General features: G+C 46.7%; 1 pseudogene across 1 annotated transcript; it reads right to left on the reverse strand.

Moving 5' to 3' along the window:
* Window positions 1-32,444: 32,444 nt before the first annotated feature.
* Window positions 32,445-35,925, reverse strand: LOC147709868 (uncharacterized; annotated as a pseudogene). The gene is made up of 3 exons (XR_015296744.1): window positions 34,016-35,925; window positions 33,482-33,848; window positions 32,445-32,646 (listed from the first exon to the last, which is right to left on the reverse strand). The product of XR_015296744.1 is annotated as an uncharacterized LOC147709868 (transcript).
* Between the last annotated feature and the right edge of the window lie 36,164 nt (window positions 35,926-72,089).

The raw sequence follows: 72,089 nt of genomic DNA on the forward strand, positions 1-72,089 counted from the left end.
ACAGACATTCCGAGGTACGCGCCTTCCTATAAATAGATGCTGGGAAGGCATTTGATAGGGTCCACTGGCCCTTCTTGGAGACTGTGCTGGAGAAGTTTGTGTTTGGACGCCACTTTCGCCGGTGGGTCTTTAGTGGCTACAGCTGCCCATCTGCTACTGTTAGAGTGAACAGTTTCACCTCTGAACCTTTTAATATCACATGGGGTACACAGCAGGGCTGCCCGCTCTCCCCCTACTGTTCGCTCTTTACATGGAGCCTCTAGCTCAGAGGATACAGGAGAACCGGCTGATCCAGGGAATCCTTTTTGGAGGAGAGCGTCACACCGTTAGCCTTTATGCTGACGATGTTGTAGCCACGCTTGAGTCCCCCCACACCTCAGTCCCGGCATTTCTGGCTGAACTGGAGGAATTTGCAGCGGCTTCTGGCTTTAAAGTCAACGTAGCTAAGTTCCAAGCGTTGAGCTTCTCACTGAAGCAGACCACCATCATGGTCCTAGCTCAGGCATGCCCTATCCATGGGACCAAAAGGTTATGCCCTATCTGGGCATTACGCTGTCACTATCCATTGCGGAGACGACGTCCCTAAATTACTCTCGGGTACTGTGGCAGACGAGATAGGAGCTCCAAAAGTGGCAACCGTTTAATCTCTCTCACGGCTAGGTAGAATAGTGGCTCTCAAAATGAACATACTTCCCAAAATCCTATATCTCTTTCAAACCCTCCCTGTAGCCCCCCTCCCACCCCCACCCCAATGTCTTCAAACAGCTACAATCTGAATCAGCAGGACGCAGGTCTAAGGCATTTTCTTGATTTCGACGTCCCTCGATCCTTTGAGGATTTTAAGTCTGACTTCCATGTGCCAGAACCGGAGGGCTACCATTGCTTGCAAATACAACACTGGGTCCTCAACCCCAAATCCGCACTGGGAGCGGAGAGGTCCCTCTGGCTGGCTGCTTTCGAAACACTCCACAAAGCAACTTATCACAGAACTCTATCATATCTTGCACCCCCAAACAGTTGGTCAAGTCTGCAAGCCAAAGACGGTGGGAGGTGGAGCTAGGTTGGACCCTGACCCCCAAAGAGTGGGAAGATATTTACTACTGAGCCAGAAACTCAGCACGTAACATGAATAGAATTGAAACAGCCACCAAGATCATGACATACTGGTACTTTACGTGCTCCCGACTTCACAAGAGTGACCCTGACCGCTCGCCCACTTGCCGGAAAGGGATGGGATTCTGATGGCACGGTCTTGCACCTGCTATGAGAATGCCCGGCACTTGCTACCTATTGGACACAGATGCTGGACGAGATTGACAGCCACTTTGACAGCACGCTCCTACGCTTCCCTGAGTATGTGGTCCAGGGGGTGTCTGATAGACTTACCTATCCCCTCAAGTCTCGCAAAGGTAGGCAAATGGGCACCGCCCAAGGAGCGGCATTGCAGAATATATTACCACACTGGAGCACAGATAACATACCTAATATACAGGGATGGCTACACCGATTCTGCTATGTTCTTGCCATGGAACGCATTAGCTCTTCGCTTCAAGGGGATGGGGTCTCCTTTGCTGATGTGTGGCGCCCCTTTGTCTCCCTGTGGTGCACCGAATTTCTCAAGCTGTCCTGCCCTAGATATCTACGGTTGCTCCGCCTTACAGAACTGAGTCAAGGCGCAAACTGAACACTACTCGAATGCACTATGGTGTGCTGGGCCTGTTTTCACCTTATTGATCGGGCATATGGAACGGGGCAGGAGACAGGAGGGGGGAAAGGGGGATAGGGAGGGAGGCGGGGAAGTTCTTATTTTATGTTATTTTGATGCTCTGCGAAGCAAAACTACAATTGCCGACCTATGCCTTAGTCTCACTTCATCTTGTTTGTTAATACTTCAATAAAAAAAGATTTCAAACTAAACTCACTAGGCTACTTTCTGATCCAAGACTGGGTCTGACAGCTCAGATGGTCGCAGCTGCTACATTATATATGTGCCCAGATAGCTGGCAATGCTCAAAGCCATCAGAACTGGACAATGAGTCCTAGGTAAATGTGTTATAATTTCAACCCAGCCCATCTCATCTCTAGATCCTAACCAGAAATCTATCCTGGAAGATATTCCATGTACTATGGAATGTATACACTCTGGGATTAGGGCATTCAACATGGTACAAGTCTAGCAGTTTGAATATCCCATGGCATAGATCTTCCTGCGCTTCGGTGTGTCACCTACCCACATTGTATGAGTAACCTTAGCAGAGCTTTAGAGTCTTAACTCAGGGTGGCTAAACTGGCATCAATCACATTGATGCCCAGACTCAAGTGATGCTCCGTAGTGTTAGATAAAACAGCAGTGTTAGAATACTGTCCTTTTGGCATATCGATGAGAGATATAACTTGTCTTGACACTGTGAGTGGTTATTTGAGGATTAGTAGCTGGTGAATTGTGGGCAGGGGAGACCTTTTCTAACTCTCACACGGGTTGAGGGCCTCCCTCTTTAAAAATGTTTAAAGCACGAGCGCAAGCCTCAAACATCCCTCTGCTGACCCCAGAGTACTCACAAATTACTAGCCAATCCCCCTGCTCCCATTCCCAGTGAAGGTACTGGGAAAGATCATCAACAATCAACTCATGACTCACTTGGAGCAGAACCAGCTACTCAACGCCTCCCAATCCGGCTTCCACGGCAATCACAGCTATGAAACCATCCTGATAGCAGCCACTGACGACATCCAAACCCTCCTCAACCAAGGAGAAACAGCAGCCTGGATCCTCCTTAACCACTCAGCATCCTTTGACACCATATCCCACCACACACTGATTGAAAGATTCCACCACATCAGCATCCAAGGAGACGCATTCAGTGTGAACACCTCCTTCCTCACCGGAGGAACCCAGAGGACCCACCTCCCACCTTTCACCTGCAGTGTCCCACTGGGCTCATCCTTCAGCCCCACGCTCTTCAACGCATATATGACCCCGCTGGTCAACATCGTCAGATCCCAAGGTCGCAACATAATTTACTATGCAGATGACACCCAACTCATCCTCACACTCACCGATGTACCTACCACCACCAGAACCAACTTCCACAGATGTGTGACCAAAATTGCTGACTGGATGAAGAAAAACTGCCTGCAGCTAAACACAGACGAGATGGAAGTACTGATCTTTGGAAACAGCAGCAACACATGAAATGACTCCTGGTAGACATCAGACATAGGACCAGCATCCACTGCTTCCGACCACACAAGAAACTTTGGAATCCTCATCAACAATCTCACCATGAAATCACAGATCAACGCTGTAGGAGAGTAGGGTCTGCAATCCTATGATCACCCAGATTTTTTTGCTTTTGTTTCACTGGTTTACGACTTTCTCTGGCTGTGGGCCTGCTAATCAGACCCACAGCCTGGCTGTTCTCTTTCTAAATTACGAGATGTACCCTAGGTGCATTTACCAATTGGTACTGGGCCACCTTATCAGACCCTGTAACTCAGGGCATAGGTGTACCCAGGGCCGCCAGGGGCTGCAGCATGTATTATGCCACCCTTGGCTGGCCTCCTAAATTTGACACAACTGGCTGCATGACAGCTGGGGCGAAGTCGTGTAATCACCCTGTGCTTTAGATATAGTAGCCTATATCTAACCACACAATGGACACCCGAGTTCCTATCAGTCACTCCTATGGCAGGCCTTGACAATCCTGAAGGCAGAGTGCGTGGGCTCGAGTGAACTGTACTCTGGCCCGAGCCGAGCCCGGTTGCAGCTTGCGGAATCAAGACCAAAGGCTGTTCCATGATAACGAGTACCACATCGGTAACTACGGTGTCGCGTTATCAAGACATGTCGAGTAAGGTGTCATACGAATCGGGATGCTGCCCTCTCACCAACCCTGGCGACGAGGTTAGCATTCCGCCCTTCTAGAGGGACACGACATGTACGTAACTGTGAACCCCGGTTAAAGTTAACGAAAGCCTCAGCTCCACAAAATGGATGCTGCCACCACAGACACGAGTCTGACCTCCTGCTGCTGGGAGTCCTTCCAGCGAGGAGCGCTTGGACAAAGGGTTTCCTGTCGAGGGCGGTGTTCGCACCGTCCCAGACAGGGTTTGTGTATTCTGGGTAGGTAGGGCTTTTGCAAGAAGGTGACTGCGGAGTGGCACCCCGGTGCTCACTACGCATCTGCCGGTCAGAACCAGTTCCAGGGGCGCCAGCCCTGGCCTGGGGAAAGTCCAGCAGGGGAGAGGGGTGTAACTACCCCCCTTCCTGGTCCCACCCTTAGGGCAGGACCTAGTCATGTACCCACCCCTTTCTTTAGGATAAAGGCCGGAGCGGGGACCCTTCAAAATTAGATCATCTTTGAATCAAGAACTACTTTCTACGAAAGGACATTCGAGACTCTTCTTAAGATTTCTCCCTTGTGACTAAGGAGTAGTCACCCTGCATCAGCGGGCACCATCTAAGAACTCTGCGGTTTGCTGCAAGTCCTTCCTCAAGGATCCGACGGCCCAGCTCGACGAGAACCGGCTTCCCTGGCACCTCTGACCTCTACCCACGTCATCAGCTCAGCTGTGATCTGTGGGTGCGACGAGACCTCGAGGGACCGGCCATCATCAGAACCTGCACGCTCTTAACCAGCACGACCATCGAAGCCATTCTCTGGTGAGTGCTCTGGGGTCCGAGAAGCCCCGACCCTGAGCCGCTCCAGCACCGAAGTGCAGTCTCCCAGCATCTCCACGATCTGCGTGGGGCCCTTCTGCTCGCTGCTCAGCACGTTGTCTGGTCACTAGCCGCTGGCTTGTGCCCTTCTGTGACGACATCCGATAACCATCACTGCTGGTCTGGTTGCTCCAGACTGGCCCTTGCTTCCATCTTTGCGAGAAGCACCCCGGACCCTCCTGGTCCACTCAAGACGCCATCTTAGGCCCACCACGTGGCCCTGAGATCTGCCAAGGCTTGTGGCCCCATCCTGGGCCCAGCGACGCCGACAGCATCATCCTTCGTGGGACAGCTCGCACCTCCACCGTGGTCGCCGACAACGCCTCCTGGTCCGTGAGACTGCAGAGCCTAGCGAACGCTGCATATCGGGCCAACTTCTCACATTGGTGAGCAGCGGTTGGGATTTGAGCTTGCTGTTGTTTTACCACACGTATCCTAAGAATATCTTGTTGAAAGATCGCATAAGTACTGTTAGTACATATAACTAAAGCTTAGAATACTCTGAGTTCTACTGAACCAGCTGTTGCAGCTCCTCAAGGCTTAGCACACCTTGGCTGCAACTCTTAGCAAGGGAACAGTAGGTAAACACATAGTGTAGGTAGGTGCATCACTTACACCACACTAGAAACAGTATGTCGCACAAAGGAGGAAACTCTGAGTCTCCCCTTGTGTCAGTTGACCCTCCACAGGTCATCCCTTCAAGATATACTGTGCTGAGCTTCAAGGAGTTAAGACAAGTGTGTCACTCCAGGAAGATCAAGCAGGGGTCTAACCCCACCACGTCCTTTCTGATTGGTCTCTTGGAGACTTATGATGCCAGAAAAGCTAAGACCCGTCCCAGCTCTTCTAATCCAGAAGGAGACATGCCTCCCCTCGAGGGAACCAGAGGTGACCCTGACCTAATCCTCCTCTCAGCCGAGAATGAGAATGTGGAGGAGGATGAGGATGAGGATCCCTCTGGATATGAGGCAGATAAGGGACAGGTAGAAGTCGTCAGACTAACACGGTCCAACTTAAGCAAACATGATCGTGGTACTGGGGGACCCCCGGCGCTACTGTCAGGTCCGCTTAACATTGGGAATAGCCGAGCCCGATCTCTGTCAAGAGACTCTGGCAGATCCCTTCAAACCAATGGCTCTCACAACTCTTCTCAAAGAGGGATGACGTCCCCTCAGAGGAGAGTGTACGAAGCTAAGGAAAGGGCAGCTAATCTGAGGATCGAAAGGGAAGAACTTGCCCTGGCCAAAGAAAGGCTTGCCTTTGCTAGAGAGCAACAGTTAAGTGGGGTAGTCCCCACTGGTGGCAGCAATGTACCTAGTAATAGGGAAAAGAGTTTTGATACGAAACACCTTGGGAAGATAGTGCCCCCCTTTAAACAAGGGGACGACATCCACAAATGGATTACTGCTTTGGAGAGGGCCTGCACTGTGCAGGGTGTTCCCCAGAGTCAGTGGGCAGCTATCTTGTGGCTCTCCTTTGAAGGAAAAGGAAGAGACAAGCTCCTCACCACAAGGGTGGAGGATGCTAACGATTACCAAGTCTTGAAAAATACACTCGTTGAAGGGTTCGGCCTAACCACTGAGCAGTACAGGGTGCTGTTCAGGGATACCCAGAAAACGCAGTCTCAAGATTGTCGATTGTGCCACTAAGGCTTTTGAGGGCTGGTTGCTGGGCAGTAAGGTTACTGATTACAAAGGATTGTATAATTTGATGATGAGAGAACAAATTTTAAACAATTGTCAGAACCAGTTGTTGCATCAGCATCTTGTCGACTCGGATCTGACCTCTCCCCAAGAATTGGGAAAGAAGGCAGACAGATGGGTTCGTACGAGAGTTAAACAGAACCAGGGCCAGAATCAAGGTGGTCAGAAGAAAGCAGACCAGAAGGGTAAAGATTCAAAGGGGGTACAAAATGACCAGAAGTCTTCGACAGGTCCCCAACAACCCAAAGAGGGTGGGGGTCAGGCTCCCCAAAAGAAGAAAGAAGGCCAATCCAAAAGATGGTGCCAGTACTGCAAAAGTAAATCTCACTGGTTTAGTGAGTGCACCAAGAAAGGAGGAGGGCAGACTCCTGCCACTGCAGCCCCTAAGGCACCTGTGCCCCCTAGTACAGTCAGCAGTGGTAGTGCGCCTCCCAAGGGTTTAGTAGGGTTAACCCTGGGTTCTGAGGGGCGTGACAACTTAGTTGGTACACTCACTCAGGCTGTCCTTGTCAGTACAGGGGATGTGGATATGTTCCCTGACGTAAGCCCCAATACTTTGGGCAAATACAGACAGACGCCTTTCATAAATGGAAAGATGGCTCAGGCCTATAGGGACACTTGTGCCAGCGTCACCATGGTGACGCCTAACTTTGTGGACCCTGGACAGATCATGCCAGGTACAGAATTCCTGGTGACCAATGCAAGCAATGTCACTACCAATCACAGTATGGCAATTGTAGCTTTCTCCTGGGGAGGGGTAACTGGCCAAAAGAAGGTTGTAGTTAGTTCAGACCTCCCAGTGGATTGTTTGTTGGGCAATGATTTGGAGTCATCACAATGGTCAGAAGTGGAGCACCGGACTCACATGGAAATGTTAGGTTTGCCAGCACATGTGTTCGCTGTGACCAGGTCACAGGTCAGGAAATGCCCCACTGAACAGGTGCTGGATCCTGGAACAACGGACCAGACACCTCCCAAGAAAAAGAGCAGTAGGGTTAAGGCTGCGCCTTCCCCCTTGCCCCAGGTCGTGGATCAAGTCTCAGAGGAGGCTGACCTACAGGAATTGAGGGAAACTGAGCCTAGAGAGTTCGAACTTGATCAAGTTGAATTCTTGGGTTCAGGGGGACCCTCAAGGGAAGACCTGGGGAAGGACCAGTTAGGCTGCCCTTCTCTTGAACCCCTCAGACAGCAGGCTGCTGCTGAGGCTGCTGGGAACGCCACAGGTACCCACAAGGTATACTGGGAAGATGGACTCCTGTACACTGAGTCAAGAGACCCCAAGCCTGGCATGACCAGGAGGCTGGTTGTACCCTTGTCTCAGCGAGGTTTCCTACTTACCTTGGCCCACGAGAATTCCCTTAGTAGGTCACTTAGGACAGACGAAGACGTGGGACAGGCTTGTCTCACACTTTCACTGGCCTCACATGAACGAAGATACCAAGGAGTTTTGCCGCTCCTGTGTCACTTGCCAAGCCAGTGGTAAGTCAGGTGGCACGACAAAGGCCCCCCTTATACCAATGCCAGTGGTGGGGGTGCCCTTTGAACGGGTGGGGATCGACATCGTCAGTCCCATGGAACCACCAACAGCATCAGGGCACAAGTTTATACTGGTGGTAGTGGATCATGCCACCAGGTATCCTGAAGCTATTCCCCTTAGGACCACTACAGCACCTGTTGTGGCAAGAGCCCTAGTTGGAGTATTCTCCAGAGTGGGCTTCCCTAAGGAGGTCGTCTCCGACAGAGGTGCACACTTTATGTCGAGCTACTTAACTGCTATGTGGAAGGAATGTGGTGTCAACTACAAGTTCACTACACCCTATCATCCACAATGCAATGGGCTTGTTGAGAGATTCAACAGGACCCTGAAAGGGATGATTCATGGACTACCGGAAAAGCTTCGGCGTAGATGGGACGTCCTGATCCCCTGCCTTTTATTCGCTTACAGAGAAGTCCCGCAGAAGGGGGTTGGCTACAGCCCTTTTGAACTTTTGTACAGGCATCCTGTAAGGGGACCCCTGTGTTTGGTGAAGGAAGGATGGGAGAGACCTCTCAAAAAGCCTGCCGCCAACATAGTGGACTATGTGCTCGGCCTCCGCTCGCGGATGGCTGAATACATGGAGAAGACATCTGAAAACCTTAAGGCCAGCCAAGAACTCCAGAAAGCTTGGCATGACCAAAAGGCTGTCTTGACTGTTTACCAGCCCGGACAGAAGGTGTGGGTGTTGGAGCCAGTGGCCCCAGCAGCACTCAAGGACAAATGGTCCGGGCCCTACACCATCCTGGAGAAAAAGGGAGAGGTCACCTACCTGGTCGACCTGGGAACTCCCCGGAGCCCCCACAGGGTGCTTCATGTCAACAGGCTCAAGGCATATGTCGACAGGAAGGACATGAGTTTGCTCATGGCCCTAGATGAGGGACAGGAGGAGGAGAGTGACCCTCTCCCCGACCTGCTCACTCAGAATCCTGACGATGGATCGGTAGATGGTGTTGTCTTTTGTGGCAGCCTCTCCGAACATCAACAGAAAGACTGTAAACAGGTTCTTCAGTCTTTCAGACATATGTTTTCTCTAACACCCAGCCAGACCGATTGGTGCACCCATGAGGTTGACACTGGTGACAGCTTGCCCGTTAAGAGTAAAATCTACCGGCAGCCTGATCACGTTAGAGACTGCATCAAGAGGGAAGTGCAGAAAATGTTGGAGCTGGGAGTCATTGAACCCTCGGATAGCCCTTGGGCTAGTCCCGTAGTTCTAGTGCCGAAACCTCACACCCCGGGCGGTAAGAAAGAGATGAGGTTCTGCGTAGACTACAGGGGTCTCAATGCAGTCACTAAGACTGACGCCCACCCAATACCAAGGGCAGACGAGCTTATCGATAGATTGGCTTCGGCCAACTACTTAAGTACGTTTGACCTGACAGCTGGGTATTGGCAAATCAGGTTAGCTGAGGACGCCAAGCCTAAGACCGCATTTTCAACCCCTGGTGGGTATTATCAGTTCGTGGTGATGCCCTTTGGTCTGAAAAATGCACCTGCCACCTTCCAAAGGTTGGTGAATCAAGTCCTTACTGGGCTGGATGACTTCTGTGCGGCGTATCTTGACGATATTGCTGTCTTTAGCTCCACCTGGGAGGATCACCTGGTCCACCTGCGGAAAGTGTTAGAGGCTCTGCAAGCAGCAGGCCTCACTATCAAGGCCACCAAGTGCCAGATAGGGCAGACACAGGTTGTATACCTGGGCCACCTTGTAGGTGGAGGCCAGGTTCAGCCACTGGAGAGCAAAATACAGTCAATCAGGGACTGGGCTCCTCCAACCACCCAGACTCAGGTTCGAGCTTTCTTGGGCCTGACTGGATACTACCGGAAGTTTGTCAGGAACTATGGTTCCATCGTGACACCATTTAACGAACTGACAAGCAAGAAAATGCCAAAAAAGGTTCAGTGGACAGCGAGCTGTCAAAAAGCATTCGATGACCTAAAGCAGGCCATGTGCACGGCGCCTATCCTTAAGAGTCCGGACTACTCCAAACCATTCATTGTCCAAACAGATGCTTCTGAGTTGGGTGTGGGAGCTGTTCTTTCTCAACTGAATTTTGATGGTCAAGACCAGCCCATTGCTTTTATAAGCAGAAGGCTGACCCCTAGAGAGAAGAATTGGTCAGCTATTGAGAGGGAGGCCTTTGCTGTGGTTTGGGCCCTGAAGAAGCTGAGGCCATACTTGTTTGGCACTCACTTCAAGATTCAGACCGACCATAAGCCCCTCTTGTGGCTAAATCAGATGAAGGGTGAAAACCCCAAACTGCTTAGGTGGTCCATTTCCCTACAGGGGATGGACTTTACAGTGGAACATAGACCTGGTACTGATCATGGCAATGCCGATGGGCTCTCCAGATATTTCCACTTAGAACAAGAAGACTCACCTGGTCAAGGTTAGCTTATTGTTCCGACGTTTGGGGGGGGTCATGTAGGAGAGTAGGGTCTGCAATCCTATGATCACCCAGATTTTTTGCTTTTGTTTCACTGGTTTACGACTTTCTCTGGCTGTGGGCCTGCTAATCAGACCCACAGCCTGGCTGTTCTCTTTCTAAATTACGAGATGTACCCTAGGTGCATTTACCAATTGGTACTGGGCCACCTTATCAGACCCTGTAACTCAGGGCATAGGTGTACCCAGGGCCGCCAGGGGCTGCAGCATGTATTATGCCACCCTTGGCTGGCCTCCTAAATTTGACACAACTGGCTGCATGACAGCTGGGGCGAAGTCGTGTAATCACCCTTTGCTTTAGATATAGTAGCCTATATCTAACCACACAATGGACACCCGAGTTCCTATCAGTCACTCCTATGGCAGGCCTTGACAATCCTGAAGGCAGAGTGCGTGGGCTCGAGTGAACTGTACTCTGGCCCGAGCCGAGCCCGGTTGCAGCTTGCGGAATCAAGACCCAATGGCTGTTCCATGATAACGCGTACCACATCGGTAACTACGGTGTCGCGTTATCAAGACATGTCGAGTAAGGTGTCATACGAATCGGGATGCTGCCCTCTCACCAACCCTGGCGACGAGGTTAGCATTCCGCCCTTCTAGAGGGACACGACATGTACGTAACTGTGAACCCCGGTTAAAGTTAACGAAAGCCTCAGCTCCACAAAATGGATGCTGCCACCACAGACACGAGTCTGACCTCCTGCTGCTGGGAGTCCTTCCAGCGAGGAGCGCTTGGACAAAGGGTTTCCTGTCGAGGGCGGTGTTCGCACCGTCCCAGACAGGGTTTGTGTATTCTGGGTAGGTAGGGCTTTTGCAAGAAGGTGACTGCGGAGTGGCACCCCGGTGCTCACTACGCATCTGCCGGTCAGAACCAGTTCCAGGGGCGCCAGCCCTGGCCTGGGGAAAGTCCAGCAGGGGAGAGGGGTGTAACTACCCCCCTTCCTGGTCCCACCCTTAGGGCAGGACCTAGTCATGTACCCACCCCTTTCTTTAGGATAAAGGCCGGAGCGGGGACCCTTCAAAATTAGATCATCTTTGAATCAAGAACTACTTTCTACGAAAGGACATTCGAGACTCTTCTTAAGATTTCTCCCTTGTGACTAAGGAGTAGTCACCCTGCATCAGCGGGCACCATCTAAGAACTCTGCGGTTTGCTGCAAGTCCTTCCTCAAGGATCCGACGGCCCAGCTCGACGAGAACCGGCTTCCCTGGCACCTCTGACCTCTACCCACGTCATCAGCTCAGCTGTGATCTGTGGGTGCGACGAGACCTCGAGGGACCGGCCATCATCAGAACCTGCACGCTCTTAACCAGCACGACCATCGAAGCCATTCTCTGGTGAGTGCTCTGGGGTCCGAGAAGCCCCGACCCTGAGCCGCTCCAGCACCGAAGTGCAGTCTCCCAGCATCTCCACGATCTGCGTGGGGCCCTTCTGCTCGCTGCTCAGCACGTTGTCTGGTCACTAGCCGCTGGCTTGTGCCCTTCTGTGACGACATCCGATAACCATCACTGCTGGTCTGGTTGCTCCAGACTGGCCCTTGCTTCCATCTTTGCGAGAAGCACCCCGGACCCTCCTGGTCCACTCAAGACGCCATCTTAGGCCCACCACGTGGCCCTGAGATCTGCCAAGGCTTGTGGCCCCATCCTGGGCCCAGCGACGCCGACAGCATCATCCTTCGTGGGACAGCTCGCACCTCCACCGTGGTCGCCGACAACGCCTCCTGGTCCGTGAGACTGCAGAGCCTAGCGAACGCTGCATATCGGGCCAACTTCTCACAAACGCCACCTCCTCTGCCTGCTTCCACACTCTACGCATATACAGAAGATGTTCAAGTGGCAACCCCTCCAAGCAAGATGCACTGTGATACAGGCCCTCATCTCCAGCCAAATGGACTATGGCAACACCCTCTACGTAGGAATTGTTGCACACCTCCTACAGAGACTTCAAACCAAACCGAATGCCATAGCCAGACTCATCCTCTGCCTTTCCCGACAAACCCACATCACAAACCACCTCAGGTAACTCCACTGGTTCCCTGTCCAGATGAGATGATAATTCAAGCTGCAGACTCACGCACACAAGGCTCTACAAGACCAAGGACCCATATACATTAACCACTGCCTGAACTTCCACCAACCGTCGAGAAGACTACGCTCTGCCTCCCTTTCACTTACCCATACTCCCTGCATCCACCCAGGCAGAAGTGAAGGACCCTCCTCCCACATTGCAGCAAAGACCTGAACGAGCCACCCACACTCCTCCGGACCATCACCTCACTTCCCTTGTCCCTTTGGGAACATTGTAGGGCAGCATTTTGAGGGGCGCGGTATAGTTGTCAAACAGCTGACCTGACCCAACCCCCTGTATAATGGGAGCCGCGATGCAGCCGCGCCAAAGGCAAGCCTGTCTGTGTCCGTCCGTGGCAAGTACCAGCCATGCTGCCCAAATTTCAACCTTGACCCGTATTTCCTGGTCTGGAGATCAGCTTCTAAGCATGGCTAAAGCGGCCTTTCAGGGTAAGGTCAAGATAGACCTGGGGACGGGCGCCTCTGAGTATTGCTGCAGCACATGCCTCTTTAAGCCGGTGGTTAGCGGAGGTAGGGCAAGTGGCAGTATGACCATGTCGAAGCCCCCTCTGGTGCCCCCCTTGGCCAATAGGATTAATATCAAGGCCGTTTTGATCACCTGTAGATCTTCACCCAAACACGCAGAGGACATTTGGCTCTCCCTGGAGTCAGACTCCTGGGATCTTCTGTTTCTATCAGAAACCTGGCTGAGGGAGGGCACTGACCCTGACCTGATGCTGGCGATACCTGGCGGCTTTCGGATTACTTGTGCCAAACGTGGTGGCAACAAGATAGGAGGGGGTATGGCTGTTATCCTGAGGGATGTTTGGGAGATCTCTAGTAGGAGAATGGAGCACATTGAGGCTCTGACCTGTGTCAGAATGTCACCCTCCTCCTCCTCGCTGGCTGGGATGTTGGTATATAGACCTCCTGACAGCCCATCCTGCCACCTGTTACAGCACGCGACATTGTCGCTTAGCTTTCTCTGAAGTATACCAATCTAACTGTGTTGACTACTTCAACATCCATGTGGTTGCTGAAAATCTTTCCTAGGCATTATGGAAAAAACTCCAGAGGGTTTAAATCGCACGCAATGGGTGACCGCCCCTACGGGTGGGCCACATGCTTGACCATATTTTTTCCAATGATCCTAACCTTACAGTGGAGGCACCAGTACGCCTGACCTGGACGGATCATTTTCTGGTATCATTCCGTTTCTGGCTTGAATCCAGTCGGTCTAACTCCTGGTCGATTCCTGACAGGAGGAGAAACTGGAGGTGGGTCACCACAGAAGCTATGGAATCAACACTCCAAGATGCTCTCCCCCAGCGAACGGGTGATCCCGACAGTAACGTATCCAGCCTCAATCACTGGGTCACCTCCGCCTTAGACAGTGTCGCCCCACTTAAGTTGGTGACGTCTTCAAGAAGGAAACCCTCAGCCACCTGGTTCTCCACGGAATTACAAAGAAAAGTTTCTGCAAAAAATTAGAACGTTCCTGGAGAAAATCCTATGATCCAGCGGCTAAATGCCTCTACACAAAGGCATTGAAAAAATTCCATAAGTTTAAGCGCAGTACTATGAGAGAATATTTCTCTAACCAAATCAAACAATCTGACAACTTGGTCAAAGAATTGTTTAAAATTGGCCAAAGCTTTATTACTCCCACTGCTCTGGACAGTACAGTACAGTACCGCCATCTTCTACTCTCTGTGCTGACCTGTCAGACTACTTTGAGGAAAAGATTCTTGCCTTTCCTCTGTCAACATCCTCCCATGTGCCCAGTCTAACCCAAGACCCTCCGGGCACCTAGTTTGAATTCCGCCCCAGGTGTCACTCAGGGAGTTGTACAAGTGTAAGTCTGGCTCTCCGGGAGATCCTTGCCCGGCTCAGTTCTTCAAACTACTGGCCCCTTGGCTCAGTCTGCTTCTGAACCAGATCTAGAACGCCTCCATGACAACTGGCATTTACCCAGCAACCTGGAAAAATGCATCCTTGCTGCCTTTACTTAAGAAACCAGATGTGGATCCAGCAGAACACAAGAACACAAGAATTTTAGGCCCATCTCCCTAATGCCAGCTCCAGCGAAAATTCTGGAGAAGGAAGCCCAGAAGCAACTGGCTGAATTCCTTGAATTGGACAACTGCTTTCCTTTCATGATTTGCAATTGGGGTTTTAGAACGGGGTACAAACGGGAGTCCGCACTACTTGAAGTCTCTGAAACTGTGCGTGAATCTGTGGACCAGGGCACCTCAGCTATGCTGGTGTTGCTGGACCTGTCCACAGCTTTCCACACTGTGGCACACCTGATTCTATTGGAGAGACTGAGACAGGTGGGAGTGAAGGGTACTGCTCTGTCCTGGCTCCAGTCATTCATGGAGTATCTCTAACAACAAGTATTCCTACGCCCTATGTCTCCTCCCAGAAAACCCAATAATTGCGGGAAACCCCGGTGTTCAGTCCTGAGCCCGCTACTTTTAAATGTATACGTGGCCCCTTATCGACCCTGGTTGAGACTTGGGGTGTGAGAGTAGTCTCCTACGCTGATGACACTCAGCTGGTGTTATCTTTCAAAGAACACTTGGAGACTGCCTTTCTCAACTTTAAGCAATGCCTGAAAAACATCTGTCGTAATTTGGCAGCACCTAAGTTAGCGTTTAGCTCAGCTACACGAACTTTTAGCGTGAACTTGACCAAAACACGCAGGGGCCATTTTGTATTCTCTAGCTTCCATTTTGTGTGAACATGCTGCCTCGTGGTCAGCATGCCCTTTCGTCCTTTCTCTGTTCCAATGACCATTTACCCTGCCCAGCAACAGGCTATTTTTAGTACTGGTCAAGCACACGCATGCGCATTTGCATACTGACTGGTCATCTCTCAGGAATGTCCTCCAAAACTGACCAGTGGTACAAAACCCCTCCCACATGTTGGCCGTGTTCCAAAAATGCCCTTATATGTACCTAAAACTGTGTAAAAGTATAACGCCTACCTTTTTATTGCCATTAAACTGTATAAAAGAGGTCGTGCACCGATGTTCGGTGTGATACTTCTTGCATTTCCGAAGGGTGCTGTAGGAATGTACCACCACTCCCATGGGGTCCTAATAAACTTGTCTTTTGCATTTTCCAGTGTCCGTGCCAACTTCTGTCTAAGGTGTTCGAAAGTTTTAGCAGAGTATGTAGACCTGATTGAACCCAACACCACAATTGGCGACCACGAAGGGACTCATCGGCGACTCGGATGCCCGAAGGAGAGGTCGTGACGAAGGATTGGAAACTCGCCATGGACGCGTACACTGCCGCTGAGTGACCCGAGTCTTGGCACCCACGGTGTTTCTTCCTTTCCTTCTGATCTGACCTTCCAGGTGGCGCCGGTCCTCGACTGAGATTCCGATTGATTGGATTGTCATATAGTGCCGTTTGGCTGATTCGATTAAAGAACTTGGCAGTTGGAACCTGGACGTTTGAGGATACTTGGTAAGCTTATGATTGGTAAGGTAGTCTACTGACACTTACTGTGGCCTTTTGAATTTGTTTGAGTTAGCTAACGTTTGACCTATGAATTTCACCTATATGTGGAGTGCACCTCACATAGGCAGGCATGTAGGGATATTTCTCTGACTTTGTCTTTGTTTTAACGGCACATCGTGTATGAAGCACATTAAGTGCCATTTTATGAAGTATCACGTTTTCGTGATCCTTTAACATGCCTGTTCGAGGAATGTGCTGCTTTGGAAATGGTACCAATTATCGATTAAATGAATCACAGCCGGCTTCCCCAGAGGGAACCCCGAATCGCGATATGTATGTAAAATTTGGCCTTCCACCTATAATGTATAGCACATTATGGCACAAATACACCAAAGCCGATCGTGAATTGCAATGGCCACTACATGGGTCATTCGACTTGCGAAAGGTTCAATATGTAGAGCAGTGTTTGTTTCAGCGTAGGTCTAGACAGGATATGTTTGATTGTGTGCGTATGTGGGAGAAAACGGTGCATGAGCGAATGAAGCGAGAGGAAGCCTTGGCGGATAAGGTGCAGCGAAAGGCTGCGCGTGACAAAGCTTTACAGCTGCAGGAGAAGGATTTGCAGGAACAGAAAGAGAGGGAGACTCGAGAACGTAATTTACAGGTTACTGGTCAATTCCCTATTTGACGTTCTCTATATCCTGTCCTTATTGATGAATTCCTTCATTTTGCATTACTAGATCGTTGCCCGCCTTCGTACGTCTCAGCTCCGGCTCCGGATGAGGACTCGGATGAGAACCATCAGAATAAGCAGCGTACCAGGTTAACTGCTGATCGAGCTACGGAATTGCACGGGCTTGCTCGTAAACTTAATAGAAATGCTATAACTGTTTCAGAGATTAGTGATAGTATGGATAATTGGCCTGATAAGGAACGATTGTATTTTCTGGATCATTTTGGAGCTGAAGTTGTCGAACGATTTAGGAGGTATTCCTCTGACTTGGAACCTAAGGATATATCAGTTGGTTGTGATAACTTTCGTAAAGATCTTTTTGTTCTTACAGATGCGGATACGTTTTTCCAACGTTTGGTTCAGCTACGGGATGAAGCGTCACGACTATGGGCGTTGCAAAAGGAATCGGGTTCGTCTGTGTCCGGATCAGCGGGAGTATCTAAAGAGTGTCCTGTCTCTGAAACAGATAAGAGCGCTGCGGTTAATGTTAAGCCTATGCGAGAAGCTGCGCCTTTGTATGTTCCTCCTAAAGGACATGGCACAGATGACGATAAAATGTCAAAAGATGCGAAGGGATATTTTGTATATAACTGGGTTTATACACCTTGGAATAGAACTGATGTCATGTCGCTTAAGAATGCCTTGCCTGATCCCCGTAAGAACCCAGCAGCTTTTTATGAAGCTGTTGAAGGTGCTCTTTCTTCGTGTGTTATGACATTGGTTGATATTGATTTGTTCTTTGGGTTGATTTTGCCTCCGGATATGTAGAGGGTGATTCGTAAGTTTGACGATCGAACGAATTTCGGTGCAGATTGGAACGACATAGCTCAAGCTGATTTAGACAGGGAGCCCGTGTGTAAACCATGTTGATTAATTCTAGACCTCCCAGGAGCTATTTTGACTAAATTAAAAACGCTTGTTCCCCCAAAGAAAATTGATTGGACAATGTTGGCTTCTTGTAAACAGAAGCCGGACGAATCGGTCTCTGACTTCTTTTCCCGTTTCGAGGAAGCGTTTCATGAATACAGTGGTCAATTATTAACAGAAGATACAGGCAGACATTTGTTCGTTGATAAGTATGTGGCTAATCTCTTACCGGAGATTGCAAAACGATTAAAGGCGAGTGAAAGTTCATGGACCACGGCAACCCCTGCTTCTTTATTGACTATGGCTCAATACTATGAGCGACAGGAATTAGAGGCTAAAGAAAGTAGTGATAAGAAAGCGAAGGATTTGAAGATGAAGGTGATGTTGGCTCAGGTTTATGCTACGAGAGGGAATGATAGGGGTAGACGAGGATCGTATAATGCGTCTTCTCCCCGTTCCGACATTTCTGAGGATCAGTGTGCATACTGTAAACAGTTTGGACATTGGGTTTCAGATTGTCCGGTGCTTCGAGAACAGCGTAATCAGCGTGGTCGAGAAAGTGGAAGGTCGCGGAGTAGTTTTTCAGGACCGAGGGGTGGAGCGAACGATCGTGGAAGGTTTGAAGCAAGGGGTCGTGGACAGACAGACTATAATACTTTTGATCGACGCAATCAGTGTCAGATAGCTGAGGGTGAATCCTCTGAGTTTCAGGATAATCGTTATGCATAGGATTGCGTAGGATGGGGTGTGGAATCGGTTGAAGTACCAGTTGATCAAAGGAGTCCATATATATCAGCACATGTTTTGGATTCTACTGATCAGTTTCTGGCCGATACAGGAGCTACTCGTAGCGCTTTGTCCAAACACTTGGTTCCAAGGGCTCCCCTGTCTGGCGAAACGATTACAGCAATAGGGTTCGATGGAACACCTTCTCTTAGCCCACTGTCTCAACCTGTTACACTTTACAATGACAAATTTGCTGCCCCATGTCCGTTTTTGTTGTCCTCAAACACACCAGATAATATCGTGGGACTTGATGTATTAAAACATTTTCGAGCAACCATACGCTGTGGCCCTGAAGGGGTGCGGGTTATTCTAAATGAAAATTATCTAGAACTTGAGAGAGTGTGCCTCCTTCATGAGGCCGATGTTTTAGCTTCCCTTCCAAAAACGTTGTGGGCCACTTCTGACACTGATGTGGGACAGATGATTATTCCTCCAGTGCGTATTACTGTAAAGGAGGGCGTATCTCTGCCTCGTGTCCCACAGTATAAGATATCTAGAGAAGGTGAAATTGCATTGACACACATTGTGAATGATTTGATTACGGCAGGGGTGGTTGAGGAAGTCCCCTATAATGTTTGTAACAGCCCGATTCTTCCGATCCTTAAGAAAGACACAGATACCAAGGTCTACCGTTTTATCATCGATTTGAGGGAAATAAATAAGATAGTAGTGCCCCAGTACCCGGTAGTGTCTGATATCACCACCTTACTTGCACTGGTTCCACCTACGGCAACTACCTTTACAGTCATTGACCTAAAGAATGCCTTTTTCTCGATTCCCATACATCCTGATAGCCAATATCATTTTGGCTTTACATTAAATAACAAATCGTATAGATTTTGTCGAGTTCCTCAGGGTTACACAGAAAGTCCTAGCATCTACAGTCAGGCTTTAAAAAGGCAGCTTGATTCTTTTGAATTGCCGTCTGGGGTGGCTCTTATTCAATGTGAGGAGAGTACTTTTTCTTTGCTTTCCTTTCTTGCTAAGCATAATCATAAGATTTCAAAGAAAAAGCTACAATATTGTAGACCAAAGGTGACCTACCTCAGTCATCTTTTGTCTAAGGAGGGGCGTGCATCGACATCAGGCCGAATTCAAGCAGTTTTAGATACACCAGTCCCCCGCACTCAGAAAGATGTACGTGCTTTCATAGGATTGACGTCCTTTTGTAGGCAATAGATATTAGGATTTTCACATATTGTTAAGCCTTTGTTAGCATTGTTGTCCAAAACTGCACCGATTCCCATTGAATGGACAGATGAATGTCAGGATGCTTTTGAACAATTGAGACAAGCTCTTTGTTCTGCACCAGTGTTAGGTACACCTGATTTCACGAAGATCTTTACATTGTACGTACACGAGAAAGATGGGTGCGCATTGTCAGTTTTAGTGCAGACACACGGAGACAAACAGAGACCTTGTGCGTATTTCTCGGCGGTACTCGACCCTGTGGCTCGAGGATTGCCTGGATGTTTTCGAGCAGTTGCAGCAACAGCAGTAGCTATACGACAGAGTGAGGGAATAGTTTTGTCACACAAATTGTTGGTGTTAGTTCCCCATGCGGTAGATGCTTTACTGAATCAAACAAAAACACAGCATCTAACTAGTGCCCGTCTAACAGGATATGAGCTAACCCTGTTGGCGCCACATATTACACTCAAGAGATGTGCTACTTTGAACCCCACTACTTTATTGCCAAATCCTGTTGCTGAAACCCAGAAGGAAGAACAACATGACTGTGTTTTTCTGACTGAGGAACAGACAAAGGGTCATATCGATTTACAGGATACGCCACTTTCAGATGTAGATGAGGAACTGTGGGTTGATGGATCGTGTGTGAAGCTGCCAGATGGTACGACTTCCGCAGCCTATGCGATCATGACACTCAAGACAGTGGTAGAAGCAGCACGAATACCGCAGAAATCAGCTCAAGCAGCTGAATTAATAGCCTTAACGAGAGCATGTGAGTTAGGTGCTGGACTATGTGTGAACATCTACACTGATAGCCGTTACGCTTATGGAGTAGTGATAGATTTTGGCCTACTCTGGAAGGAAAGAGGATTTCTGACTTCACATGGAGTGCATATCATGCATGGAGAATTGGTACGCGATCTCCTGAATGCACTATTATGTCCAAAGAAAGTAGCGATAATCAAATGTAGTGCACACAAAAAGGTGACAGACAAAATAGGACAAGGAAACGCTTTTGCAGACCGCATAGCGAGAGAGACTGCCATGTTACAAAATGACTCCCCCATGTATGTGGTGAAATCACAGGCTGAGCGATGGCACGATGCTAGAGAAGAAATACTAGACATACTTAAATCAGCATCTGAAGCAGAACTTGCAACTTGGGCAACAGAGGGAGTGTTGGACGATGAGGGTTGTTGGCGTAGCAAAGCTATGGAAAGATGGAAATTGCCTGCCGCTTATTTGCAAGCAATGGTCCAAATGACACATGGGCTGGCGCATGTTGGAGCTCTTGCAATAACTAAATTGCTTACACGAGTTTGAGAACATCATGAGATTGCTAGCACGGCTAAGAGAGTAGTACAGACCTGTCTGATTTGTTTACAGCATAATCCTGGTAAAGGGACTTATACTCCCAAAGGAGGGTTTGTTCCACCAACTGCACTATTCGAAGTACTGCAAATGGATTACATCCAGTTGGAGCGCTGTAATAACCTCAAGTATGTCTTAGTGGTGGTGTGTGCCTTCAGTAAATGGATTGAGGCTTACCCCACGAAAGATAATACAGCATTGACAACAGCTAAGGTGTTACTCAAAGAGTACTTCCCACGCTATGGTGTTTGTACGTTTTTGTGGAATGATAATGGTCCTCATTTTATTGGGAAAGTAGTGGAGTACGTCCTGAAAGGATTAGGAATAAAACAGAAGTTCCATGCTGTGTTTCATCCACAGTCAGCAGGTTTGGTAGAAAGGTATAATGCAACCTTGAAGCTGAAGCTAGCAAAGATTGTGGCATCCACGTCTTTGAAATGGCCAGACGCTTTGCCTTTGGCGTTGCTGTCTATCAGATCAGTGCCACATTCCCGATCTGGCCTCACACCTTATGAAGTGGTGTTTGGAAGGCCCATGAATATTTGGGGAGTTCCTAAGCCTCGTTTGATACATGATGTGCCTTGTATAATGATGAACGATTATTTGGCACGATTAACAAATGATTTACTTTCTATTCATCAACAGGTTCGAGAAGCGCTCCCCGATAATTCCAGTGGAGAGGCTCACGATCTCCGCCCTGGAGATTATGTCATGGTAAGGGCGTTCGAGAGAGCCAGCAGTTTGGAACCGAGATGGGGTGGTCCTGAACAAGTGCTACTTGCAACTCGGACTGCAGTGAGAGTCACGAATAAGAAGCGGTGGATCCATTCTACCCACTGCCATCGTGTTTCTCCAGATCTGGTGAATCCTGAAGTGCTGTCTGACTATCGAGACATCTTGGATGCATAGAAGAGCCCAGCTGCTGCGCCTAATGAATCGGAGGGAGCCTTCCCGGACCACACTGTTTCTGATGGAGTGAAGTATAATCTACGTTCGAGGAAATCATTTTTTGTTCAAGACTGGTTGGTAACCGTTCTGAGGTTTGTGAAAACGGATGCCGGGAATATCAAGGGGGGGGGGGGGAGTTCTGTCCAGTGTAGCGACACCCGTCTTGAATCTCGGAGAAGACACCAGCGGCAGCCTCAGTTCTCAGCACCACCATTTTTATTTTTTAGTTTTGCTTTTGAAGAACTTTGTTGTGAACTATGGCACCTACTCCAACACGAAATAAGAGAATTCTTGGTGCTGTGCTTTTTGTTATGACAATAGTGGTAATAGCAGTGATAGCTTGGACTATAGAACGATTGTTTCCTGCACAAGACTATTTACTGCCTACCACTCCAAGCCCATCTGAACATTTTCACTTTACTTTGCCTTATCGTGAAGAGAGACATAGACAGACTTATTTGAATAACAGTTTCATTCAGATTCTGCACCACACCCACAATATGACCAATACCACGAATTGTTGGGTATGTGGAATGTTGCCTGGACATCAAAAGAAAGGAGGAACTCCACTTATACCTCTCCCGTTTTCTCATAATGGTTCCTGTAATGCTTGGTACACTCTTCTTTTTACTTTACGATGGCCAACGAAAGGTGGACTACTCTTCCGATTGAATCGAGTATGCTACAACGATAAAGATGGCTATCCACAAGCTGAAGGAACTAAATTTGAGTGGGAAGAATATCGTCCGGACAATGTATCTACACCTCGTATTTTTACCAATCAAAGACTTGTGAATATGTCTAGTTTACATGTGATAACTGTTATTGATACGAAAGCAGATCTCTGTATCCGAAATAAAGGAACAATCCCTGTATGCCGAAGTGAATGTAATACCACTCTTACCTTCGATACACCAAATGACATCACATTTGTAGCCTCACGTAATACATATTTTATTTGTGGAAATAAGGGATACCATTGTCTTCCTATTGGATGGTGAGGAACTTGTTCTATATCTTTTGTATTGCCATCTGTGTTTATTGCTCCGCCTATGTATCATAATGACTATGTATTATATCATGATTTTATACTAAATAGAGTTAAGAGGACATTAGAAATCGAAGATGTAGACCAAACCGACACCTCTTTACAGCAATATGTAGATTTCAATTTAGGTTTGTTCTCTTTTGTTGGTGCTGCATTAAACAGTAGGAAGATAAGACGGCTAACACGTGTTGTGGAAGCAGTTGCTAATGAAACTGCCTCTAAATTGGGAAATATAACTGAAGAACTTCAGATTACTAGAACTGTGATGCTCCAGAACCGGATGGTTCTGGACGTAATGTTAGCTGATCGTGGGGGTGCATGCCGCATCATCGGCAGTAGTTGTTGTGTGTACGTGCCGGATAACTCACCATCTGTGTACGATGCTATTTCAAAATTGCATAAAATTGCTGCTGAGATATACCCAGAGAATGGTACATGGACATTTTCTAATTGGTTTTGGACACTACTTAGCACATGGGGCTGGAAACTATTGACTATTCTATGTATAATCATTGGAATATTCTTTTTCTTTTGTTTGTGTATTCAATGTGGCCCTACCTTATGTTCTGTATGCATTACAGCCTGTATCCCATCCAAACAAGCTATTTCTAAGCATGAGCAAATGATTAATGCCGAAATGATGCAGATCATGACTATTAACATAGACGATGAACATCCTGATTACTTCCAATATGAGATAGCTTCAGCTAAACGCTAAAAGGGCCGTCTGTATTAATTTGGCAGCACCTAAGTTAGCGTTTAGCTCAGCTACACAAACTTTTAGCGTTAACTTGACCAAAACACGCAGGCGCCATTTTGTATTCTCTAGCTTCCATTTTGTGTGAACATGCTGCCTCGTGGTCAGCATGCCCTTTCGTCCTTTCTCTGTTCCAATGACCATTTACCCTGCCCAGCAACAGGCTATTTTTAGTACTGGTCAAGCACACGCATGCGCATTTGCATACTGACTGGTCATCTCTCAGGAATGTCCTCCAAAACTGACCAGTGGTACTAAACCCCTCCCACATGTTGGCCGTGTTCCAAACATGCCCTTATATGTACCTAAAACTGTGTAAAAGTATAACGCCTACCTTTTTATTGCCATTAAACTGTATAAAAGAGGTCGCGCACCGATGTTCGGTGTGATACTTCTTGCATTGCCGAAGGGTGCTGTAGGAATGTACCACCACCCCATGGGGTCCTAATAAACTTGTCTTTTGCATTTTCCAGTGTCCGTGCCAACTTCTGTCTAAGGTGTTCGAAAGTTTTAGCAGAGTATGTAGACCTGATTGAACCCAACACCACACATCTTGGCCTGGATGATTCAGAATTGCTTAAAGCTTAATGCTGAGAAAACAGAGGTCTTTTTTCTTCAGTCAGGCAGCACCTCCACCTTCTAATTTGTAGTGGCCCTTGCAGCTGAACCCACCACCTAACCCAGTGGATTTGGCCAGAAATCTGGGGTTTAAATTTGACAACGACCTCTCTTTCAAGACCCAGGTGTGCCGTGTCTCCTCTATATGCTTCTGGAAGTTAAGAGCTTTGAGTAAATTCTTACACTTCCTGCGGATGACTGCAGGAAGACTACAGTCCATGCACTGGTGACCTCCCAGCTGGATTATCGAAGTCTTTATCTAGGGCTGCCAGCTTATCTGGTCCTCAGGCTGCAGATAATTCACAACGCCGTGGCCAGACTAATTAGGAACATGCCGCTTTGCCATCACATTTCCCCACATTAGCGGCACCTCCTTTGTCTTCCTCTTATTAGGAGGATAGAGTTAAAGGAGCTCACTTTGGCCTACAGAGCCACCAGATATAAGGGCCCTGGTTATCTGAGGCAGAGATTGCAATTATACCAGCAAGACCAGGCCCTGAGATCAAACCACCTGCGACTGCTTAGGGTTCCTCGCTTCCTTAAGGCCAGGATAGGTGGCATAGCATTCACAGTGAAAACTGAGAAACTCTGGAAAGCTATGCCCCTTCACCTCCGCAAGATGTAGTCAGAACAGGCCTTTAGGAAGGCACTAAAAACTTGGCTCTTTAACCTGACTTAGATTGCCCCACTTGCAACTATCACTGTAAATCTGAAATCTAGCGCCAGGGCACCTCTGTTGAAGTAGCCGTGCGCTCGACAAACAAAATTTATTATTATTACTCTGGAATTCAGAATCGTCTTTGTTAGAAATGGGGGTTTCTAGTTGGCAGAGGTAGGTACCTTTGTCCAAATAGGGACCCTTATTTCTAGTCAGGGTAAGGGAATATACACTTCAGATAACCCTTGCTCACCCCCATGGTAGCTTGGCACGAGCAGACAGGCTTATCCCAAAGGCAATGCGTAAAGTATTTGGACCAACACTCACAGTAACACAGTTATAACACCACAAATGGACATCACACTGGTTTAGTTTAGAAAAATAAAGCATCTTTATCTAAACTTTACAAGACCAAAATGACAAAAATCCAACATACAAGTATGAAGAAAAATGACTTTCAAAAGGTTTTAGCAACTGAGTCCATAGAAAACTATGGATTTGTGTTTTCTTGCAAAGTACCTGTTGTTGCGACAAAATTCAACAAGCCAAACAGCCTCAGCGATGAGAAGCATCGTAAAGCAAAGAGATGCGTAGTTCCTGAGACCTTCGTGGATGCGATGCGACAGTTCCGCTTTAAACAGGGGAGCAATGCGTCGGGTCCGGTCTGTAGGGGGAAGCGATGCAGCAATTCTGAGGTGATTCCGATCTGCGGGTGATGCCGTCTGAGGGAATGCACTTCCCCAGCCCCTGCCACACCAAAACCAGACAGTCAATACACAATTTAAAAACCATCTTTAGTAAAAAGATGTGTTATTAAATTCTAAGTTCAGAGAGCCTAAACGTTATTTTTCCATCTTTTCCTATGGGAAGATATGCTTGTAAAATGTTACAGAGCATTCCCCATTCTGTCCTATGGCGCAAGATAGCCTTTCAATAGAGAAAAACAAAATTGGCACTATTTCACTATCAGGATATGTTGCACACATCAGAACATGTCCTACCTTTCACATACACTGCACCCTGCCCAGGGGGGTACTTTGGGCATACCATAAGAGTGTCCTATATGTAAGAAAAGGGAAGGTTAGGACCTGGCAAGTGGGTGCACTTGCCAAATCGACATGGCAGTTAGCAAACTGCACACAGGCGATGCAGTGGCAGGCCGGAGCCATCTTTTTAGGGCTACTCATGTGGGTGGCACAATCAGTGCTGCATGCCCTTTAGTAGTAGTTGATTTACCAGCCCCGGCACACCCAGTGCACTTTACTAGGGACTGACCAGTAAATAAAAATATGCCGATAAGGGAGAACCAATCATAATAACAATTTACTCAGCGAGCATGAGCAGTTTTGCACTGATTAGCAGTGGTAAAATGCCCAGAGTCCTAAAACCAACAACGACATTACAGGAAAAAATTGGAGGAAGAAGCAAAAAGTTTGAGGATAACCCTGCAAAAAGGGCCAAGTCAAACAGCGCTCAAGACCTGGCTGTTCGAATAAGCCTACAGGACCTGCAAGCTGCAGGATAACCTATTGGGCGATTAGCCGTGCTTTATAAATCCTGCTTGATTGAAGCCTTGATCACTGTGGAGTTAACAGTTAGCCTTTCATAAAGAAGTAAAGCGAAGTGACCAGTTTTTTTATAGCCTCTATCCAAGTATCGATGTCTTCAGAATGGTGAAACACTGACCTATCAATTGCCCCTTCTGTCCATTCAAGGGCTGAGGATTTATTTTTGTATACTTCCCAATGTGGCTCTTCGGTCACCACATGGGCCCATACAGTTCAGTAGTATTATGTTTTTTATCATTGTTACTTGGTGGTAGCCCAGTCGGAGAGGAGCGTGGTATAGAGCGATTGCCTTTGTCATGACAATATTATAGTAGACTCTGGATCAGGAAACGGGCTTTGTTAAGCTGCTTAGTGACCATGAGTCAGCTTTGTAAACAGGACACAACACTGGATGTGTTATCCCGTCACCACAACCAGCAGTGACATCGCAGACCACCTCAATCTAAGTATGCGGGCATAGAGTTGTTAACATTGATACAATGTCTCTTGCGTTTTGTTGCTGGTTTAAAATTTGTATTGTGCTTATATACGTAACCAAAAGAATCACAAATGATAGACAGAATTCGGAATAAAACAAACATTCACCCCCAGTCAAGAGATCTTGTTTAAATCCACTGTTCTTTTACTCCCCATGCCACGCCTGTTTAGATCTTGCCATATGCAATCCATTTGCCCTGCTCCTCATGGGAAAGCAAACAAAGATGGCTGGGTTAAGATTGCGCTGGGCCACAGTGATATCAATATTATTGCATACAATACAGAAAGCTCCAAGGATAAGGTCTAGGCCATCTATCTACAACCAGCTGGCATGATCAACTCATAACCATATAAGCAAAATACAACATATATCCTGAGTTAACGAGAGAATAAAATTGTAAAAAGATCAAATAACAAGTCCAAGTTTTCTTCTTTTTTCTTTTATTTCATGTGGTAAGCGTTCTTAAAATTCTCTAGCCGACACGTGTTTCGTCTCAACTGGTATTCAACCACAGACGTCTTCAGGGCTGTTCCTTCTAAGATCGATCTATAACTCTCTCCTTCCCATTACCCCATTAGTGATGTACTGGGAGTTGTCATTCCTTGTTAATCAAATATTCGTGTTTCCCGGCGTACTTTAGCAGCAATATTACACTGTGTTCCACATATGCATAGAGTAAGTATTTTCTTCCTGAGACGATATCACGTCTTCATACAGGGAAAGTATTTGGCGCCTGCTCCTCATGGGAACAGTCCAGCTCGAACTGCACGGAAACAAGCATCCTGGGACCCGTTTTGGGGTATCACCCCTCATCAGTCAGCTTGAATCTAGTGCACAGTGAGCTCGGGACCCACGTCTGGGCATACCCTTGGCCCTTTATATGGTTCCTCCCCAGGGTGATCTTTCTTATGGTACATTGGCTGTGCGGTGCCCTTCTAATAAATGCCTTGTCGCTTTCTGTACATTCATATGGTTACTTCATTAAGAACACTTTGTCACATTCTCCAGGAACTCGCCCCGAGCTTTGCAAAGCCATCCCTTGCTTCATCACCCAACTCGCCATTGCCCCCGAATATTATATATTCTTAGCAGATCTCAACTTCCACATGGAAGACCTCAGCGATGCCAGCACTGACAACCTAATAGAAAGCATGAACAACATCGGCCTCATCCAACTCATCATCGACCCAATGCACATCTTAGGGCACACACTTGACTCAATCTTCAACTCCAGCAAAACAATCAAGTACCACCATGTCACAGAACTCACCTGGACCGACCACTCCATTGTCCACTTCATCATCACAGGGCACAACGCTACCGAAACCAAAGCCAAACCACCCAGCACATCTCAGCACAACTTGAAAACCGTCTCAGACGAGAACTGGAACAACACTCTCCATGCCAACTGACTGGACACAGCTCCAGACCATAAACAGGCCATCAAGAGCTTCACAGACTGGATCACCGACTATGTCACCCCCACCGAGCCGAACAAGATCAGAGAATCTGCAAAGTGTGTCAAGAAAGAAGATAGATTACCAGTAAGGATCCAGTGCACTACACCACCTTCAGGACATCGATCAACCACTACCACCTTCTCCTTAAAGAAGCGAAGAAGAGTGCCGTCACATGCTGCATAGAGCTCAGCTCAAACCACAGCAATGAGCTCTTCACCATCGTTAGGGAATTCAGCAACCATGCGTCCACTGAGAATACCATAACTCCCTTCTGGGATCTGTGCGACATGCTTGCTGATTACTTCCATTAGAAGTCATCTACAGGGACTTTGAATCTCAGCTCTCCACAAGTGACATCCTCGACCTCCTCACACCCACTGACACTAACTCCGACCTCCGGCCACTTCCTGGGACCTCCTCATCGCACAAGACACCACCTCCACAATGAAGTCAATACACTCTGGTGTACCCACTGATTCATGCCCCCACGTTATCTTTAACCTCAGGAACAAGGCGATCAGCTTAGAGCTCACAAATCCACTGAACAGATCCATCGTGATGGCCTCCTTCCCGGAAGATTGGTAACATGCAGAAGTGAAACCCCTCCTGAAAAAACCTTCAGCAGACCTAGAGCAGTTGAAGATTTCCTGACTGATACCCCTGCTCTCGTTCCCAGCCAAAGTCTTCGAGGGGTTGATCAAGAGGCAGCTGACCAGACACCTGGAGCACAACAACCTCCTGAACTCCTCCCAGTTTGGCTTCCGAGCCAATAAAAGCACAGAGACGTCCCTGATAGCAGCCATAGATGACATCAAGGACTCCTGGACCTCAGTGAGACTGCAGCCCTCATCTCCCTTGGCCTCTCAGCTGCCTTAAACATGGTCTCGCACCAAATCCTGATCGACAAGCTCCACCACATTGGAATCCAAGGAAATTCCCGCTAATGCATCACCTCTTACCTCCCTAGAAAAACTCAGACTCCCGCCCAACTCCTGAACCCAAGGACATCATTTGCAGCACCTCACTAGGATCCTCCGTGAGCCCAGCCCCCCTTCTCCTACACTTACATGACACCCCTAGCCAACATTGTCAGTTCGCATGGGCTGAAAGTCATCTATACTGACTAGACCCACCTCACTACCTCCAGAGACAACTTACATAGGTGCACGGCCAACATCACCGACTGGATAATAATAATAATAATAATATTAAAAACATTTATTAAGCGCCTGAATACACTAAGGACAGTGCGTCTCCGCACTAGGATGCATTCCAACATGACTCCAAACAAAAATCAGACCATGAAAAGAAGAAGGGAAGAGGAGGAGAAACCCTGAATTAATACTAAACTTCAGGAAACAGGTAGGTCTTCAGTTTCTGCCAGAACCTGGTTTCCGACGGTTCCATCCGCAACTCAATAGGGAGTTCGTTCCAATGTTTGCTGGCCAAAAACCTGAAGGAACGTTCACCCATCCGTGCTTTATAAATGCGGGGTATCGAAAACTGCATACTGCCCATAGTTCTCAAAAGGCGCTTTCGACGATAAATAGTTAACATCCTATGGAGATAGGCCGGGACCTTGGGATGTATGACGTTACAACGCATACTTTTACATTGCATTCCTTTACAACGCGGTTTTTACATTGCATACCATTACAACGCATAATGCTTTTAGGCACTGGATAGTGAATTATTTAATTTACTATTCCAACTCCAGTCCCCGTGGATAGTAGCGAAGGTGTTGGATAGTAAATTAAATATATTCCCTATCCTAGAGTGCCCCCCAGCGCAATGCGTTGTAATGGTTTGCGTTGTAATGGTCGTGTTGTAATGGTAGTGCGTTGTAAAAGTTTCGTTGTAAAGGTTGTTTCCCGGACCTTGCCGTGTGCAATACGATGACTAATGCACATGGCCTTGAACCGGATGCGTTCCCGCATGGGGAGCCAGTGCAAGATCTGTAATGCGCGTTTTCCCGAGGACTTCCTCAGCAACTTTAGGACAAGCCTGGCCGCCGCATTTTGGACACATTGCAGCTGGTTCAGTCCCTTTTTACTGAGGCCACAGAACAGGGCTTTCCCATAATCAAGATGGGACGTGACCAGGGCATCGACTAAGGTTTTCCTTTCTGTAATAGGTAAGAGATCCAAGATTCTGAGCAGGACCTTCAGTATGCCATAGCATTTCCCCGCCATGTTGCCTATGTGTTGGGAGTATGAGAGATTGGGATCCAAGAGAACACCCAAGTTCTTCACAGTATCAGAAGGGGTGGGTGTAGGACCCAAGTCAATGGGCCACCAGGCTGATGTCCAGATTGAAGGGGAGGAACCAATCACAAGAAGTTTGGTCTTATTCCCGTTCAGGTGGAGGCAATTGCACTTCATCCAAGCTGCCAGTGCCACAAGACAGGCAGAAAAATGATCTGCCGTCTCAACTGGGTTGTGAGATAGAGTAACCACCAGTTGCGTATCATCCGCATATGATACGATGTCCACCCCATAAGATTCCACCATCCTGGCCAAGGGTTCCATATACAGAATAAACAGCACAGAGCTGAGAATGGAACCCTGCAGGACCCCTTCTTTTAAAGTTCGAGGCGTGGATCTGAAGGGGGGACAGTGTATTTGGAATTTTCTATCCGCCAGGGAGGAGACCAACCATTCGTGCGCCAGCCCGGTAACTCCCATCTCGCTCAGATGGGCAAGAAGTCTAGAGTGCGATACAGTATCAAATGCTGCACTCAAGTCCAGCAATATCAGGGCGGCGGTCTGTCCTTCATCCACTTTCTGGCGGAGCAATTCTGTGGAGAAAAGGAGGGCAGTTACTGGAGAATGCTTCGCCCTAAAACCAGATTGGCAGAGGTGCAGAAGATAGTTATCCTCCACAAATTTAACCAACTGGTTATTGACCAATTTTTCCACCACTTGGCACAGAACGGTAGAAGGGAAATGGGCCTAAGGTTATCCAGGTGGGAGATACTCAGGTTAGCCTTCTTTTTATTTGGGACTACCTGAGCGAGTTTCCATTCCTCAGGCACCTGTCTTTTTTGGATGGAAAGGGAAGCCAGATTGCCTATGTAGTTGCATAGGAGGTGAACATGGTTCCTAGGAATTTTAGGTGGAGCCACGTCCGTAGGGGATCCTGACTGGATGCTCATGATGAAGCACAACTGCCTAAAACTGAACACGGACAAGACAGAAGTCCTCATCTTCAGTAACCACGCATCTTCTTGAAGCAACGCATGGTGGTGAGCAGAACCTGGCTTCTTCCCCTCCCCTACTAACCATGCCTGTGACTCCAGCACTGTCCTGGACAACAAGCTCTCTATGAAGAAGCAAATCAACATGATCTCCGCCATCTGTTTCCTCACAATGCGCATGCACCACAAGATCTTTAGATGGCTCCCCGCCAGATACCTGCATTCCGCCTCCCTCTTCCTAGCTTAAACTCCCAGAGTCTAAGGCACAAGGAACAGAGGTCGTTCTTACTCCCACCTGGCTGCAAAGACCTGGAATTAACCCACTCTGCACCTGAGATCTGCCTCACCACTGAATCTGGAAAGGTCAAGACCTGGCTGTTCAATTGATCGGCCCCTCCGGACAATAACTCCTCACCCAGCACCTTGAGAACTTCACTGATGATTTGCCGCGCTTAATACCCATTGATTGATTGACTCTGTACATTCATATAGATTTTTCTCAGTGGGGACTTTCTGATGCGGTTTTAACTTTCCCTTGTCAATAAATGCCTGGCTAAATTCAGTGTGGTCTTCAGGGTTGACTTTTAAGGCCGAGTTAGCTCTCCATTGATGAATGCATGGTCACATTCAATACATTTATAGAGTTTAACTCCTGTGTGAACATTCTGATATATTACATTTTGTTTTGTAATCAAACCCTTGTCACATTCTATTCATTAATAAGGTTTCTCTCTAGTGTGGATTTGTAAATTCTGCATTTGCGTATTCTTCCTGTGGAAGACTTTATTAAACTCTGTACATACATTCAGTTTTCCCTTTATTATGAATGCTTTGTGGTATTCAGAACATACATATGGTTTCTCCCCTGTGTGAACTTCCTGATCTTGTATTACATTTTGCTTTGTAATAAATCCCTTGTTACATTCTATAAATTCATGCGGTTTCTCTCTAGTGTGGATGCTGATATTGCTTTAACTCTCCCTTTATAATAAATACCTTCTCACGTGTGGTGCAGTTGAATGGTCTGGATACCCGGAAATAGTGAACCCGACGAAAGGAATGCTACACAGCGAGCAGACGCCGCAGAGAAACCCACGAGTGTCGGGACGAACCGAAAAGAACGATAGCAGCGCAAACTCGATTCATTCAAGTTAAGATGCCACCCTGCTGGTCAACTTAGAAAAAAAACGTCACGAAGCTGGGCTCAGCGATCGATAACGGCAAGAATCCTCCTTCTTTACACACAGGGTGTAACACAATGTCCTACATGAACAACAGTGAGCCCTGATGAAGACCTTCTTTAACCCTAATCTCTGCCTGTTCCATACAAGGTCGAAACGCGTAGGCTTAACATCATCTAGGCCAGGAGAAATGCAAGCCTTATGACCTGACAAACCAACAGGACATCTAGTGAGAGACGCATCTCACACTACGGCCAATAAAAAACTTCTCTTAAAAAGGACTCTCCGACCTAACACAGGCCCATATTGATTATTTCTTTGTGGAGAAGCATTTATATCCCAAAGACAACTATTCTATTGATTTCTAGTAGGACTCGATAACAGATTTTTGATTTTTTTTTTATATATGTCTAGTATTGTTAAATGTCGTGTAGAATAATGTCTAAAATGTCTATGTTTTGAATTCACTGTTCTGATATATGTTGAATGCGTGTCTTACCAAAGGAGATGATGACAAGCTAAGTGCTAACACCCAATTGTGTACTACTGAATAGCTTTAAAGAAAAATTCAAAAGTAAAATTGATGACAATGTCAATAAATTGTGACATTGGACTAAATTAAGTGTCTAATTCATGGTGTCAGAGGCATCCCTTATTTGCTAGCAGTTGAATGGTCACCCTCCATTTGGAATAAATGCTATGTCACATTTCGTACAATTATATGGGTTCTTTCATGTGTGAACATTCTGATGTATTTTTAAACTATGCTTTGTAATAACTGCTGAGTAACATTCAGTACAACCATATTGTTTCTCACCAGAGTGGAATTTCTGATGAAGTATTTATCTTTGCCTAGTAATACATGTCTTGTTGCATTATGCACGTCCATAGGGTTTCTCTTCTACGTGGACTATCTGATGTTGCATAAGATGCAACTTTCTAATAAATGCCTTCTCACATTCAGTGCAGTTGAATGGTCTCTCTCCGGTGGGGATTTTCTAATGTTACTTCACCTCTCCATTGATTATAAATGCCTTGTCGCATTCTGTACATTGATATGATCTCTCTCCAGTGTGGATTTTCTAATGTCGTTTTAATTCTCCATTTGTTACAAATGCTTTATCACATTCTGTACATTGATATGATCTCTCTCCAGTGTGGATTTTCTAATGTCGTTTTAATTCTCCATTTGTTACAAATGCTTTGTCACACTCTGTACATTGATATGATCTCTCTCCAGTGTGGATTTTCTGATGTCGTTTTAAGTCTCAATTTGTTACAAATGCTTTATCACATTCTGTACATTGATATGGTTTCTCCCCAGTGTGTATTTTCTGATGTTGTGTTAGCTCTACAATTGTTATAAATGCTTTGTCACATTCTGTACATTGATATGCTTTCTCCCCAGAGTGGACTTTCTGATGTTCCATTAGATGTGACTTTCTAATGAATGCTTTGTCACATTCTGTACATTGATATGATCTCTCCCCAGTGTGGATTTTCTGATGTCGGTTTAGCTCTCCATTTGGTAGATATGCTTTGTCACATTCTGTACATTTATATGGTTTCTCTCCAGTGTGGATTTTCTGATGTAGCTTTAGCTCTCCATTTCTTTTAAATGATTTGTCACACTCTGTACATTAATATGGTTTCTCCCCAGTGTGGTTTTTCTGATGTACCTTTAGCTCTCTATTTGTTATAAATGATTTGTCACATTCTGTACATTGATATGATCTCTCTCCAGTGTGGATTTTCTGATGTCGTTTTAATTCTCCATTTGTTACAAATGCTTTATCACATTCTTTACATTGATATGATCTCTCTCCAGTGTGGATTTTCTGATTTCGTTTTAATTCTCCATTTGTTACAAATGCTTTGTCACATTCTGTACATTGATATGCTTTCTCCCCAGTATGGATTTTCTGATGTTCCATTAGATGTGACTTTCTAATGAATGCTTTGTCACAGTCTGTACATTTATATGGTTTCTCCCCAGTGTGGATTTTCTGATGTCGTTTTAGCTCTCCATTTCTTTTAAATGATTTGTCACACTCTGTACATTTATATGGTTTCTTCCCAGTGTGGATTTTCTGATGTAGCTTTAGCGCTCCATTTGTTCTAAATGATTTGTCACATTCTGTACATTGATATGATCTCTCTCCAGTGTGGATTTTCTGATGTTGGTTTAGCTTTCCATTTGTTACAAATGATTTGTCACACTCTGTACATTTATATGGTTTCTCCCCAGTGTGGATTTTCTGATGTAGCTTTAGCTCTCCATTTATTTTTAATGATTTGTCACACTCTGTACATTGATATGGTTTCTCCCCAGTGTGGATTTTATGATGTCGCTTTATCTCTACAATTGTTATAAATGCTTTTTCATGTTCTGTACATTGATATGGTTTCTCCCCAGTGTGGATTTTATGATGTCGCTTTAGCTCTACAATTGTTATAAATGCTTTTTCACATTCTGTACATTGATATGGTTTCTCCCCAGTGTGGACTTTCTGATGTTCCATTAGACGTGACTTTATAATGAATGCTTTGTCACATTCTGTACATTGATATGGTTTCTCCCCAGTGTGGATTTTATGATGTCGCTTTAGCTCTACAATTGTTATAAATGCTTTTTCACATTCTGTACATTGATATGGTTTCTCCCCAGTGTGGACTTTCTGATGTTCCATTAGACGTGACTTTATAATGAATGATTTGTCACATTCTGTACATTGATATGGTTTCTCCCCAGTGTGGATTTTATGATGTCGCTTTAGCTCTCCATTTGTTATAAATGATTTGTCACATTCTGTACATTGATATGGTTTCTCTCCAGTGTGGATTTTCTGATGTCGTTTTAATTCTCCATTTGTTACAAATGCTTTATCACATTCTGTACATTGATATGGTTTCTCTCCAGTGCGGATTTTCTGATGTCGTTTTAATTCTCCATTTGTTATAAATGCTTTGTCACGTTCTGTACATTGATATGGTTTCTCTCCAGTGTGGATTTTCTGATGTCGTTTTAGGTCTCTATTTGTTACAAATGCTTTGTCACACTCTGTACATTTATATGGTTTCTCCTCTACGTGGACACTCTGAGGCTGCATTGGGTCTTTCATTGCAAAGAAAACTTTTCTGCAGTCAGTCCATCGATATGGTTCACCTCCAGTATGATTTTCTGACGTTGCACTTGCTCTTTCTCTCCCTAATAAATGTGTTGTCACTTTCTAGATATTCATACGGTTTCTCTTCTGTGTGTTCTTTCTGATCCAGGTTAGCTCTTCTTTCGTAGTGAGAGCCTTATCAGACTTGCTTCAGTTTGTCAGTGTGTTATTTCGTCAATGTATATCAGGTGATCCCTAGGAGCCAAGTACAGACCGCATTGGGCAGTTTGGATTTTCGGTTGTAGAAAGACTTTGGCGAGGCATTAGCCTTCAAAGGAAGAAATTTCGAGGTATACAGTCTTTACATCACTACCTACACAAGCGATGTTTAATGCTTTCACCTTTTTTGTTCATTACTGTATTTCACCTGTTGGAAAAAATATATTTAAAAAAACACTGGATAAGCTTAAATGGTAGGTCCATCACAAAAATCTATTGGCATTTAATGAGACATTAAATGGACCACATAGACAAGTGCACTGAAGAAATTCTAGATTACACTTTCAATGTAAAGATGCAATAGAGTGGTTTTGACGTGCACCAGTATCTCTTTCAATCCCAGCACTCACTCCAGACTACCAAAGGGAGTTATCATTCCTTTCTATGCGGTCAGTCTACTACCCTCTGAACGGTAAGAGTGGGCCCCTTCCTCCCAATTACCCAGAAAGACCCATTAGGATGCAGATAAGTGCTAAATCACACCCAACCCTTGCAGTGTCTGTGGCTCTCTAGAAGGAATACACAAAAGGGTTGGTCACCTAGCCCAGACATGTACTAGAGTCAGGCTGTAAGGCACAAAGAGCAGTACAAGCAGAGAAAAGTAGCTTTTCTAAAATAGTAATGTTAAATCCGACTTTACCAGTAAAGAGGATTTCTCATTACCATTGCAAAGATATAAAACATGAAAAGGCTACTCCTTTCCAATCAGGAATTACAGCTTAAAGGTATTCTGAGGAATTCCCAGTTCTAGCCAAAGAGAGGAGTAGGACTTACAGCAGCGAAAAAGTAATTTAGCTTTTTGTCACAACCAGGACATGTAAAACATAGTATAACGTCCTGCCCTTTGGGTTACCAAGGGCCTTCCTTAGGGGAGACATATGTAAAAAGGGGAGTTTTTGGCTTGGCAAGTAGCTTTAAATGTCAAGTTGGTGTGGCAGTAAACTTCACACACAGGCACTGCAGTGGAAGGCCTGAGACATGATTTCAGGCTGCATATGTGGGTGGCACGGTCAGTGCTGAAGCCCACTAGTAGCAATAATTAGCAGGCCCTGGGCACATGTAATGCACTTTATTAGGGACATAAGCAAATTAAATATGCCAACTGAGTATGAGCCCATGTTACCATGTTTAGAGGAGAGAGCACAAACATGTTAGCACTGATTAGCGGTGGTAACAGGTGCAGCGTCCTAAGGCTAACAAAAACTAGCACAGAAAATGGAGGGAGGCAGGAAAAAAGTTGGGGAAAGACCACCCTAAGGCTGTCAGGTTTAACAGAGCCTTTTCAAGTGAATGGACCACACAACAAAGAGCATCACAATAACAGCGGGAAATATAATCAATTGCTCCAAGGGAGTCCTTTATACTATAAGAGCCAGTGATAGGACCCAGACAATATTCTGAGCATCTGTCACATAGTGTAACTCCAGAGATCAGAGGCTCTGGCCAGAGCTACACAAGAAAAAGGAGGTTTACAACCACAATAAACACACATTAGCAAAGTCAAGAAGTCTCACCTTTTAGACATATAGGCTTTCCCATTGCTGTACAACATCAAGAAAGAACAAGCATTTGCAATGCAATGGGTATAGCATTTTTTAGAGTTGGAGCTATAAGTGTAAATATAAATATGTTTTACTTATGCGTTTAGTAGTGGATGGATGTGATGTCAATTGTGTGATTTACAATTAATTTATAAGCATGTGTATTGATTGTGTTTCTGGTGTATGGGGCTTACTGGGATACAGTTCAAAGCAATCCTGTATTTGTATTAGCAAATGAATACTATGCAGTTATTAAGGGCACAACGAGAATGCTTTATTACATAAAGAGAAATGCTGGGTATGGACATATTGAACCCAAGACAATAAGAGTCACCTGATTATTTTATTTGTGGATATTTAATAACGTTAAGCAGTATGAAGGTGCTAATTTTACCTGATTTTTAACACCCTGTTGGGTGGCTGCTATGAATCTGGTGCAATTATCCCAAGGGGTCCACAAGCAGAATAAAGAGAAAATTCCAGGTTATAACTAGTAGGTTTGTGCACAGACTATTGAAACATAGCCAGAGGTTGTAATGATAGGATGAACATGGAGACAGACTGGGGACGCACAGGATGCATAGGCATGGGGATCAGAGACACGATGAGCAGGGCTACAGTGAGACAATGTGAGCTGAAACAGACACAGGAATTACAGGTTATGAAGGTAGAGATGCATAAACCAAAAGGGGGTGCATTTGAGGGGTGGACAAACATTGGAGCACGGGGTATCACAAGGTATAATAAGAGGGTGAGGTAAACCCGTCATGGCACAGAGACTGGGGGTGCAAGCAACGGATACACAGTTGGAGCGAAGATGACTGGTGAGAGCTAGCGTATTGCAGGGAGGCAGGGATACACTGAGCACATACAGCTGTGGAAAAACCGAAGTGATGTATCTCTGTGTGAACCCATTAGGAGGTAGCAAAGAAGTGTCCCGAATTTTTACTCTCATCGTCCTAAATTTACACCAATGCCAGTTGGTCACCCTAGGTGATAGAAATGCATAGAGCACCATGGTGAGCCTAAGAAAGGGGGCAAAGGCTAGTGCCTGAGAGGAGGTAAAGGCAAGGCAAGCAGGGTGCTCTAGGTGAAGGAGACAAAGAAAGTGCTCCGGGGAGAAAGGGCAGTGGGGATTGCTTCAAAGGAAGGACATTGTAAAAGAAAAACCCAGCGCTGGTGAATCGCATTCTCAATGACATGGAGTCATCATGTAAACCTACCTGGCCAGTAAAGCCTTTGAGGGTGGAGCCATGACAGGTTTTCACAATATCCACCTGATCCTTATTTACATGCGTTAATGAAAATGGGAACCAGAATGGGTGTGTAGGCTGGCCCTCGTCAACCTGCGCTGGGTGACCCTAATCTATAAACAATTAGAAAGCATGATCACGATGTTTCCACAAGAAGAGCAGGCATCTTTTTATGCTAATAATCATATCCAAAATTAAACTCACTCTCATAAATAAAAAATGCTCTAGCTAGGAAGGCATGTGTTTTTGATATGTATTGAGTGACTAGATTATTGCCTTATTAAAATACAAGCCTTTTGAGAAGGCAAGCTGCCGGCCAAGAGTGCTGCCTATTCCTTCCTCCTCAAGTGTCACACACGGCTCGCCACTAATAGAAAAGTGCCTGACTCCAGTTTACTCACAAGGTTCCTTCCTTGCTGTAGCTCAATCGCCGAGACTCATTCAATGTTTACTCACAAGGTTCCTTCTTTGCTATAGCTCTCTGGCTGAGACTCATTCAATGTTTACTCACAAGGTTTCTGCCCTGCTGTTGCTCTCTGGCCGAGACTCATTCAATGTTTACTCACAAGGTTCCTTCCCTGCTGTAGCTCTCTGCCGAGACTCATTCAATGTTTCCTCACAAGGTTCCTTCCCTGCCGTAGCTCTCTGGCCGAGACACATTCAATGTTTACTCACAAGGTTCCTTCTTTGCTATAGCTCTCTGGCTGAGACTTATTCAATGTTTACTCACAAGGTTTCTGCCCTGCTGTTGCTCTCTGGCCGAGACTCATTCAATGTTTACTCACAAGGTTCCTGCCCTGCTGTTGCTCTCTGGCCGAGACTCATTCAATGTTTTCTCACAAGGTGTCTGCCCTGCTGTTGCTCTCTGGCCGAGACTCATTCAAAGTTTACTCACAAGGTCCCTGCCCTGCTGTTGCTCTCTGGCCGAGACTCATTCAATGTTTACTCACAAGGTTCCTGCCCTGCTGTTCCTCTCTGGCCGAGACTCATTCAATGTTTACTCACAAGGTTCCTGCCCTGCTGTTGCTCTCTGGCCGAGACTCATTCAATGTTTTCTCACAAGGTTCCTTCCCTGCGGTAGCTCTCTGGCGAGACACATTCAATGTTTACTCACAAGGTTCCTTCCCTGCCGTAGCTCTTTGGAAAAGACTCATTCAATGTTTACTCACAAGGTTCCTTCTTTGCTATAGCTCTCTGGACGAGACACATTCAATGTTTACTCACAAGGTTCCTGCCCTGCTGTTGCTCTCTGGCCGAGACTCATTCAATGTTTACTCACAAGGTTCCTTCCCTGCCGTAGCTCTCTGGAAAAGACTCATTCAATGTTTACTCACATGGTTCCTTCCCTGCGGTAGCTCTCTGGCGAGACACATTCAATGTTTACTCACAAGGTTCCTTCCCTGCCGTAGCTCTCTGGAAAAGACTCATTCAATGTTTACTCACAAGGTTCCTTCCCTGCCGTAGCTCTCTGGCCGAGACACATTCAATGTTTACTCACAAGGTTCCTACCTTGCTGTTGCTCTCTGGCCGAGACTCATTCAATGTTTACTCACAAGATTCCTTCCCTGCCGTAGCTCTCTGGAAAAGACTCATTCAATGTTTACTCACGCTCCTCCTTGAAGCCGCACGCGTAGCACTCACCGGGTTTGCACAACTCTACCGTTATCCCAGCTGAAGCGGCGGTGCTGCTCAAATAAACAAGTATTTGCAATGCAATGGGAAGCCGCCTTTACAACGAGGTAAATAAATCGCATGTATTTGCCCCACATATTTTTAGCACACATTATTGACCGCGATTATAAATTTACTTTGAATTCCAATACCACAAATTTAAGGTAAGTTAGGGGGAGTGGACGGTCTTAATATAAAAACAATGCGTGGTATTGGAATGAGATGAAAATGCAGGGAAACAACCATCACAACGCAACTTTTACAACGCACCACCATCACAACGCAACTTTTACAACGCAACATCCATTACAACGCATGCCATTACAACGCATTCCGATACAACGCATGCCATTGCAACGCAAGTATCGGTAAGTGTTTAATTAAAATAAAATGTATTTATTTTTAAATTATTTTTCTTAACATAATTATAACTTAATTTATAATAATACATTTGAATATTTTAATTTAATTTTATTTAAATTAAATAATTAAAATTTTATTTATTTAAATTAAACCCCCTGGAGTTAGAATATTAATTGTTACCCCTACACTATCCAGCACTTACCCTACTATTACACCCCACTGGAGTTAGAATAGTAATTGTTACCCCTACACTATCCAACACTTACCCTACTATTACACCCCCCTTGAGTTACAATAGTAATTTTAACCCCTACACTATCCAACACTTACCCTACTATTACACCCTCCTGGAGTTAGAATAGTAATTTTTACCCCTACGCTATCCAGCACTTACCCTACTATTACACCCCCCTTAGGTTAGAATAGTAATTTTTACCCCTACACTATCCAGCACTTACCCTACTATTAAACCCCCCTGGAGTTAGAATAGTAATTTTTACCCCTACACTATCCCGCACTTACCCCACTATTACACCCCCCTGGAGTTAGAATAGTAATTTTTACCCCTACACTATCCAAAGTCAAAAGCCAAAATAAACTTTATTCGATTTTTTGTTTGCAAAATCATAAAAGCACATATTAAAAACATTGTGTTAAAAGAAACTAAAATCTGTACAATTAAAAGAAGCAAGGGGAATACAATTAATTGAGGCACAATTTTAGAATCTGTTAGGGGCTATAAATCATCAGTGATCACAAAGGCCGACTATTTCATTTGGGCAAACTCAATGTTAGAATAGAATGATCATACACATATATACATGGGCACGACCAATATTTTTATAATCCAGTACTATTTTACATGCTGTCGTATGTTGTTCCTAACACCGGCACAAAAGATAGGAAAGAGAAAACAGGATACTGCATCAGTGCCACATTGTATTCCTTAGGCCACGGGTACTCATAGTACGGCCCGCGGGCCAGTGGCGGCCCGGCAAGCCTTCCCTGGCGGCCCGCTGACCTTCCTGACATCGTACCCGTGTTGTATTTAAATGAAAATGTAAACCTGTGTTGTATTTAAATGAAAATGTAAACCCGTGTTGTATTTAAATTGAAAATGAAAATGTCAAACACTGCTGGTTGCTGCAAGCGAGTCTGAGAGACTCTGCTGCTCTGTGGGGGCTGGCCGCCGGGTGATTCCAATGATAGTGGAGCTGCAGGGGCCTAAGAAGAGGTTAAGTACAGGAAGGCCTCATTAACATACAAATGGTCTTTCTAAAGACCTGTGAAGTGCTCGGGTGGGGCTGTGTGTGCCAGGAGGCTGTCTCGGCCCAGGCTGACACACGCAGGGTGAGGTGAAGAGGGTGACAAAGGGAGGTAGTGGGGCGGAGAGAGGGAGAGGGAGGGAGGGAAAGGAGACCGAAAGAAACATCGGGGCTTGTTAAAGTAGGAGTTGGAAAACGATTAACCTTGCACTTTGCACCAGGCTTGTGAGGTGTACACAGAGCCACTCTGCCCGCCCACCTTCTCTATTTTTAGCAGCTAGTTTGTTGTGGGTTTACAATTAGGGTAAAACAGTTAAGCAGGCTACTGGAATCCAAAAAGTAATGTTTGAAAGCAAAGGGCATAGCATCTAGTTTCAATACAGAATCCCTAAATCGCACGTCATTACTATGCACCTACAGTCCAGTTAGATCACGGGTACTCCTAGTACGGCCCAGCAAGCCTTCCCTGGCGGCCCGCGGACCTTGCATACATTAAGCGTGGGCGGAAAATCCGTTCCGCTCGCGGATTTTGCGGATTTTCGGGAAATCCGCAATCCGCGAGATTTGCGGATTTCCCGCAAAATCCGCAAATTCGCACGCAGCGGATTTTTTTGGCGGCGCGCGGCGTTGGTGATACAATTTTTGCGGCGCGCGGCGTTTATCATCGTTTGCCGAGTTGTTTTTTTCGATAGTTTGCGAGTGCTGCGCCATTTTGGATCTTGCTGTGTGATCCCGCGGGAATTGGCGAGCGCGATTACGTCATCGCGGCTTGCCAGCGAGAGTTTGTCAACGCGAGTACGGCGAGATCACGTCTCGCGGTACTTCGCAATTGCGAGATTTGAGATGCGGCGAGCGAAAATATAAATTTGCAATTCTGCACAAGAAATCCACCAGCAAGCAGCATAAACCTTCTAAAAATGATGATTTTTATGTGAATAACTCCTTAGTTTGACATTTGCCTGCACTTTTTTAGCGAGGAGTCCATTTTGGGGAGGGGGGCAGGGGGGTGGGAGGAAGGAAGTGCCCCATAGTCTTCAACTTCCTGTTCCTGTTCAGCAGGCTCCTCCCAGTGCTTTGTCCATCTCCTGGTCACTTTTCATTCGGATGTGGACCTGGAAGGATTACTTTTTGTGGATGCTGCTGGATCTTTGGATTTGAGGCCTTTTTGACTTTCTTTGGATCACTGTTGGATTAGAAATTTTACAAGTAAGTTTGTTTGGGGCATTACAGTTGCTGCAACTAAAATTTTGGGATTTTCGATTTTTGGGCTGTTTTGGGGCCTTTTCCCCAGGGGTACTCAGTGGTGGGTGGACTGTGGTTGTCTTGAACTTAAACATCATGGAGGCCATAGATGAATTGGGATTGTGCTGATTTTTCTGTGTTTTTCGATTTTTTTTTTTTGTAAAATTTTGTGTTTTTCGATTTTTGACCTGTTGTTGGGGCCTTGACCAGGGGTAGTGAGTGGTGCATGGGCCTAGTCTTTCTGTGGGCTGTCTTGAATTTAAACATCATGGAGGCCATGGATGGAATGGGATTGTGCTGATTTTGCAGTGTTTTTCGATTTTTGGGCCTGTACTTGTGGCCTTTTCACCAGGGGTATTTGAGTCTAGCATGGGCCTAGTCTTTCTGTGGGCTGTCTTGAATTTAAACATCATGGAGGCCATGGATGGAATAGGATTGTGCGGATTTTGCAGTGTTTTTCGATTTTTGGGCCTGTACTTGTGGCCTTTTCACCAGGGGTATTTGAGTCTAGCATGGGCCTAGTCTTTCTGTGGGATGTCTTGAATTTAAACATCATGGAGGCCATGGATTGAATGGGATTGTGCTGATTTTGCAGTGTTTTTCGATTTTTGGGGGTGTTCATGGGGAGGGACATGCCATGTGGCTGGTGGCCATTTTGAGTGCAGCTACAGGCACTGGCCATGTGCTGGCAGGCAAGTGGCCATTTTGAATGCAGGCTTTGTTGTTAGGCCTCCAACCATTTTGCCTACTTTTCAACCTTTATTTATGCCCAGGGGTAGTGAGTCTTGCATGGGCCTAGTATTTCTGTGGGTTGTCTTGAATTTAAACATCATGGAGGCCATGGATTGAATGGGATTGTGCTGATTTTGCAGTGTTTTTCGATTTTTGGGCCTGTACTTGTGGCCTTTTCACCAGGGGTATTTGAGTCTAGCATGGGCCTAGTCTTTCTGTGGGCTGTCTTGAATTTAAACATCATGGAGGCCATGGATGGAATAGGATTGTGCTGATTTTGCAGTGTTTTTCGATTTTTGGGCCTGTACTTGTGGCCTTTTCACCAGGGGTATTTGAGTCTAGCATGGGCCTAGTCTTTCTGTGGGCTGTCTTGAATTTAAACATCATGGAGGCCATGGATGGAATAGGATTGTGCTGATTTTGCAGTGTTTTTCGATTTTTGGGGGTGTTCATGGGGAGGGACATGCCATGTGGCTGGTGGCCATTTTGAGTGCAGCTACAGGCACTGGCCATGTGCTGGCAGGCAAGTGGCCATTTTGAATGCAGGCTTTGTTGTTAGGCCTCCAACCATTTTGCCTACTTTTCAACCTTTATTTATGCCCAGGGGTAGTGAGTCTTGCATGGGCCTAGTCTTTCTGTGGGTTGTCTTGAATTTAAACATCATGGAGGCCATGGATTGAATGGGATTGTGCTGATTTTGCAGTGTTTTTCGATTTTTGGGCCTGTACTTGTGGCCTTTTCACCAGGGGTATTTCAGTCTAGCATGGGCCTAGTCTTTCTGTGGGCTGTCTTGAATTTAAACATCATGGAGGCCATGGATGGAATAGGATTGTGCTGATTTTGCAGTGTTTTTCGATTTTTGGGCCTGTACTTGTGGCCTTTTCACCAGGGGTATTTGAGTCTAGCATGGGCCTAGTCTTTCTGTGGGCTGTCTTGAATGTAAACATCATGGAGGCCATGGATGGAATAGGATTGTGCTGATTTTGCAGTGTTTTTCGATTTTTGGGCCTGTACTTGTGGCCTTTTCACCAGGGGTATTTGAGTCTAGCATGGGCCTAGTCTTTCTGTGGGCTGTCTTGAATTTAAACATCATGGAGGCCATGGATGGAATAGGATTGTGCTGATTTTGCAGTGTTTTTCGATTTTTGGGCCTGTACTTGTGGCCTTTTCACCAGGGGTATTTCAGTCTAGCATGGGCCTAGTCTTTCTGTGGGTTGTCTTGAATTTAAACATCATGGAGGCCATGGATTGAATGGGATTGTGCTGATTTTGCAGTGTTTTTCGATTTTTGGGGGTGTTCATGGGGAGGGACATGCCATGTGGCTGGTGGCCATTTTGAGTGCAGCTACAGGCACTGGCCATGTGCTGGCAGGCAAGTGGCCATTTTGAATGCAGGCTTTGTTGTTAGGCCTCCAACCATTTTGCCTACTTTTCAACCTTTATTTATGCCCAGGGGTAGTGAGTCTTGCATGGGCCTAGTCTTTCTGTGGGTTGTCTTGAATTTAAACATTATGGAGGGCATGGATGGATTGGGATTGTGCTGATTTTGCAGTGTTTTTCGATTTTTGGGCCTGTACTTGTGGCCTTTTCACCAGGGGTATTTGAGTCTAGCATGGGCCTAGTCTTTCTGTGGGCTGTCTTGAATTTAAACATCATGGAGGCCATGGATGGAATAGGATTGTGCTGATTTTGCAGTGTTTTTCGATTTTTGGGCCTGTACTTGTGGCCTTTTCACCAGGGGTATTTGAGTCTAGCATGGGCCTAGTCTTTCTGTGGGCTGTCTTGAATTTAAACATCATGGAGGCCATGGATGGAATAGGATTGTGCTGATTTTGCAGTGTTTTTCGATTTTTGGGCCTGTACTTGTGGCCTTTTCACCAGGGGTATTTGAGTCTAGCATGGGCCTAGTCTTTCTGTGGGCTGTCTTGAATTTAAACATCATGGAGGCCATGGATGGAATAGGATTGTGCTGATTTTGCAGTGTTTTTCGATTTTTGGGCCTGTACTTGTGGCCTTTTCACCAGGGGTATTTGAGTCTAGCATGGGCCTAGTCTTTCTGTGGGCTGTCTTGAATTTAAACATCATGGAGGCCATGGATGGAATAGGATTGTGCTGATTTTGCAGTGTTTTTCGATTTTTGGGCCTGTACTTGTGGCCTTTTCACCAGGGGTATTTCAGTCTAGCATGGGCCTAGTCTTTCTGTGGGTTGTCTTGAATTTAAACATCATGGAGGCCATGGATTGAATGGGATTGTGCTGATTTTGCAGTGTTTTTCGATTTTTGGGGGTGTTCATGGGGAGGGACATGCCATGTGGCTGGTGGCCATTTTGAGTGCAGCTACAGGCACTGGCCATGTGCTGGCAGGCAAGTGGCCATTTTGAATGCAGGCTTTGTTGTTAGGCCTCCAACCATTTTGCCTACTTTTCAACCTTTATTTATGCCCAGGGGTAGTGAGTCTTGCATGGGCCTAGTCTTTCTGTGGGTTGTCTTGAATTTAAACATTATGGAGGGCATGGATGGATTGGGATTGTGCTGATTTTGCAGTGTTTTTCGATTTTTTTGTGCTCTATAACTGAACTGATGTTCCTCTGTCTTCCTTTTTTTTTAGGTGCACAAGACTCAAGAGAACCACCAGTGCCAGGAAGAAGTCCTGCAGCGGTGTGTGTGTGCAGCATAACGTCACGCGACGTCACGTCTGGCCTCAGACAACTCTACAATTCGTGCAACTGCGGCCTGCTGTCTGACCTGCTCTGAAGAAGATGGCCCCAAAGAAAGTTCTCCGTAGCTCCTCTAGCAAGAAAGTTGCTAGTAAGGAGCAGAAGAAGCAAGTTACCAAGGAGGCTGGTGTGCCACCCGCCACTTTTTTTGGGAGCAAAAAAAAAAGTACGCCTGCAGCAGCAGGATCTGCTGGGGACCAACCTGAGAGCAGCACCCCTGCTCCATTGGGTTCAGTGCCTCCACCACCACGCCAACTTAAGTCAAAGCCCTTGAGTGCTTCAGAGGCAGTCAGTGTACTTCTCCAATCACCATCGACCAGTGATGTTGGCTCATCGCAAGAAAGTAGCAGCAATGTCCCTGAATCAACACAGGTTGTTGTAACTCATCTGACAAGTGTTGAACAACCACAGCCGCAACAACAACACCATGTGCAAGTACACGCCCAAGTACATGTGGAAGGAGAGGCAGCAAAAGGAGATGCGCAAGCAAAGGTGCATGGACGTTCACAAGTGCCCACAATAGTTGTTCCTCCCGAAGTAGGGGCACATTTGGAAATCGACAATGAAGCTGAGGTATCATTGGAAGCCACTCCTCCTGATGATCATTCATTGTCTTCCACATCCCTAGCAAGGAAAAGATCAAGGGGGGTGTCTACATCTTCTTCAAGCCCACCTCGTTCTGGTGCAAGTGATCTGTCTTGGGAACCACCACAACTGCGGTCTGACAGTGAGGCAGAGGCACACCATGATCTGCCACCGGTACCTAAGCGTAAAAGGAAGGTCGTCCAAAAACTCAAACCTATGGAGTGTGATGAGGCTCAACAAGAAGTGACAGATACTGCTGGTGATGAAGCCTCTCACGATGACGACGAGCCAGTCATCACAAAGGTCACTGCAGCCCCACCGGGCATGCAGCAAAGAGACATTTTGACCCTATCCCGAGAAGCTGCTGAGCGTGATGATGATGTCGGCGAGGAGGCAATGGAAATGGAATCATTAGATTTGGAGTTAAGTAGTACACCAAAACCTACCGCTTCCATATTTCTTCGCAAGAAGGTACCCACCTCGTCCTCGACCTCAATTCGTGGTGGTGAAAGTGCAAAACGTACTGAAGTTCGGCAATCCACATCCTCCACTTCATCTGTCATTAGCAGCAGGACCACCACCACCAGTATCGCCGCCTCCTCCGGCCCCCGAAGACATTTCAAGTCTCCAGTTTGGGACTTCTTTAGTGTTTGCCCAAAAAAGGAAAACATAGCCATTTGTAGCCTTTGTAAGCTTCGATTTAGTCGTGGTAAGCTTGGTTCTAACTATGGTACCGGAGGCCAGAGAGGTCATCTTGAGAGAAGGCACCCTGTCGAATGGTTTCCGCACCTAGAGGCGGTCAAGAAAGCCGGAATTGCACGTAATGAAAACGTTGATTTGTCATCTGCTGATGACGAGGAGGTAGAAGACGATTCAAACACTTCACTTACACCCAGTTCCCATGTCAGCAGCACACCCCATGGGAGCCACACTAAGAGTGTGGGAGAGAGTGAGACATCAATGCGGAAAAGTTCATCAGCGAGCGTAACTGGGTCGAAGAGATCATCATCCCGTAAATCATTGGTCCAGGGCAACATTAAAAAGATGTTGTTTACAGAAGCGCAATATGAACGCAACCACCCAATGACCCGTCTGTATAACACTAAGCTGGCTAAAATGCTAGCTCTGGACCTTCTCCCTTTTTCTTTTGTAGAAGGGGTTGGTTTTCTAGAATTAGTGACAGCGCTCTGCCCTAAATGGAAGGTTCCTAGCCGGTTCTATTTTGCCCGAGTTGCGGTTCCAGCACTACATGAAGATGTTCTGAAGGTGATTGGGGAAGCTTTGCAGAAGAGTGCTGTTCACACTATACATCTGACAACAGACATGTGGACCAGTGGCGCAGGCGCTGATTACATGTGCATCACTGCACACTGGGTCTCTTTTTCAGGGGCTAAAGCAAAGCTAAACTCAGGTGTTGACACTAACATTGTTTTTAAAGGTGCTCGGAAACATGCAACACTAGCCATGTTTGGTTTGGAGAAACGTCACACAGCAGAAAACATTTTGGATGTCTTTAACACAAAGGTCCTTAACTGTCTGTCCCCACTAAAACGCAAGGTTGGTTATATTTCCACAGACAATGGCTCCAATATAGTTAAGGCCATGAGGGACGGTTACTATTTCAGAGTGCCGTGTTTGGCGCACTGTATAAACCTGGTTGTCCAAAAATTCTTGGGTAATAAACGCAGTGCAGCGTACAGTGTATTGGAGAACTGCCGAAAAATTTGCAAGCATTTCAGGCATTCTTTTAAGGCCCGCAAGCAGCTGAGGAGCATGCTATATCAAAGTCAAATGCCAGTGAAAGCACTCATCCAGGAGGTGGTAACACGTTGGAACTCAACCTTCTACATGCTTGAGCGTCTGTATGAGCAGTATACGCAACTCGATCAATATTTCTTGAAAGAGGGTATAGAGGAGCTGAGGATGGGTGGGCCGCAATGGAACATAGTTGAAAGCCTAACACGCATGCTTCGTCCTTTTGAGGTCTTCACACGTGCAGTCAGCAAGGAGGACTCTAATTTGGGAAAAGCTATCCCATTGTTGTACATGCTGGAGGACCAACTGAAGGAGGTGTGTTCTGTGTTTCGAAAAGATGACAAAAAGAAAGACTCTTTGCTTCTGGCTGAGAAATTATTAGAGCTCCTACAAGGTGATGAACGTCTTCAAAAGATCCACTCAGAACAGCATTACATTTGTGCTACTATTCTGGATCCACGCTACAAAAAGGCGCTGGCAGGCAGAGCATTCTTTCCTTTTGCTGATGAAGATGTTACAAAGTACAAACGTTGGCTAGCCTTGTCAGCCAAGAAGTTTGAAACAGAACGGCTGGAAATTGAAGGAAATGGCAGTACATCAGCAGGCCATCCCCAGTCAAAACAATCCACTTCTGCACCTGTGGCTGTGGCACAAGTGACCTCTCAGCCGTTAAAGACACCGGCAACCGGATCATCTGCACGAAAGACAACAGAAACATTGGAGGCTGAAGAGGATTGGCTAGCTCTGCGTGGGTTTGGTTCTCAAAAGGTCAGAGGCACAGCAAGAGCTACGCAAAGTGGAGGAACCTTGGAGGAGGACCTTGAGTCGATGGTGAAGGACTATCTGAATGACTCCACAGAGGTCTATGTTAATTCTGACCCATTGGCGTATTGGCATGGGAAAAAAGAATTGTGGCCACAGCTCACCAACCTGGCTTTAAACTACTTGTCTTGCCCACTCGCAAGTGTGTCTTCTGAACGGGTTTTCAGTGCGGCTGGTGGGATTGTAACTCCCAAACGGAGCCGCCTCTCGCCCAAAAATGTGGAGAGGTTAACAATGATCAAGATGAATCAGCACCTCATACCACCAGATATAAGAGTACGAGAGAGCGTGCCGGATGAAGAGGAGGTGGCCAGCACCATAGATGAGGGAATTTCTACTCTGTCAGGTGGCACTGACCTCACCCGGGCTGAATTCGCAGAGTATGATGACGAAGCCTTATTCTTATTCCTGGACCGTGATACCGACTTCGAGCCCTGAAAATGAGACAACGAATCAATAACTTTCTTTTTCATCCTTATTCACTTTTATTCCTGTGTGTCTGTCTTTCTTTGTTGTGCACAGTTAATATAATTCAAACTTTAATCAGATAATCACAAAGACAAGCCCATCAGCAGAACTGTCTTCACTTGTTTGCTAATTTATTTGAAGGTGCCGCAGTCTGCATTCCTCAGGTTCACAAGTTCAGAAGAACATGCTCCTCTATCCTCCTCCTCCAGAGTCCAGACTCCTATTTCCATCAAAGCAGAGGGCTGGTTTACGCCCAATGAAGAAAGACTCAGCACTTGTGGGGGTGTTGTTCTACCTCTTTGCAGGTGAGTTGACGGGTCTGGGGCCATTGCTGGGAAGCACTAAAAGTGGTTTGTGCCAAATCCGAGGCGGAAATTTTTTTGTGTTTTTGATGACTTGCTTGCCTTTGAGGTGCTCTTAGGGGGGGTTCCGTCTGTTTGTGGGTGAGTTTCGTGGTCTGAGAGCATTGCTGGGACACTCTAATCTTGATTGCATTTGCTTTTCAGGAAATCCGTCGTGCCAACCCCGACTTATGGCCTAGCTACGCAGCGCGTTTGGACCGAAGGCCCAGAAATATTGCAAGTATGAGATTTTGCTTTTGGCCTGTTTGGGGGTGTTATGCTTCTTGGCGGGTGGGTTGCCGGGTCTTGGGGCATTCCTGGGAAGGTCTAATACCGGGTAGAAGTGGTTGGGACAAAATCCAGGCCGATTTTTTTTTGGGCTATTTCAGACATTTTGCTCTATGTAGCGTTTTCGGGGGCCTGTTTGGGGGGCTTCCTGGTGTTTGCGGGTGAGTTTCGTGGTCTGGGAGCACTGCTGGGACACTCTAATCTTGATTGCATTTGCTTTTCAGGAAATCCGTCGTGCCAACCCCGACTTATGGCCTAGCTACGCAGCGCGTTTGGACCGAAGGCCCAGAAATATTGCAAGTATGAGATTTTGCTTTTGGCCTGTTTGGGGGTGTTATGCTTCTTGGCGGGTGGGTTGCCGGGTCTTGGGGCATTCCTGGGAAGGTCTAATACCGGGTAGAAGTGGTTGGGACAAAATCCAGGCCGATTTTTTTTTTTGGGCTATTTCTGACATTTTGCTCTATGTAGCGTTTTCGGGGGCCTGTTTGGGGGGCTTCCTGGTGTTTGTGGGTGAGTTTCGTGGTCTGGGAGCACTGCTGGGACACTCTAATCTTGATTGCATTTGCTTTTCAGGAAATCCGTCGTGCCAACCCCGACTTATGGCCTAGCTACGCAGCGCGTTTGGACCGAAGGCCCAGAAATATTGCAAGTATGAGATTTTGCTTTTGGCCTGTTTGGGGGTGTTATGCTTCTTGGCGGGTGGGTTGCCGGGTCTTGGGGCATTCCTGGGAAGGTCTAATACCGGGTAGAAGTGGTTGGGACAAAATCCAGGCCGAATTTTTTTTGGGCTATTTCTGACATTTTGCTCTATGTAGCTTTTTCGGGGGCCTGTTTGGGGGGCTTCCTGGTGTTTGCGGGTGAGTTTCGTGGTCTGGGAGCACTGCTGGCTATATATACTTTACTTTGCAAGAGGTTTGAAGCAAATCCATGGTGGCTGAGGGGACTTAGGGCCTAGCTGCAGAGCGCGCGCGGAGTGATTTGGGAAATTTGTGAAAAAGTGACTAAGTCCCCATTTTTGTACTTTTGCTCTTTGGCTGTTTGGGGGTCTTCTACTCGTTTTCTCCTGGGTTGACGGCTCTGGGGCCATTGCTGGGAAGCTCTAATACCGGATAAAAGTGTTTTGGACCAAATCCCAGGCGGATTTTTTTTTGTGTTTTTGATGACTTGCTTGCCTTTGAGGTGCTCTTAGGGGGGGTTCCGTCTGTTTGCGGGTGAGTTTCGTGGTCTGGGAGCACTGCTGGGACACTCTAATCTTGATTGCATTTGCTTTTCAGGAAATCCGTCGTGCCAACCCCGACTTATGGCCTAGCTACGCAGCGCGTTTGGACCGAAGGCCCAGAAATATTGCAAGTATGAGATTTTGCTTTTGGCCTGTTTGGGGGTGTTATGCTTCTTGGCGGGTGGGTTGCCGGGTCTTGGGGCATTCCTGGGAAGGTCTAATACCGGGTAGAAGTGGTTGGGACAAAATCCAGGCCGATTTTTTTTTGGGCTATTTCAGACATTTTGCTCTATGTAGCGTTTTCGGGGGCCTGTTTGGGGGGCTTCCTGGTGTTTGCGGGTGAGTTTCGTGGTGTGGGAGCACTGCTGGCTATATATACTTTACATTGCAAGAGGTTTGAAGCAAATCCATGGTGGCTGAGGGGACTTAGGGCCTAGCTGCAGAGCGCGCGCGGAGTGATTTGAGAAATTTGTGAAAAAGTGACTAAGTCCCCATTTTTGTACTTTTGCTCTTTGGCTGTTTGGGGGTCTTCTACTCGTTTTCTACTGGGTTGACGGCTCTGGGGCCATTGCTGGGAAGCTCTAATACCGGATAAAAGTGTTTTGGACCAAATCCCAGGCGGATTTTTTTTTGTGTTTTTGATGACTTGCTTGCCTTTGAGGTGCTCTTAGGGGGGGTTCCGTCTGTTTGCGGGTGAGTTTCGTGGTCTGGGAGCACTGCTGGGACACTCTAATCTTGATTGCATTTGCTTTTCAGGAAATCCGTCGTGCCAACCCCGACTTATGGCCTAGCTACGCAGCGCGTTTGGACCGAAGGCCCAGAAATATTGCAAGTATGAGATTTTGCTTTTGGCCTGTTTGGGGGTGTTATGCTTCTTGGCGGGTGGGTTGCCGGGTCTTGGGGCATTCCTGGGAAGGTCTAATACCGGGTAGAAGTGGTTGGGACAAAATCCAGGCCGATTTTTTTTTTGGGCTATTTCAGACATTTTGCTCTATGTAGCGTTTTCGGGGGCCTGTTTGGGGGGCTTCCTGGTGTTTGCGGGTGAGTTTCGTGGTGTGGGAGCACTGCTGGCTATATATACTTTACATTGCAAGAGGTTTGAAGCAAATCCATGGTGGCTGAGGGGACTTAGGGCCTAGCTGCAGAGCGCGCGCGGAGTGATTTGAGAAATTTGTGAAAAAGTGACTAAGTCCCCATTTTGTACTTTTGCTCTTTGGCTGTTTGGGGGTCTTCTACTCGTTTTCTCCTGGGTTGACGGCTCTGGGGCCATTGCTGGGAAGCTCTAATACCGGATAAAAGTGTTTTGGACCAAATCCCAGGCGGATTTTTTTGTGTGTTTTTGATGACTTGCTTGCCTTTGAGGTGCTCTTAAGGGGGGTTCCGTCTGTTTGCGGGTGAGTTTCGTGGTCTGGGAGCACTGCTGGGACACTCTAATCTTGATTGCATTTGCTTTTCAGGAAATCCGTCGTGCCAACCCCGACTTATGGCCTAGCTACGCAGCGCGTTTGGACCGAAGGCCCAGAAATATTGCAAGTATGAGATTTTGCTTTTGGCCTGTTTGGGGGTGTTACGCTTCTTGGCGGGTGGGTTGCCGGGTCTTGGGGCATTCCTGGGAAGGTCTAATACCGGGTAGAAGTGGTTGGGACAAAATCCGCGCGGAAAAGCCTTTAGTTTTGGCACTTTTTGTAACTTAGGGTTCGTTAGGGTTAGCCCTAGCAGCAGGATTGCATGTGTTTCGGGGTGTTCTAGATTTTTCAAACTGAGTTCTGGGGTCTTAGAGCACTCGTGAGAATGTGTAATTTTGGTTGCAAGTCATTTGAAGAAAATCCATGGTGGGAAAGGGGGGATTTGGCATAGTTAAAGAAAGCCTTTGCCACTATTCTTAACTTAGGGTTCGTTAGGGTTAGCAGTATTTCTATTGCATGTGTTTGAGTGGGGGGGATTTCGAGTCTTGGAGCGATGCTGGCTATGGCTACTTTTGCTTGGTTGCTTGCAAGTGGTTTGAATGCAATCCACGGTGGGTAATGGGTAATTAGGGTACTTCGGCCTACTTTTACTTTCAAAGTAAGTTTTGTCACCAGTTTTCTGCTAGGCCTCGTTTTTTGAGATTTGATTGGGGGTCTTCTACATTTTTGCGACTGGCTTTAGTAAGGGTCTGGGTGGGAGCACTGCTAGGAAGATCTAATTTTGTTCTAAAACACAGTTTACAGTACACCTAGCTTGAGGGGCAAGATCCGATACATTAATTTGCCCATACATCCTTCAAAAGGTGACTCAGAGTACGCACTTTCAAAAACATTGTACTGTCTACTAGGAAAAACAAATTGTGACTTTTTGCACTCCACAGCCTACATGCCTTATATTTATTTATCAGTGGTGTTGTAATATTATATCACTTCCTGTTTTTCGTTGAATAATTACAGGCCGGGTTTCAGTCTCTGCAATGGGGAAAAAAGGATGGAGTCAGGCTTCACAGTAGCGAGCCACAATTCAGCATCAGGCAGGCAGTGGACAGGGTGTCTTCTGGTGACCAACATCGATGGACGAAGCGTCGGCTGCAATGGAGGAGTGCCGCTAATAGGAGGATTTTTTTTCTGCGGGCAACTTACTTACCACTTCCAACAGGACCACTACAACCACATAGATACAGTATCCCTTGCCTTTTTCTCTGACTGTGACTGCATTTCTTGGCTCTCTCTCTGCTTCTACATTGATCCCTTAACACATCACTTAGTCCACTCCACTATCACATCTGCACCACACATAGTCATTTGTAAGTGCTCCTACGTAATTCGCAAGTCGCAGCACGCCCCAGGCCGTAGAGGACTGGGATGGCCCCAATGATGAAGCATGTCACCAAGGGGCAACCCTGGTGAGTGAGGGGACACCTAGAAAAAAAGCAATTTCTCCTTTTCTATCTACTATACCTTCTGTCAGGTTACGCAGCCCCTAAGCGCCTACCGTACTATGAAACTACATTTCCCATGAGTAGGCGGGAGACTTGCAGACTATTTAGTGAGACTATATGAGAGTACCCTTGTATGTTAGGACAGCACTTCACTGATGCCTGTCTTGTCTTCTGTTACAGGTATCCTTTCCCTGCTGACCCTACCTTTACCCATCCCACATTTTTTATTTTAGTTTGTTATTTTTCTCCCCCGCCTAATGCCTCGAACACCCTGTGTTTACACTTCTGGGTGTTGGTGACATTTGGAGGTGGAACCATATTTGCATCGACTGGATCACGGGGAGTAAACCTGACACCTTCCAGACCAACCCCATTGAGTGTTGTTGTGAATGGATTTATAGTGACCAGCAAGGCTCTCAGGTATCTGGCTACAGAGACCTTATGTTGAATATAGTTATCAATATTTCCACCCACGCCCTGTACTGTCGCATTCTTTCTTCCACAGTTGTCGGAAGTACTAATTACTTTTAACTGACATGCATGCAGTTACAGTAGTGTATGCACTTTCAAAGATTGAGGGATAGGTTTGTACCCAAAGATTTGTTTATGTTCACAATTGTTCGTCCATGCTGTGCTACTTTTTCTTGTCTCCCAAAACCTTTCCCAAAAACCCCCGTACCCATCCATTTTTCAAGCCCTAACCCTCTTCCCCCGGGCTGTGTGGTTTTGATTGATGTGTGACTAAATTACAGCAATAAATCCACACACTTGCTGGGGAGGATAAGGTGATAGCAACAGGCTGGTGAAGAAATCCGAGGATATATTCTTACTCTGCTTGACAAAGACCCATGGCTAATGTCAAAGAACTTCAACCGAATTAGTTATACTTTAACATTTGTTAAGCTACAACGTGGCACTGTTCTAGTGTACTTCTGTCACCTGCTATATTCTGTATTGTACCTTTGTATTGCTCAGGAGGACAAACCAGATTTCATTTTCTTTTTTTCATAGGCAAGCAACTGCCACTGTGTCACACCAGTAGTATCACCGCCATGAGGAAATTTTATCCGCCCAGGATTGCCAACCTTATTTGCTGTTTCCCGTGGAGCAAGCCCTGGGCCTAGCCCTACTTGCAAACAGAAATTACAGGTAAGATAGGCGTTTGGTTGGAGGTAGTATAATGGAGTATTAGGAGAGACGAGAGATTTGATTGACGGTAGTACTACTAAAGTCCTAGGACTATTCAGGAAAACAAACTTACTGTTATGTTAAACCCCCACCCACCAGACTCAAAAGCAGTAAAAAACAGGTATGGTCAGATAAAGTTTCAAAAAGTATATTTTTATAGCCCTAACAAAAGAATCTCCCGCAAGACCCTCCCTAACCCCAACGATTGTCCTTCAAAAGTCCCCAAAAATCACAACTCCCAATTCCCACCCCCCAAAAGTCTCTAAAAAAGGGGCAAGGGACACTATCTATGGCAGGGTGCTGTTGGAATTAGCAGCCAGGGCATCATGCTCCTTGCGGAGGGTGGCAAGTTCGAAGCGGAGGCCCTCCACCACGTTCTTATAATTATGGACCTCCTGCTCCAGGTAGGACAGTCTGAGGGATAAGCGGCGCCGGTGTGCCTTGCAAATCCTGTGAGGGGCAGCTGCTTTCTTTGCTGCTGGGCGGTGGCGTTTGGCTTTGGTAGCCCGGCTCCGTACCGCTGGAGCACTGCGCTGGCTGGCAGCCCGCACGGACGAGGAGGCAGCTGTCCCAGTGGACGTTGTTGTTGTTCCAGACTGCGTCTCCTCCTCCTCCAGGGCCACCAGCCGCCGATATTCAGCAACAGTGGCATCCAGCCTCCGTTGCCGGGCCATTCGAGCCTGCTCCTTCCTCCTTGATGGTGTCTTGGATTTGGAAGGAGCAACTACATGAAAAAAGAAAGACATAGTCTGTAACCAATGCTCCTTAAGATTAACACAAAATGATTGAGCAGAAAGTTGTCACAGTACAAGTAGCAAATTGAAAGCACAGTGCATAACTATTGAGGACAGTATCTATGTAACCTCCGACTTCTTCATCCTTGCTCTAACATTAGTGGGAGTTTAAGGAACAAATTCTACGAGCACTATGGACTTCTATTACAGTGGACTATGACAGTACACCACTCTTATTCTTCTTCTTCTCTCTTGTTTAGGAAAATTGGTACGTTATCTTATGCAAGCCGGCATAATGCCAGCGCAGTGAACTTGCACCCGAGAAAAACAGACGCACACCATGGTGAGTGAGACAGACTTGCGTTACTGTACCGGTCCAGTACATGCAGGTGGTGAAGCTCTTACTTTTCTATTACGGGTGGCACTGAGAATACTCTGTTAAAAGGGCTACTGCTTAATTAATTTAGCTTTCACCCTACAGTGCAAATGAGTATTAGAAAAGGAAAATGAAGAAGCTAAATTATCTGATTATCTATCACTTCACATGGGATGTATTTGATGACATATGGGATGACTTTAGGTGCTTTGCTTATTATTGAGTGAACAGTGATACCCCCACACATGAATGACGTACTACTACTAAACTAAAGTTATTAAGGGAGGTAGGGAGTGCCCACCGTAATAACTGGATATATGCTGTGCTTGCAGTTGCAATACAAACTACTGCTACTATTCATGGTAGTCTTTGGACAACGTTACAACTTCTTTTCCTTGCCTTTCCTACACTGGAACGGACGTGCGGGTGCGGTGTTACATGCTCTTCAAAGTAACACTTAGTTCATCCAGTGACCGTCTACTCTCTCTAGATTCACATATGCTATCTAAGAGTCAGATAGTACCATGAATGATCCAGGCATCCATCCATTCAAAGTATATTGCACACATACAGTTTCTGTCTCACCCACCCAGGCTGTTCTCCTTCCACCCATCCTTGCTTCATCATTCACCCAGCCATGCACCATACCATTTTCTTACCTTCCCAGCCACCTCGGGGACCAAGCAAACACATATCATTCTTCTTTGCCAGTCATCATTACATTTCTCGTGCTTCCACACTTACTTACACCCTTCTTTCGCTTTTCGTTCATCCCATCCATCAAGTTCACCTCAGATCTGATTGGGATTCTTCTCGCCAAAAACTTCACAGCTAAGTCGAAGTACATTTAGAGGAGGCTACTACCTGCTTTTTTTATAATACACCCGTGCAGAAAGCACACTCTGCAGTCTTCAATCTCAATGACTAAGGAATGTATAGCTTACCTCTGCCCGCCACCACCGTGTGAACCCTCACAGGCATGTCCCTTTCCGGCACTTGCACCGCCTCCTCCCCAGAGTTGTCCTCCTCGTCCAATGCCACCACCTCCGCGCTGGCCCCGTCTCCAGATGTTCCACCTACAAAGTACATTTAATAATGTTAGAATACACCACTCACTACTATATAATATTTGGTCTAGGAGGAAGAAAGAAATGTGAAAAAAAGTGTACAATTTAATAATTTTTGACTGTGTACTCTAGAGTAAAAATGTCCCTTTTTCCAGGGAAGGCTGTTGTCTTGCTGCACTTTTTGGCACAACTGATGAATGTTTGCTTTTTACTTTTTAACACGCACCACTTTTTCTCCTAACAGACAGAACCTTGACTTCTAAGAACACGAGCAGGATCAAGTTCAAACCAGGTGAGAGCTCGGCTCGACCACAAGAAATGTGTCCAATTAATCGTCAGCACTAAGCACTTTTCCATTTTCAGTTACACGTTCACTTTTATGACAAACTTGAATTTAATAAATGTGTTTACTTTTAATAAAGCTTTTAAACTTAAATAGACTCTGTGGTTTTTGGTCCTCCAGACTCGAGTGGATGAGCTAAAGGTTTTCGAATTTTTGCAAGCATGAGTCCGTGCCTCTGCCATCGGTGACTTTGGGAGCTAAATGACTCTGCCACACTATCTAGTCAGTAAGGAGATTGGGGCCGGGGTTCAACTACAAAGTCTGTTATCACTGAGGTATGTGGAAAGTCTAACAGTTACAGCACCTATTATAATTGATAAGCTAAGCGATGCATTATTTAGTGTCCATAGTTCTGTTTGTGCAGATTTGTCCCTGCAACAGTAGTAGAATGGATTGTCCTATCCAAACCAAAAGTAAAGTAGTATCTTATTATTTCTTGGTGGTGGTCATTCACCTTTTTATTGTTGGCAATGGTCAAAGCATAAACATTTAGAATACTTGAAAAGACAATATGGACAATCCCAGAGGACTACACTCAGTGCATAGAGCTATTGCTGACTAGAATGGGAGTCCAATGGAAATGCCAAATGTGCAATCTTAGTTAGCTACACAGACAGACTAATAAGAATAATCTAGTAATACCACACGGAGTCATAGGGATAAGAATTTAGATCCTGTCTACAAGAAGATCAAAGACGATTTAGAAAAAATCGAATGAGGAACGCTAGGAAAAAATAAGTACTCTATATTAAAATTAAAACTTACTGGGGCCAGCAAAGGAGCCCTCGACTGCCCGGTCCTGGCCTGCATCGACAACAGCACCCTCCTCCTCCTCCTCCTGTGTCCTCCTCTTGCCCCTGGGGGAAGCTGATGTACAACATGAAAGAAAGAAAAACAGAAAACATGGATGATATTTATTTCTCAACCAAATCAAACATTTAAAAAAGAACTAACAAAGTAACAAAATATTTTTGCGAAATAGCAAATAGGGAACGACTCCACGGGATATATTATTGACCAATCTCATGTGGTCGACTACGTCATTACTTTAGTATTGCTTGATTTGCGGACCGTCGAATTGGAAACTACCCTATGTAACTCACTAAACAAAGTACTAAAAAGGTTTGCCTAGGATTGGCAGGCAGCAGTCCGCAGCACGCAAAGTGACAGCCAAAGTCCATCGTGATTGAAGATCAGCGACAACACTAAAGTTTCCTACTACATTCACCAGTCATTAAAATACTCAAACTATTAATCCACCACCACTATTTCTTCTTATCGCCATGTGTACAAAGGAAGGACTGGACTTGAGTCTGTAGGGGCTGATTTATAAGGCCCTTGCGGCTCTTTTGCTCCATTGTTGCGTGACTTTTGTGACGCAGCGACAGCACAAAAGAGGCGCAATGGTGCGGCGTATATTAACAACGTGACGCATCTGGGAGATGCATCACGTTGTAAAGCCCTGCGCCAATAGGGGTGTTCCGGCGCAAGGGAGGGCGTTCCTGCGCAGGAACGCATCCTAAAAGTGGCTGAGGGAAATCTACAAGATTTCAATCAGTCACTTTGAGGACAATGATGCGTGACTCAAACCCTGCGCCTGCTTGAAGCAGACGTACGGCTTGACGCAGCATTGGGGAGATAGGGCACCCCAGAGAATTGATGGAGCTGCACCATCGTTGCGACGCAACTCCAGCAATGCGCCACCTTTACGGCACAGATGCGTAACACTTTGGTGACGTTTTGGGCCCATGGCGCGCCGCATTGTAATACGGCGCACCATGGGTGATGGTGGCGTGACGCACAATTACTGGCGCATCCCTGCAACTTTGCAGGGATGCGCCGGTAATTAAAAATCTGAACCTTAGTGTGTAGCATTGCGCAGTTCTTTCAACTACACTCATACATAATTTCACAGGCCAATGAAATGAACACAAAATCTAAAACAAATAAGCATAGTAGCAACACTACTGAGAAGGAGAGCAGTGTACCTGAAATGCACAGAAGATTTTGAAATAAAATGTACCTACAATGTAATGAGCAGCATTATTGCTCTTGGTAAAAAACAAAAATTTGCAATATAATAACACAGCAGGAGAAAACATAGTAGTAAAGACATAGCTACTACTACTCACCAAGCCCGGGGATCTCAAGGCCAAGGAGGTCGAGCAGATCTCGCTCACGGGTCAGGACATCCGTCCAGCGGTGGGTGGCCTGGTTGTAGGTGCGCCAGACCCGAGAGTGGTGGTAAATGGCCTGGCACACCTTCTCCCACCGCTTCCGGCGCTCCCGGGCCCCGTACCCGGCACTGATCTTGCCGCCTCCCATGATGGTCCTGGGGAGGCGGCGCTGAACATAAAAAATGAGTTGGGCCACCTCCTCCGGGGTAAAGATCTCCCGTGGCATCACTAGCTCCCCCCTCAAACGCCCGCACGGGAGCCGGACACGGGGTGCGGGACCCTTCCCCTTCTCGGGATGCTTCCCGGCTCCCTTCACCATGGTCTGGGCGGAAAGGAATAAAGAAAATAGAATAGGGAAGAGAAGAAAAGAAAAGAGTTTACAAAAGTAGTTTAAAATTAACCAAAAGTAGCAGTAAACACAAAAATATAGGGCTAGAAAAATAGAGGGATAGATAATAAGTAAAATAGATAAAAAAAAACTTCAAACAAGCAAAGGATGGCAGAGATTGACAGAGGATACAAAGACCATGCCCAGAACCATAGCAATGAATGAGAAACAAGATGGCCGCGCCCGTTCACGACCGCGCGGGTAAGTTCGCGCGAGATTTTCCTTGCGAACACGCGCGAGACTGTACTGGCAAACCGCGGACTTTGCGAGATTACACTTCGCGCCCGGAAACGGAAATACGTCAGGCAAACAAGATGGCTGCACCCTTGAACGACCGCGAGGGTAACTTCGCGTCTTGCGCTACGAGCGGCTCGCAAAAACGCACAAAACCTTGCCAACTAACACGCCGCAAAAAAAACAAATTGCATATTCGCACGAATTTGCGGCTTCCGAATCCGATCTTGCGCGTGTTCGCACCCCGCGAACCCCGCGAAATTGCAGAAAAACGAGTTTTTCAAAAGTGAAAGCACTCGGCAGGGGCAAGAGTTCAAACTCATCATTAGTAACAATTCCCGGTAGTGCTTCCTGACTGGGGCCCCCTCCAGAATTCAGTTGCTAGTTGCAACAATTGTATGACCCTGCTCTGACCCTCACAGCAGGCTCATACAATAGCTACAAGTAGGCCACAAAGAAGGTCCTGGGGAAAAAAAATGCACTGCAACAGAAAGCAAAATTACAGATAAGGAAGCAGGTGCCAGACTGGAATTTTAAAACAGTGACACATTAATAAACTAACCCCAAATTAATTCATCTGAGTTGAAGCAGGGATGGTGTGCTTGCTTTTCCCCCCCATAATCTACAGTAATGATGAACCAGAGGGTGGCATTGATGTAACAGAGGGTTGCAGTGGTGAAACAGAGGGTGCTGGGAACCTGTGATGATGAACCAGACGTAGAAACAACATAATTCGCGACCGTTGCGCGACGAAATGTAAGTTCGCAATTGCGAACTGGTATGAAACCCTCGCGAACTGGCAGAAATCCTTGCGAACACAAAAAAAAAAAAAAATCCGCAAATTCGCAAGAATTCGCGGATTTTGCGGATTGCGAGTTCAAAAATCCGCAAATTCGCGAACGCGAGATCCGCAAAATTCGCCCATGTACCCGTGTTTAACTTTTTTTTTTTTTTACAGAGTGTCAGCAAACACCCCTGCGGCAGCGCGACTCAGACTGCTGCTCTGTGGGGACCGGACGATTTCAGTCGTAGTCAAAGTGGGGCTGCAGGGGTCTAAGAGGTGACAAAGCCTCATTAACTTACGAATGGTCTTTTAAAGACCTGTGAAGTGCTCCGGTGAGGCTGTGTGTGCCCAGAAGCTGTCTCAGCCCGGGCACCCACAGGCAAGGTGGAGGGAGGGAGACAGGGAGGGAGGGAAAGGGAGGGAGAGAGACGGAGGGAGGGTGAGTGAGGGAGGGAGAGTGAGGGAAGGAGAGTGAGGGAAGGAGAGTGAGGGAGGGAGAGTGAGGGAAGGAGAGTGAGGGAAGGAGAGTGAGGGAGAGGGAGAGTGAGGGAGGGAGAGTGAGGGAAGGAGAGTGAGGGAGAGTGAGTGAGGGAGAGTGAGTGAGGGAGGGAGAGGGAAGGAGAGTGAGCGAGTGAGAGGGAAGGAAGGAGAGTGGGGGAGGGAGAGGGAAGGAGGGTGAGGGAAGGAGAGTAAGGGAAGGAGAGTGAGGGAGGTAGGGTGAGGGAGGTAGGGTGAGGGAGGTAGGGTGAGGGAGGTAGAGTGAGGGAGGGAGGGAGAGTCAGGGAGGGAGAGTGAGGGAGGGAGAGTGAGTGAGGAAGGGAGAGTGAGGGAGGGAGGGAGAGTGAGGGAGGGAGGGAGAGTCAGGGAGGGAGGGAGAGTCAGGGAGGGAAGGAGAGTGAGGAAGGGAAGGTGAGGGAAGGAGAGGGAGGGAGGGAGAGGGAAGGAGAGTGAGCGAGGGAGAGGGAAGGAAGGAGAGTGGGGGAGGGAGAGGGAAGGAGGGTGAGGGAAGGAGAGTGAGGGAGGGAGAGTGAGGGAGGGAGAGTGAGGGAAGAAGATTGAGGGAGGGAGAGGGAAGGAGAGTGAGGGAGGGAGAGTGAGGGAGGTAGAGTGAGGGAGGGAGAGTGAGGGAGGGAGAGTGAGGGAGGGAGAGTGAGGGAAGAAGAGTGAGGGAGGGAGAGGGAAGGAGAGTGAGGGAGGGAGAGTGAGGGAGGTAGAGTGAGGGAAGTAGAGTGAGGGAGGTAGAGTGAGGGAGGGAGAGTGAGGGAGGGAGAGTGAGGGAGGGAGAGTGAGGGAAGAAGAGTGAGGGAGGGAGAGGGAAGGAGAGTGAGGGAGGGAGAGTGAGGGAGGTAGAGTGAGGGAGGGAGAGTGAGGGAGGGAGAGTGAGTGAGTGAGGGAGAGTGAGGGAAGAAGAGTGAGGGAGGGAGAGGGAAGGAGAGTGAGGAAGGGAGAGTGAGGGAGGTAGAGTGAGGGAAGTAGAGTGAGGGAAGTAGAGTGAGGGAGGTAGAGTGAGGGAAGTAGAGTGAGGGAAGTAGAGTGAGGGAAGGAGTGAGGGAAGGAGAGAGTGAGGGAAGGAGAGGGAGGGAGAGGGAAGGAGAGTGAGGGAGCCCGCCAAGAGTGAGGAAGCCACCAAGAGTGAGGGAGCCCGCCAAGAGTGAGGGAGCTCACCAAGAGTGAGGGAGGGAGACAGAGGGAGAGAGGGAGACAGAGGGAGGGAGACAGAGTGGGGGAGAGAGAGGGAGACAGAGGGAAGGAGGGAGAGGGAAGGAGAGAGGGAGACAGAGGGAAGAAGGGAGAGGGAAACAGAGTGAGGGAGAGGGAAACTGAGGGAGAGGGAAACTGAGGGAGAGGGAAACTGAGGGAGAGGGAAACAGAGTGAGGGAGAGGGAAACAGAGTGAGGGAGAGGGAAACTGAGGGAGAGGGAAACTGAGGGAGAGGGAAACTGAGGGAGGGAGAGGGAAACTGAGGGAGGGAGAGGGAAACTGAGGGAGGGAGAGGGAAACTGAGGGAGAGGGAAACAGAGTGAGGGAGAGGGAAACAGAGTGAGGGAGAGGGAAACTGAGGGAGGGAGAGGGAAACTGAGGGAGAGGAAAACCGAGTGAGGGAGAGGGAGACAGATGGAGAGGGAGACAGAGATGGAGAGGGAGACAGAGAGAGTGAGACATTCAGAGTGAGTGAGACAGAGGACGTGAGGGAGTGAGACAGTCAAAGTGAGTGAGAGGGAGGGAGGGAGTGAGACAGAGGGAGAGAGGGAGTGAGTGAGGGAGAGAGGGAGTGAGACAGTCAGAGTGAGTGAGACAGATGGAGACAGAGAGAGAGAGAGAGAGCGGGAGAGAGAGAGAGAGAGAGAGAGAGAGAAAGACCGAGAGAGAGAGAGAGAGAGAGATGTCTGTATGCCGGGTCTGGTTGCTAAGTGGACGAAGGCGTCAGCTGCAGGGACCTGTGATCAACCTCATGGTCACAGTTTTTTTTCTTGCTCTAGCCCCGCCCCTTCCCCCACTGACCCCGCCCCCACCGGTGCGGCCCTCTGACATAAACCTCACTATAAATTTGGCCCCCGAGAGAAAGTTTGTGAGTACCCATGCCTTAGGCTAATAACTGTCCTTAAATAGCAGGAAACCGCTTTTATGACAAATCCAGAGTCCAATTGTTTTATTTAAGGAATGCCACTCTACATCCCCTTATTCCCCATTTTATATAAGAATCGGTTTCAAAAACCTTTTCCGCTGGGTCTCATAAAATTAGCAAAACAGGATGCAGTGGATGTTAGATTATTGAGAAAAGTCATCACGTGGGTACTTTACCAAGTCTTTCGGCCAGTTGTTACAATCAGGAAATGTTACCATTCGAAAATAGGTATCAACACGAAACCTAGTCAACAGCATTCGAGAATAACAGCTTGGCTCTAATAATAAACAAGGCTGAATCCCTACGTGAGTAATATGTAGTTGATTTGCCATAGCGGTGTGTTTGCCCTTTTCAAATGACCACCTTTTGTTGCCTAAATGATCCAGAATCAATTTTTTAAAGGTGCTTCTGGATACCCTTTCCATGTTTTTTGAAATCTCAAAAAATTCTCTGTGCCCGATAACAGACATCATGGTTTTTATGTACTGTCAAGTCAAGTCAAGTCATAAAATTTGTATAGCGCACTACATACCCAGAGGGTTTCAAGGCGCTTAGGAGGGGAGGAGGATTATTTGTCAAACATCCACGTTTTAAGCTGCTTTCTGAACGCTAGGTGGTTCTGGGTGAGGCGAAGGTAAGCGGGGAGTGAGTTCCATGTCTTAGCAGCCAGGTATGAAAAGGATCTGCCTCCCATGGTGGTCTTGTTAATGCGAGGTACCGTGGCGAGGGCTTGGCCGGAAGAACGTAGTTGGCGGGAGGGGGTGTAGAAGGACAGTCGAGAGTTGAGGCAATCTGGTCCGATGTCGTAGAGTGATTTGTGTGCGTGGGTAAGCAGACGGAAAGTGATCCTCTTATTGACGGGTAGCCAGTGGAGGTCTTTAAGGTGACCAGAGATGTGTTCGTTGCGTGGGATGTCTAATATGAGCCTGGCTGAGGCGTTTTGGATTCGTTGGAGTTTCTTCTGGAGTTTAGCGGTGGTGCCTGCATAGAGGGTGTTTCCGTAGTCCAGTCGGCTCGTGACCAGAGCGTGGGTGACTGTTTTCCTTGTTTCGGAGGGGATCCAGCGAAATGTTTTTTTGAGCATGCGAAGAATGTTGAAGCAGGAAGAGGATACGGCGCTGACTTGTCTGTTCATTGAGAGTGAGGAGTCCAGGATGACGCCAAGGTTCCGTGCGTGGTCTGTCGGGATGGGTGCTTTTCCAAGGGCTTCCGGCCACCAAGAGTCGTCCCATGCAGAGGGGGATGTACCTAAGATGAGGACTTCTGTTTTGTCTGAGTTCAGTTTCAGACGGCTTTGTTTCATCCATTCAGCAACTTCTTTCATTCCTTCGTGTAGGTCAGTTTTGGCGGTGCTGGGGTCATTGGTGAGAGAAAGGATCAGTTGGGTGTCGTCCGCGTAAGAGATGATGTTGAGGTTGTGTTGGCGTGCGATGGCTGCGAGGGGGCTCATGTATACGTTGAAGAGGGTGGGACTGAGTGAGGATCCTTGGGGTACGCCGCAAATGACTTCAGAGGCCTCGGACTTGAATGGAGGAAGGCAGACTCTCTGGGTTCTTCCGGTGAGGAACGAGGTGATCCATTCAAGTGCTTTTCCTTGAATTCCGATGTTATTGAGGCGTTGTAGAAGGGTGTTGTGGCAGACTGTATCGAATGCTGCCGAGAGGTCGAGGAGGATGAGGGCGACTGTGTCTCCATTGTCCAGTAGAGTTCGAATGTCATCTGTTGCTGCGATGAGGGCGGTCTCAGTGCTGTGTTTTGCTCGGAAGCCAGATTGTGAGGGGTCGAGGGATTTGTTGGTTTCGAGGAAGGCGGCGAGCTGGTTGTTGACGGCTTTCTCGATGACTTTGGCCGGGAATGGAAGAAGCGAGATGGGGCGGTAATTTTTGAGTTCGGTGGGGTCCGCTGTTGGTTTTTTCAGAAGGGCGGTGAGTTCAGCGTGTTTCCAGTCTTCAGGGAAGGTAGCGGAGTTGAAGGAGCAGTTGATGACGTCTCGGAGGTGCGGTGCTATGACGGAGTCTGCTTTGTTGAAGATGTGGTGAGGGCATGGGTCTGTGGGGGACCCTGAGTGGATGGAGTTCATCAGGCGGATGGTATCCTCAGTGGAGATTGGGTTCCAAGCGTTAAGGGTGTTCGCGGGGGGAAGAGGGTCGGCAGATGGTAGGGTGGGTTGGTTTCCAGGTTGGTTGTCAAAGCTGTTGTGGATGTCTGCAATCTTGTTGTGGAAAAAAGAGGCTAGGGAGTCGCAGAGGGTTTGAGAGGGGGTGATGTCGTTGGAGTTGGCTGAGGGATTGGAAAATTCCTTGACGATGTTGAAAAGTTCCTTGCTGTTGTGGGCGTTGTTGTCAAGTCGATCCTTGAATGCTGTTTTCTTGGCTTTTCGGATCAGTTGGTGGTGAGTGCGGGTGGCGCTTTTGAAGGCGTCCTTGGTGCTGGTGGTTGGGTCTTTTTTCCAGGCCTTTTCGAGGGAGCAAGTATTACAGATATGGTGGTCCTAGACATAGAATTCCACACACAAATATTCAAACAGTTTCTTAGCTCAGTTATTATTCATCCCGGAAATTGATTCCTAAAGTGAAAAAGCAAAAACATAAGAGCCCAAAACACACAGGTGTCCGATATAAATACACACAAACAATTTCTTGTTATCGTTATTAAAAGTAGAGGAGAGAGCTCTACTATTTATTCATAATAAAAATCTCCTCATATGGCAGTACACAAATATACAATATCTACAATTCGGGACAGAAGGGGTTACGGAGAGAAAACAAAGTGTTTAGAGTGAAATTCATGTGCTCGTGCAAAAGATAGAAAGGACCAAGCGGTCAGGGGAGATTGATTGGGATCGAGAAATCTGTTAGCTTAGGTTTAGACAGAGCCAGCCCTCAAAAGTTAGTTCGTAACGAAGTTTGTAATTGTCTTTGCAAAGGTCCCTTTGCTCAGATGGTTTTGTGATCTTCAAGGAAGGGTTCAAGGAAGGGTTGATGGGCAGGGGCATAAGAGATGCCGGCTCACTGTAGGGAAAGGCTGTCGACGTTTCGACCCAAGGATAAACAGGGCAAATTGTATCCTCATGGACGGGTCTTCATCAGGACGGGACGATGAAGGGGAAAGAGCATAGTTGAGGATACAATTTGCCCTGTTTATCCTTGGGTCGAACCCGTCCATGAGGATACAATTTGCCCTGTTTATCCTTGGGTCGAACCCGTCCATGAGGATACAATTTGCCCTGTTTATCCTTGGGTCGAAACGTCGACAGCCTTTCCCTACAGTGAGCCGGCATCTCTTATGCCCCTGCCCATCAACCCTTCCTTGAAGATCACAAAACCATCTGAGCAAAGGGACCTTTGCAAAGACAATTACAAACTTCGTTACGAACTAACTTTTGAGGGCTGGCTCTGTCTAAACCTAAGCTAACAGATTTCTCGATCCCAATCAATATCCCCTGACCGCTTGGTCCTTTCTATTTTTTGCACGAGCACATGAATTTCACTCTAAACACTTTGTTTTCTCTCCGTAACCCCTTCTGTCCCGAATTGTAGATATTGTATATTTGTGTACTGCCATATGAGGAGATTTTTATTATGAATAAATAGTAGAGCTCTCTCCTCTACTTTTAATAACGATAACAAGAAATTGTTTGTGTGTATTTACATCGGACACCTGTGTGTTTTGGGCTCTTATGTTTTTGCTTTTTCACTTTAGGAATCAATTTCCGGGATGAATAATAACTGAGCTAAGAAACTGTTTGAATATTTGTGTGTGGAATTCTATGTCTAGGACCACCATATCTGTAATACTTGATACCCAGGTCCTAGGACTCATTTCGGGTTACCCCATATATAATAACGATCTCTTGAGCAGGGACTCCTGCGAGGGTGTTTTGTGTGTTTGATATATGTGAACTCTGTATGACCAGTTATCCTCTAGAAATCAGGACAGGATATGGCAGAGAAAGATACTCTTGCTTACAGTGAGGAATATATTGATAAACTTATTGAGGCCCAGAAAGGTGGTAGTTTTCTGGGGCGCTCCACAACCCCAATTGACTTAACACTAAATGATAAGATCAATAAAGTTGAAAGGCTAGAGAAAAAACTAATTCGAACCAGACTACACGGGCATGTACTAACCCAATACTTGCAGGCTAATGTGATACCTATAGGGCTCCAGGTGAGAAACGAACCGGCTATATTTATTGACAACCCTAAATTCAAAGGAAAGTTTAGCTTTATCAGCAATAACTGCTCCAGGCACTGGATGGTGCTTGGAGTTGAGACAGCCCTAGAAGAGGTAGAACGCCTGATAAAAGAGATTGCTGACCTCAGAAAGGAGATAACCGATGATAAAGCGCTCAACAACGCCAAGGAAGCGTTGGAGCGCCTAGAAAAAACATTAAAAGACTTCGACACCTTTACTCAGTCAACCAAACTAGACAAACTAGCAAAGGACCTAAAATTCTATGACAAGGCAGCAGTCTACCCTTACCTAGCTGAGGGTTACTACAATAAAGACTCTCAAGGGAGGTTCCTAAATAGGGGAAGAGGTGGTTACAGAAGATATACCACCTTTTCAGACTCTTCTGCAACCAGCAACTCTGAAAACGAACAAGAGAGACCTAGCACTAGTGGCAACTCATACCCTGACTACTCTAACACTTTTTTAGAGGAGGACCAATGGGGGGATTACCAAGGCAGAGGCCGTCCCTGGGGGAGACCCTGGGGTCGCGGACAATCCAACTGGAACCGAGGGAGGGGAGGAACAGTGAAGAAACAAGTCCATTGCAGACAGGAACAGCATGGAGAAATCAGGACCCGAAACAAGCATTACAGGTGGTAGCTTGCCGAACGGAAAAAGGGCGAACTAGTTCTATCATCAACCTGTCTACATATACCTTAAAACCAGAAGAATCCAGAATACTGGAAAAGGGTCTCTCCTTTGTCCCTACCAGCCTCCCCAATACCTTCAATCTGAAAACGGAGTTGCACCAGTTTTTCAGGAAGGTAAGGTTAAAACACCATTTTAACAAAGTACCTTCTAAACCGGTATTCAGCAATACTGGTTTACGGCCCCCGTCTACCTTCACACCACCCGCGCAAATGATGTCCAACAAAATCTTGGCATTTGAGCAAGTGGTGATGAGAGATATCAACCAGGTATTAGCCAAAAAGAAGTATACCAAGTTCAATACCAGCAAACAAGAAAAATTGGCATTGGAAGCGCTTAAACAAAACTCTGACATCGTGATCAAACCAGCCGACAAGGGTGGGGCGATCGTCATTCAAAGTAGGGATGACTATAAGTCTGAAATACTCTCACAACTAGGGGTGGAGGGTAACTATAAAAAACTGCAGGCTGACCCCACTAAAGAAATAAGTGCTGACATAAAATCTATTACCAGGAAGGCCCTAGATGATGGCTTCCTAACCAAACATGAACACGACTATCTCAATAACAGTCACCCTAGGTTACCTACCATTTACATGCTCCCTAAGGTCCACAAACGTTTGGAGAAACCCCCGGGAAGACCAATCGTCTCCGGGTGTGGATCGGTGTTAGAACCCCTGTGTAAGTATGTGGACATATTCCTGAAGCCTATTGCTGAGGCAACCACAGCTTATCTAAGAGACACCATGCAGGTAATACAGCTAGTGGATGAGTACCCATTTGACCAAATTAACAATCTGCTGGTCACTATGGATGTAACCTCACTCTATACTAATATCCCTCAAGAAGCAGCACTTGATGTTATTAGAGGTGTCCTGGACGAGAGGCCAAGACCCTGCCAAGTCCCAACGACCTTCATCTTGGATCTCCTTGAGATCGCCATGAAGAAGAACTTCTTCTATTTTGATGGAGAGTACTATGTCCAAACAAAGGGTGTGGCCATGGGGGCAAGCTTTGCCCCAGATCTGGCCATAATCTTCATGGATGCATACGAACAAACCTTTGTACTTAATGGAACCAACCCCTTCCATGACAACATCGTGCTATGGCGTCGTTACATAGACGATGTGCTGATGATATGGCAGGGAAGTGAGGAGCAGCTGAAGAATTTTCATACCTGGCTTAACAACTGCTCCAACGACATCCAGTTTTCCCTGGACTTTAGCAACCATCAAATCAACTTCCTAGATATCAGCATAGTTCAGGATGAGGGGTACTTGCGTACCACACTCTTTAGAAAACCCAGCGAGAGAAACACCTTGCTTCGCTACTCAAGCCACCATCCACGTAACCTCAGAGATAACCTGCCTTATGGACAATTTCTGAGGTTACGTAGGAACTGTAGCCGCAAGGTGGATTATTTTACAGAATCATCTTTACTCATTGAAAGACTAGCAGACAGAGGCTACCCCCGTAGACTGCTCAAAAAATCTCGCAAGAAGGCATGGTTTTGCCACAGAGAATTTCTCCTTGAGCCTAAAACCAAAGAAAAGGACACCAACACTAGAATGACCTGTGTGACTACCTTTAACACCAGGAGCAATGACATCAAGAGAGTTATAAATAGTCATTGGCACCTTGTGGCAGATGAAATAGGGATCCCAGAACCCCCTATGCATGCTTTTAGGAAAGGGAAAAGCGTCAGGGACTATGTTGTCCAATCCCTACTACATAGCAGACCGAGCAACTCACAAACAACTCTGTGGAACACCCCACCAGTGGTCGGCCATTACAAATGTGGTGGGTGCAAGGCCTGCCCTTTGACTCTGGAAATCAAGCAGTGCACACACAACAACTACACCCACACCTTACGCCATCAAACGAACTGTAACTCGACGGGTGTCATATATGCCATCAAATGTCCGTGTG

This window comes from Lissotriton vulgaris, chromosome 6 (assembly GCF_964263255.1).
Source record: "Lissotriton vulgaris chromosome 6, aLisVul1.2, whole genome shotgun sequence".
Lineage (NCBI taxonomy): Eukaryota > Metazoa > Chordata > Amphibia > Caudata > Salamandridae > Lissotriton > Lissotriton vulgaris.